This window comes from Triticum urartu, chromosome 2 (assembly GCF_003073215.2).
Source record: "Triticum urartu cultivar G1812 chromosome 2, Tu2.1, whole genome shotgun sequence".
NCBI classification, from domain to species: domain Eukaryota; kingdom Viridiplantae; phylum Streptophyta; class Magnoliopsida; order Poales; family Poaceae; genus Triticum; species Triticum urartu.
Genome location: NC_053023.1, coordinates 31,082,323 through 31,154,411, shown reverse-complemented (window position 1 = coordinate 31,154,411; position 72,089 = coordinate 31,082,323). Strand labels below are relative to the sequence as shown.

General features: G+C 45.7%; 2 protein-coding genes and 1 long non-coding RNA gene across 3 annotated transcripts; 2 read left to right on the top strand and 1 right to left on the bottom strand.

The window, feature by feature from the left end:
* Positions 1-29,931: 29,931 nt before the first annotated feature.
* On the bottom strand, positions 29,932-30,777 carry LOC125534868 (BTB/POZ and MATH domain-containing protein 2-like). Its single transcript, XM_048697929.1, has one exon. It carries the CDS (start codon positions 30,775-30,777, stop codon positions 29,932-29,934), a length of 846 nt encoding a protein of 281 aa, XP_048553886.1.
* A 2,983-nt stretch (positions 30,778-33,760) lies between these two features.
* Positions 33,761-37,681, top strand: LOC125540846 (OVARIAN TUMOR DOMAIN-containing deubiquitinating enzyme 1-like). The gene is made up of 10 exons (XM_048704389.1): positions 33,761-34,033; positions 34,449-34,548; positions 34,636-34,793; positions 35,366-35,428; positions 35,516-35,599; positions 35,677-35,823; positions 36,400-36,434; positions 36,551-36,606; positions 36,681-36,772; positions 37,063-37,681. Exons 1-10 carry the CDS (start codon positions 33,782-33,784, stop codon positions 37,393-37,395), a joined length of 1,320 nt encoding a protein of 439 aa, XP_048560346.1. The 5' UTR covers positions 33,761-33,781; the 3' UTR covers positions 37,396-37,681.
* Positions 37,682-65,391: 27,710 nt separating this feature from the next.
* LOC125540845 lies at positions 65,392-66,585 on the top strand. Its single transcript, XR_007297394.1, has 3 exons — positions 65,392-65,572; positions 65,913-66,093; positions 66,362-66,585. It is a non-coding gene; the product is annotated as an uncharacterized LOC125540845 (long non-coding RNA).
* The last annotated feature ends 5,504 nt before the right edge of the window (positions 66,586-72,089 follow it).

The window sequence follows — 72,089 nt, the reverse complement described above, 5'->3', positions numbered from 1 at the left end:
TGCGAGAGCTTGGAACTCCGGGAAAGAAAAGATGAAACAATTGAAAACCGAGAACTTGATGAGCCTCCGGAATAAGGAATTGAATTTACTCAATGAAACAAGAATAAGAATTACATTATGCTTATCCTTCACCAATTTAAATTGATGACAAGCAACGGATTTTTGCATACTACTTATTCTCGTAGAAAGGATTAAGATAGATATAGCGCCAACTTGAAGAGGCCTTCAACGAACCACCGGTAGGATTTGGAAACAACGAATGAATTGATATGAAAACGAAGGAAGAAGAAACTTGAACAAACCACCGTAAGAACTGAAAGAGAACGAAGAAAAAAATAGAGAAACACCGGGAAGAATTGGAGAATGAATGAAGATACTTGAGGGGATTTAGATACAAGTGAACGAAGAGATCCCGAGCTTATTAGAGAAATTTGAATGATGCACCAGTAAGATTTGGAGAACGAGAGCTGAAAGCTGGCATCAACCTTGAACTACGCATCGTTGAGAGAACGGATAAGGTATGGAGGAAAAACTCTTCTTCGGTCTTCAAAATCCAAGAATGACGATGAGAAACACCGTCATGAATTGTTGAGACACTCCAGAATAATGAAGAATATAAAGGTTGAATCAACAATGAAAGAATTTGAAAGATCTTAGACACAGACATATGGCCACTGGTAGAAAAAGGGCCTATAGTCCCGGTTCGTAAGGGCCTTTAGTCCCGGTTCCTGAACCGGGACTAAAGTGTCAGTACTAATGCCCCGACCCTTTAGTCCCGGTTCAATCCAGAACCGGGACTGATGGGCCTCCACGTGGGCAGTGCGCAGAGCCCAGGCAGGAGACCCTTTGGTCCCGGTTGGTGGCACCAACCGAGACCAATAGGCATCCATGTGTCAGCATTTTCTGTGGCTGGGGTTTTTGTTTTTTTTGAAAGGGGGGGGGTTGGGGGTTTTGGGGGGTTAATTTAGGTGTTTCATATATTGTGTTAGCTAGCTATAATTAATAGAGAGAAGTGTCCTCTCTTACGTCCGTGCTTGGTCGACGCTACGTACTATACATACGTATAGAGAGGACTAGACACGCTAGTTAGCTAGTAAGCAAACGAAGGAAACAGAAGATCGTCATGAACATATATGCATACAGAGAGAAGTGATATCGACCACCTCTCCTTCTCCAAGAGATTGGTCGAACAACAAGTTCTCATATATCTATCCGACACTACCGGCTACATATATACAATAGTTATCTCTTACAAATATAATCATACGGACTCATGGTCCACATAGTATTCTCCGTCTTCAGCGATCACTTGGTCAAGAAAGAATGCCATCAATTCCTCTTGAATTGCTCGCATGCGAGCTGGTGCTAGGAGTTCATCCCGCTTCCGAAACATCTAATTTGAAGAAGGGGGTCAATACATATATATATATATATATGAATGAATGAAACTCAATACAAATGATGGTAATAAAATAAAATTGTGAATGTTGTTATTTACGTACTTCATATTGTTCGTCAGAGTACCCGCCCCGCTCACAAGTCGTGTGGCGGATGGACTCGCAGACGTAGTATCCACAGAAATCATTCCCCTGTTCCTGCCACAACCACTTTAGAAGAAATAGAGGTCAATCAAACTGATAAGCAAGAATGCTAAATGGTATTGATGAAACTAGCGCTTGATTCACTAGGAGATGCGCGGAACATGCTACTATAGTAATTACTTTCGGGTGTCTAAATTCCAGCTCCTTCGGTAGTCCCGGAACTTTTCTGGTGAATTTTCTCCAAACCCTGCCGGACAAAGAAAACAATTACTTGATATCAGGAAATGAACAAAGTTGCTGATATGGTGGATAATGATCGATTTAAATTACTTCTTAAGGATTTCAGTCATGTCCGCATACTCCTGGGGATCTTTTCGTTTAGAGTCCAAGACGGTTACTACTCCCTGCTCAAGCCTAGTCTCTAGGAGAATATAGTGGAAACTGCACACGCATGCATAACTCATCAATTACATTACTATAACCTGGACTAATATATAAGGGAAACCAAATATGCACAAGACAGTAACACTCACTTGAAGTTGTAAGGAAAGAGTATTATATCTTTGTTTTCATTTTTTTTTGAATGATCGTAGCAAGTTGGCCTCGGTATCTCCGGGACGATGTTCAACCTCAGTTGCATCTATGATATATGTGTTAACGAACCCAATATCACCGATTTGTCTTTTCTTCAATTCGACGATCTTCATTCTGCATAATATAGTGAGGATAATTATAAATACATGCAATGAAAGAGATGAGCTATATAGAGAGACTTAATGATAGAAGTAGTAGTACTTACAGACAGTAGCAGGTGATCGTTGTTTTATCGAGGGCCAATTGATTGAAAAACTGATATAACTCCTCAAATGGAATAGGCAACAGTTCAATTCCAACGAGGTCATGCTCCGGTTTAACTCTCGCATACAAAGTACTCCTCCCCCAGACTCTGCAGATTTTCATGTACCAATCATGTAATCTTCGCATCATCGTTGTTAAAGATTTTTCATCTTTGACGAGAGGCTTCCCGTACTCGTATCTGTGTATCTGCACCTCCATGGGATCATAATGTACATCGTCGGGCAGGTAATCCTCAACATTTCCATAACCGGGCACCATGCTCGGATCGACGATGTCGCTAGGCACCTTGAGGGGGGGGGGCACGATTGCTTCGCTTGTTCGCCGAGCTGGGCAATTTGTTTCCTAGCTGCTCGTCGTTCTTTCAGCCTTTGATCACTGACTGTACTTCCCGACCGCTCCGCTTCAGCCCATGTATTTGCAATAATGCGCTCATAGTTGCCTTTCGGCGGAGACTTGGGTGGTTTTGCCAAGGCAGCCAGAGTGCGCTTCACTTTCACCGGATCTACCTTCTCCTCCGGAGGTGGATGTCTCTTTGCTTTCAACCCTTGAAACCAGTCATCCACTTCGGTTCGCGTGATCTTCGCGTTCTCCTCCGGGGTCCTCTCATATGGTAACTTCTCTGGAGTCTTCAGAGAAGGACCGAATCTGTATGTCCTCCCGCCTCTGGTTGTACTGCTAGACGCTGACCGAGCAGACGGAGCGGTTGTCTTCTTTACTTGCTTACGAGGCGGAGGAGAAGGACTACGACACGCCGGAGCAGCTGGAGCGGCGGCAGGTCTCTTCCGCCCTTGCTGACGAGGCGGAGAAGGAGGAGGCTGGCTGCTCGGGCGCGTCGGCGCAGGCGGAGAAGGAGGCGGCGTGCCGCCACGCGCCGGAGAAGGAGCCGACCGAGGGCCCTGATCGTCACTCGCCGGAGGAGGAGGCGGTGGAGGAGGCGGAGTGCCCTGACTCGCCGGAGGAGGAGGAGGCGGAGGCGTCCAGTTCGGAAGGTTGATGAGCTCCTTCCGCCATAGGCATGGAGTCTTCAGAGCAGACCCCAGCCGAGTCTCCCCTTCACCGGTAGGGTGGTCAAGCTGGAGGTCCTCAAATCCCTCCGTTATTTCATCCACCATCACCCTAGCATATCCTTCTGGAATCGGCCGGCAGTGAAAAGTTGCGTCGGGTTCAGTAGGATAAACAGAGCCAACAGCCGCCTTGACCTTCAAATTCATCCATTGCGTCATAAGGTGGAAATTTTGAGACTCCGTGATAGCATCCACGGGATAGCTGGCAGGAGCCGTCAAGGCATGCTCCGGCTGAAGCAGCTCGGTGGAAGCCACGCTGCTTCTGCGCTGAGATGGCGGGGTAGCTTCGGGGGAGGCTTCGGTAGTACGTTTGCTGCGATTTGCTTCTCGTTCCTCTATCGCGTCTACCCTTGCTTGCAGCGCCTGCATTTGGGTCTGCTGCACTTTTTTCCTCCTCTCATGGGATTTGTAACCGCCTGCGTCCGGAAACCCAACCTTCCACAGAATGGAGCCTGGCGTGCCTCGTGTCCGTCCAGGGTGCTCAGGATTCCCGAGGGCCATTATGAGCTCGTCGTTCTCTCTGTCTGGAAAGAACGTCCCTTCCTGCGCTGCTTCGATATACTACTTAAGCTTCCTGACTGGTATGTCCATTTGATCGTTCGTCCAAATGCACTTCCCTGTTACAGGGTCCAAGGTTCCGCCAGCCCCGAAGAACCAAGTTCGGCAACGGTCTGGCCAGTTAATTGTCTCTGGTTCGATCCCTTTATCAACCAGATCATTCTCAGTCTTGGACCACTTAGGCCGGGCTACGAGGTAGCCACCTGACCCCGTGCGATGGTGAAGCTTCTTCTTCGCAGCATTTTGCTTGTTTGTCGCCGACATCTTCTTACTCTTTTCCGATGTCTTGTGGGCCACAAATGCGGGCCAGTGATCTCTGATCTTCTCATATCTGCCAGTGATCTCTGATCTTCTCATATCTGCTCCTCTATTCCTTCTTCTTCTCCTCTTTTTTTCTTCTTCTTCCTCTTCTTCCTCTCCTCGTCTTCTCCTTCTTCTTCTCCTTCTTCTTCTCCTCCTTTACATAATATACACAAAGAGGCAATATACACAAGCATATATAATATATAAAAAACAAGGGAGGGGCGCCGGCCGGACCAATGGGCAGGGCGACGGCAATGGGCGGGACGGGGCGACGGCGACGGGCGGGGCGGGGCGACGACGATGGGCGGGGCAGGGGCGACGGCGATGGGCGGGGCAGGGCGACGGCGACGGGTGGGCCGGGGCGCGCGACGCGCGTCGGGGCAGGGCGGCGATCGGTGACGGCGTCGGGCGAGGGCACGGGCGACGGCGAGCGGGCGGCGACGGCGACCTCGGGCGGCTTGGGGAGGCGACGGCGACGTCGGGGCATCCGGCGTCGAGGAGCAGCGCAGCAGCCTGGCGGTGTTTGGAGAGAAGAATGGCGGGTGGGGGAAATTTCCCAAGTGTTTGGTTATATAGGAAACGTATTGGTCCCGGTTCGTGGCTCAACCCGGGACCAATGCCCCTCTTTAGTCCCGGTTGGTGCCACCAACCGGGACCAATGGCCTTGTGCTGCCCCGCGCCCAAAAGTTTAGTCCTACCTCGCTAGTTGACAGCGCCCAACACCTGTTTATAAGCTCTGCTGCCTCCTCCCTCTTGAACTCCTCTGAACTGCAGGCCTATGGGCCTAATCTGACATTGCTTTGCCTGTGGGCCTATTGGGCCTTCTGCGGGCCTGAATCCTGGCCCATGTTGGGTTTCTACTCGTATTCAGGCCGTGGTGGCCCAATAGGTGGCAATTTTTTTATTTTTTTCCAGTTTTTTGTTTTTTTTGCATTATTTATTTCCTTTTGCTTTTTGCTTTATTTTTTAATTCTTTTTGCTTTTAGGACAGAAAAATTATAAACTTTCTGTTAGTGCCATTACTTTTTAAATTTGAATAGTTAAAATTTGAATTCTTTGAAATTTGTGTGAATCACAAGTTTGTGATTAACTTTACTATAAAAATATTTTTTTTCCAGTTTTTTTGTTTTGTTTTTTGCATTATTTATTTTCTTTTGTTTTTTGCTTTATTTTTTAATTCTTTTTGCTTTTAGTTTTAGAAAAAATTATAAACTTTCTGTTATTGCCATTAGTTTTCAAATTTAAAAACACTTTTTTGTTTTTTGTTTTCTTTGTTGCTTTATTTATTTTATTTTGTTTCTACTTACAACAAAATACTTATTGTTGCTATTTTTATTTTTATTTCCAATTTTTTGTTTTGTTTTCTGCATTATTTATTTTCTTTTGTTTTTGCTTTATTTTTTAATTGTTTTTGCTTTTAGTTTTAGAAAAATTATAAACTATCTGTTAGTGCCATTTTTTCAAATTTGAAAACAATTTTTTTGTTTTTTGTTTTCTTTGTTTCTTTATTTATTTTATTTTGTTTCTAGTTACAACAAAATACTTATTGTTGCTATTTTTATTTTTTCCAGTTTTTTTGTTTTGTTTTCTGCATTATTTATTTCCTTTTGTTTTTGCTTTATTTTTTAATTCTTTTTGATTTTAGGTCAGCAAAATTATAAACTTTCTGTTAGTGCCAATAGTTTTAGAAAAATTATAAACTTTCTGTTAGTGCCATTAGTTTTCAAATTTGAATAGTTAAAATTTGAATTCTTTGAAAATTGTTTGAATCACAAGTTTGTGATTAACTTACTAAAAAAATGAGAATAGATGAAAGTTGAAAGTTTCTGTTAGTGCCATTAGTTTTAGAAAGTTGAAAGTTGAAAGATAAAAGTTGGCATGCGCCAGGGACTAATGGTCATGGTATTACGAGGGCCAAACCATAAGACATGAAAGCATTTCAAATGAACTCTGAAAAAGTTGAAAGTTGGGATGGTATCATAATTTCACCCACATAGCATGTGCATGTACAAAACGGACAATGGTAGCATGTTCGTGTGTTGCAAAGTTGCGGGAGAAAGTCTTCACTTTTTCTTCGCTTGTGTCATTTGCTTATTACGCCGTAACCATGGATAATCTTCATTGTTTATCAGGATGCTTGGGTCAGCCTTGACATTGAAGGGAGGAATTTCATGAAACTTTTCATAATCTTCAGACATGTCTGTCTTGCCGTCCACTCCCAGGATGTCCCTTTTTCCTGAAAGAACTATGTGGTGCTTTGGCTCATCGTATGATGTATTCGCTTCCTTATCTTTTCTTTTTCTCGTTTTGGTAGACATGTCCTTCACATAGATAACCTGTGCCACATCATTGGCTAGGACGAACGGTTCGTCAGTGTACCCAAGATTTTTCAGATCCACTGTTGTCATTCCGTACTGTGGGTCTACCTGTACCCCGCCGCCTAACAGATTGACCCATTTGCACTTAAACAAAGGGACCTTAAAATTAGGTCCGTAGTCAAGTTCCCATATGTCCACTATGTAACCATAATATGTATCCTTTCCGCTCTCGGTTGCTGCATCAAAGCGGACACCGCTGTTTTGGTTGGTGCTCTTTTGATCTTGGGCGATCGTGTAAAATGTATTCCCATTTATCTCGTATCCTCTGTAAGTCAATACAGTCAAAGATGGTCCCCTGGACAACAAGTACAACTCATCACAAACAGTGTTGTCACCTCTGAGACGTGTTTCCAACCAACTGCTGAAAGTCCTAATGTGTTCACATGTAATCCAGTCGTCGCACTGCTCCAGGTGTTTGGAGCGCAGACTGTTCTTGTGTTCATCGACATACGGGATCACCAAGGTAGAGTTCTGTAGAACTATGTAGTGTGCTTGAGACCAAGAATATCCGTCCCTGCATATTATTGAGTCTCTTCCAAGAGTGCCTTTTCCAGTCAGTCTCCCCTCATACCGCGATTTAGGGAGACCTATCTTGTTAAGTCCAGGAATGAAGTCAACACAAAACCCGATAACATCCTCTGTTTGATGGCCCATGGAGATGCTTCCTTCTGGCCTAGCGCGATTACAGACATATTTCTTTAGGACTCCCATGAACCTCTCAAAGGGGAACATATTGTGTAGAAATACAGGCCCCAGGATGACAATCTCGTCGACTAGATGAACTAGGACGTGCGTCATGATATTGAAGAAGGATGGTGGGAACACCAGCTCGAAACTGACAAGACATTGCGCCACATCACTCCTTAGCCTTGGTACGATTTCTGGATCGATCACCTTCTGAGAGATTGCATTGAGGAATGCACATAGCTTCACAATGGCTAATCGGACGTTTTCTGATAGAAGCCCCCTCAATGCAACCGGAAGCAGTTGCGTCATAATCACGTGGTAGTCATGAGACTTTAGGTTCTGAAACTTTTTCTCTGGCATATTTATTATTCCCTTTATATTCGACGAGAAGCCAGTCGTGACCTTCATACTGAGCAGGCATTCAAAGAAGATTTCTTTCTCTTCTTTCGTAAGAGCGTAGCTGGCAGGACCTTTATACTGCTTCGGAGGCATTCCGTCTTTTTCGTGCAAACGTTGCAGGTCCTCCCGTGCCTCAGGTGTATCTTTTGTCTTCCCATACACGCCCAAGAAGCCTAGCAGGTTCACGCAAAGGTTCTTCGTCACGTGCACCACGTTGATTGAGGAGCGGACCTCTAGGTCTTTCCAGTAGGGTAGGTCCCAAAATATAGAGTTCTTCTTCCACATGGGTGCGTGTCCCTCAGCGTCATTCGGAACAGCTAGTCCACCGGGACCCTTTCCAAAGATTACGTAGTGTAAATCATTGACCATAGCAAGCACGTGATCACCGGTGCGCATGGCGGGATTCTTCCGGTGATCTGCCTCGCCTTTGAAATGCTTGCCTTTCTTTCGACATTGATGGTTTGTCGGAAGAAATCGACGATGGCCCAGGTACACATTCTTCCTGCATTTGTCCAAGTATATACTTTCAGTGTCATCTAAACAGTGCGTGCATGCGTGGTATCCTTTGTTTGTCTGTCCTGAAAGGTTACTGAGAGCGGGCCAATCGTTGATGGTCACGAACAGCAACGCCTTAAGGTTAAATTCCTCCTGTCTGTGCTCATCCCACGTACGTACTGTTGGAAATATGCCCTAGAGGCAATAATAAATTAGTTATTATTATATTTCCTTGTTCATGATAATCGTTTATTATCCATGCTAGAATTGTATTGATAGGAAACTCAGATACATGTGTGGATACATAGACAACACCATGTCCCTAGTAAGCCTCTAGTTGACTAGCTCGTTGATCAATAGATGGTTACAGTTTCCTGACCATGGACATTGGATGTCATTGATAACGGGATCACATCATTAGAAGAATGATGTAATGGACAAGACCCAATCCTAAGCCTAGCACAAAGATCATGTAGTTCGTTCGCTAAAGCTTTTCTAATGTCAAGTATCATTTCCTTAGACCATGAGATTGTGCAACTCCCGGATACCGTAGGAGTGCTTTGGGTGTGCCAAACGTCACAACGTAACTGGGTGGCTATAAAGGTACACTACAGGTATCTCCGAAAGTGTCTGTTGGGTTGGCACGAATCGAGACTGGGATTTGTCACTCCGTGTAAACGGAGAGGTATCTCTGGGCCCACTCGGTAGGACATCATCATAATTTGCACAATGTGATCAAGGAGTTCATCACGGGATGATGTGTTACGAAACGAGTAAAGAGACTTGCCGGTAACGAGATTGAACAAGGTATCGGGATACCGACGATCGAATCTCGGGCAAGTATCGTACCGCTAGACAAAGGGAATTGTATGCGGGATTAATTAAGTCCTTGACATCGTGGTTCATCCGATGAGATCATCATGGAACATGTGGGAGCCAACATGGGTATCCAGATCCCGCTGTTGGTTATTGACCGGAGAGTCATCTCGGTCATGTCTGCATGTCTCCCGAACCCGTAGGGTCTACACACTTAAGGTTCGGTGACGCTAGGGTTATAGAGATATTAGTATGCGGTAACCCGAAAGTTGTTCGGAGTCCCGGATGAGATCCCGGACGTCACGAGGAGTTCCGGAATGGTCCGGAGGTAAAGAATTATATATAGGAAGTGCTATTTCGGCTATCGGGACAAGTTTCGGGGTCACCGGTATTGTACCGGGACCACCGGAAGGGTCCCGAGGGTCCACCGGGTGGGGCCACCTGCCCCGGGGGGCCACATGGGCTGTAGGGGGTGCGCCTTGGCCTGTATGGGCCAAGGGCACCAGCCCCAAGAGGCCCATGCGCCAAGAGATAAGGGAAAGGAAGAGTCCTAAAAGGGGAAGGCACCTCCGAGGTGCCTTGGGGAGGATGGACTCCTCCCTGGCCGCACCCTTCCTTGGAGGAAGGGCCAAGGCTGCGCCCCCCCTCTCCCTTGGCCCTATATATAGTGAGGGGAAGGGAGGGCAGCAGCACCTAAGCCCTGGCGCCTCCCTCTCCCTCCCATGACACATCTTCCTCCTCCCGCAGCGCTTGGCGAAGCCCTGTTGGAATCCCGCTACTTCCACCACCACGCCGTCGTGCTGCTGGATCTCCATCAACCTCTCCTCCCCCCTTGCTGGATCAAGAAGGAAGAGACGTCGCTGCTCCGTACGTGTGTTGAACGCGGAGGTGCCGTCCGTTCGGCGCTAGGATCATCGGTGATTTGGATCACGACGAGTACGGCTCCATCAACCCCGTTCTCTTGAACGCTTTCGCGCGCGATCTACAAGGGTATGTAGATCCACTCCTCCCTCGTTGCTAGATGACTCCATAGATTGATCTTGGTGACACGTAGGAAAATTTTGAATTATTGCTACGTTCCCCAACAGTGGCATCATGAGCTAGGTCTATGCGTAGTTTCTATGCACGAGTAGAACACAAAGTAGTTGTGGGCGTTGATTTTGTTCAATATGCTTACCGTTACTAGTACAATCTTGATTCGGTGGCATTGTGGGATGAAGCGGCCCGGGCCGACCTTACACGTACTCTTACGTGAGACTGGTTCCACCGACTGACATGCACTAGTTGCATAAGGTGGCTAGCGGGTGTCTGTCTCTCCCACTTTAGTCGGATCGGATTCGATGAAAAGGGTCCTTATGAAGGGTAAATATCAATTGGCATATCACGTTTTGGTTTTTGCGTAGGTAAGAAACGTTGTTGCTAGAAACCCATAGCAGCCACATAAAACATGCAAACAACAATTAGAGGACGTCTAACTTGTTTTTGCAGGGTATGCTATGTGATGTGATATGGCCAAGAAGATGTGATGAATGATATGTGATGTATGAGATTGATCATGTTCTTGTAATAGGAATCACGACTTGCATGTCGATGAGTATGACAACCGGCAGGAGCCATAGGAGTTGTCTTAATTTATTTATGACCTGCGTGTCAACATAAACGTCATGTAATTACTTTACTTTATTGCTAACCGTTAGCTAGTAGTAGAAGTAATAGTTGGCGAGACAACTTCATGAGACACGATGATGGAGATCATGATGATGGAGATCATGGTGTCATGCCGGTGACGATGATGATCATGGAGCCCCGAAGATGAGATCAAAAGGAGCAATATGATATTGGCCATATCATGTCACTATTTGATTGCATGTGATGTTTATCATGTTTATACATCTTATTTGCTTAGAACGACGGTAGTAAATAAGATGATCCCTCACTAAAATTTCAAGAAGGTGTTCCCCCTAACTGTGCACCGTTGCGAAAGTTCGTCGTTTCGAAGCACCACGTGATGATCGGGTGTGATAGATTCTTACGTTCGAATACAACGGGTGTTGACGAGCCTAGCATGTACAGACATGGCCTCGGAACACATGCGAAACACTTAGGTTAACTTGACGAGCCTAGCATGTACAGACATGGCCTCGGAACACAAGAGACCGAAAGGTCGAGCATGAGTCGTATAGAAGATACGATCAACATGAAGATGTTCACCGATGTTGACTAGTCCGTCTCACGTGATGATCGGACACGGCCTAGTTGACTCGGATCATGTAATCACTTAGATGACTAGAGGGATGTCTATCTGAGTGGGAGTTCATAAGATGAACTTAATTATCCTGAACATAGTCAAAAGGTCTTCGCAAATTATGTCGTAGCTCGCGCTTCAGTTCTACTGTTTAGTTATGTTCCTAGAGAAAATTTAGTTGAAAGTTGATAGTAGCAATTATGCGGACTAGGTCCGTAAACTGAGGTTTGTCCTCATTGCTTCATAGAAGGCTTATGTCCTTAATGCACCGCTCAGTGTGCTGAACCTCGAACGTTGTCTATGGATGTTGCGAACATCTGACATACACATTTTGATAACTACGTGATAGTTCAGTTAAACGGTTTAGAGTTGAGGCACCGAAGATGTTTTTGAAACATCGCGAAACATATGAGATGTTTCGAAGGCTGAAATTGGGATTTCAGGCTCATGCCCACGTCAAGAGGTATAAGACATCCGACGATTTTCTTAGCCTACAAACTAAGGAGAAAAGCTCAATTGTTGAGCTTGTGCTCAGATTGTTTGAGTACAACAATCATTTGAATCGAGTGGGAGTTGATCTTCCAGATGAGATAGTGATGTTTCTCCGAAGTCATTACCACCAAGCTGCTAGAGCTTCGTGATGAACTATAATATATCAGGGACATATATGATGATCCTTGAGATATTCGCGATGTTTGACACCACAAAAGTAGAAATCAAGGAGCATCAATTGTTGATGGTTGGTGAAACCACTAGTTTCAAGAAGGGCAAGGGCACGAAGGGATACTTCATGAAACGGCAATTCAGCTGCTGCTCTAGTGAAGAAACCCAAGGTTGAACCCAAACCCGAGACTAAGTGCTTCTGTAATAAGGGGAACAGCCACTGTAGCAGAATTACCCTAGATACTTGGTAGATGAGAAGGCTGGCAAGGTCGATAGAAGTATATTGGATATACATTGTGTTGATGTGTACTTTACTAGTACTCCTAGTAGCACCAGGGTATTAGATACCGGTTCAGTTGCTAAGTGTTAGTAACTCGAAATAAAAGCTACGGAATAAACGGAGACTAGCTAAAGGTGAGCTGACGATATGTGTTGGAAGTGTTTCCAATGTTGATATGATCAAGCATCGCACGCTCCCTCTACCATCGAGATTGGTGTTTGCGTTGAGCATAGACATGATTGGATTATGTCTATTGCAATACGGTTATTCATTTAAGGAGAATAACGGTTACTCTGTTTATTTGAACAATACCTTCAATGGTCTTGCACCTAAAATGAATGGTTCATTGAATCTCGATCATAGTGATACACATGTTCATGCCAAAAGATATAAGATAGTAATGATACTACCACCTACTTGTGGCACTGCCACTTAAGTCATATCGGTATAAAACGCATGAAGAGGCTCCATGTTGATGGATCTTTGGACTCACTCATTTTTGAAAAGTTTGAGACATGCGAACCATGTCTATTGGTGTATATGCATGAAGAAACTCTATGCAAATGGATCGTTTGGACTCACTTGATTTTGAATCACTTGAGACATGCAAATCATACCACATGGGCAAGATGACTGAAAGCCTTGTTTTCAGTAAAATGGAACTAGAAAGGAACCTTGTTGGAAGTAATACATTTTGATGTGTGCAGTCCAATGAGTGCTGAGGCATGTAGTGGATATCGTTATGTTCTTACTTCACAGATGATTTGAGTAGATGTTGTATATTTACTTGATGAATCACGAGTCTGAATTATTGAAAGGTTCAAGTAATTTCAGGGTGAAGTTGAAAGATCGTCGTGACAAGAGGATAAAAGATCTATGATATGATCATAGAGATGAATATCTGAATTACGAGTTTGGCACAGAATTAAGACATTGTGGAAATTGTTTCACAACTAATACAGCCTGGAACACCATAGTGTGATGGTGTGTCCGAACATCATAACTGCACCCTATTGGATATGATGCATACCATGATGTCTCTTATCGAATTACCACGATAGTTTATGGGTTAGGCATTAGAGACAACCACATTCACTTTAAATAGGGCACCACGTAATTCCGATGAGATGACACCGTATGAACTATGGTTTAGAGAAACCTAAGCTGTCATTTCTTAAAAGTTTGGGGCTGCGACGCTTATGTGAAAAAGTTTCAGGCTAATAAGCTCGAACCCAAAGCGGATAAATGCATCTTCATAGGACACCCAAAATAGTTGGGTATACCTCCTGTCTCAGATCCGAAAGCAATAAGGGATTGTTTCTAGAATTGGGTCCTTTCTCGAGGAAAAGTTTCTCTCGAAAGAATTGAGTGGGAGGATGGTGGAGACTTGATGAGGTTATTGAACCGTCTCTTCAACTAGTGTGTGACAGGGCACAGGGAGTTGTTCCTGTGGCACCTACACCAATTGAAGTGGAAGCTTATGATAGTGATCATGAAACTTCAGATCAAGTCACTACCAAACCTCGTGGGATGACAAGGATGCGTACTACTTCAGAGTGGTACGTAATCCTGTCTTGGAAGTCATGTTGCTAGACAACAATGAACCTACGAGCCATGGAGAAGCGATGGTGGGCCCGGATTCCGATAAATGGCTCGAGGCCATAAAATCCGAGAGAGGATCCATGTATGAAAACAAAGTGTAGACTTTGGCAGAACAGCTCGATGGTCGTAAGGCTGTTGAGTGCAGATGGATTTTAAAAGGAAGACGGACAATGATGGTAAATGTCACCATTAAGAAAGCTCGACTTGTCGTTAAGAATGTTTTCCGACAAGTTCAAGGAGTTGACTACGATGAGACTTTCTCACTCGTAGCGATGCTAGAGTCTGTTGGAATTATATTAGCGATTACTGCATTATTTATGAAATCTTGCAGATAGGATGTCAAAACATTGTTTCCTCGACGATTTTCTTGAGGAAAGGTTGTATGTGATACAACGGAAGGTTTTGTCAATCCTGAAAGATGCTAATAAGTATGCAAAGCTCCAGCAATCCTTCTAAGGACTGGAGTAAGCATCTCGGAGTTGGAATGTATGCTTTGATGAGATGATCAAAGATTTTGGGTTGTATACAAAGTTTATGAGAAACTTGTATTTCCAAAGAAGTGAGTGGGAGCACTATAGAATTTCTGATGATATATGTTGTTGACATATTGTTGATTCAGAAATGACATAGAATTTCTGGAAAGCATATAGGGTTATTTGGAAAGTGTTTTTCAATGGAAAGCCTGGATTAAGCTACTTGAACATTGAGCATCAAGATCTATAAGAATAGATCAAAATGCTTAATGGTACTTTCAAATGAGCACATACCTTGACATGATCTTGAAGGGGTTCAAGATGGATCAGTCAAAGAAGGAGTACTTGCCTGAGTTGTAAGGTATGAAGTTAAGACTTAAAGCTCGACCACGGCAGAAGAAGAGAAAGGACGAATGTCGTCCCCTATGCTTTGTCATAGGCTCTATACGGTATGCCATGCTAAGTACCGCACCTGATGTGCCTTGCCACATATATGGCAAGAGGGTACAAGAGGTAATCTAGAGTAGATCACCAGGATAGCGGTCTAAAGTTATCCTTAGAGGAACTAAGGATATGTTTCTCGGTTATGGAGGTGATAAAGAGTTCGACGTAAAGAGTTACGTCGATGCAAGCTTAACACCTATCCGGATAGCTCTGAGTAGAGATACCGGATACGTATAATGGAGCAACAATTTAGAATAGCTCCAAGTAGAACAGTTATTTGAAATGGCTCCAATATAGCGTAGTAGCTGCATCTACAAGATGACATAGAGATTTGCGAGTACATACGGATCTGAAAGATTCAGACCCGTTGACTATAACATCTCTCACAAGCATAACATGTCAAACCCAGAACTCATCGAGTGTTAATCACATGGTAATGTGAACTAGATTATTGACTCTAGTAAACTCTTTTGGGTGTTAGTCACATGGGGATGTGACCTTGAGTGTTAGTCACATAGCGATGTGAACTGGATTATTGACTCTAGTGCAAGTGGGAGACTGTTGGAAATATGCCCTAGAGGCAATAATAAACTGGTTATTATTAATATTTCCTTGTTCATGATAATCGTTTATTATCCATGCTATAATTGTATTGATAGGAAACTCAGATACATGTGTGGATACATAGACAACACCATGTCCCTAGTAAGCCTCTAGTTGACTAGCTCGTTGATCAATAGATGGTTACGGTTTCCTGACCATGGACATTGGATGTCGTTGATAACGGGATCACATCATTGGGAGAATGATGTGATGGACAAAGACCCAATCCTAAGCCTAGCACAAGATCATGTAGTTCGTATGCTAAAGCTTTTCTAATGTCAAGTATCATTTCCTTAGACCATGAGATTGTGCAACTCCTGGATACTGTAGGAGTGCTTTGGGTGTGCCAAACGTCACAACGTAACTGGGTGGCTATAAAGGTACACTACAGGTATCTCCGAAAGTGTCTATTGGGTTGGTACGAATCGAGACTGGGATTTGTCACTCCGTGTAAACGGAGAGGTATCTCTGGGCCCACTCGGTAGGACATCATCATAATGTGCACAATGTGATCAAGGAGTTGATCATGGGATGATGTGTTACGAAACGAGTAAAGAGACTTGCCGGTAACGAGATTGAACAAGGTATCGGGATACCGACGATCGAATCTCGGGCAAGTATCGTACCGCTAGACAAAGGGAATTGTATACGGGATTGATTAAGTCCTTGACATCGTGGTTCATTCGATGAGATCATCGTGGAACATGTGGGAGCCAACATGGGTGTCCAGATCCCGCTGATGGTTATTGACCGGAGAGTCATCTCGGTCATGTCTGCATGTCTCCCGAACCCGTAGGGTCTACACACTTAAGGTTCGGTGACGCTAGGGTTATAGAGATATTAGTATGCGGTAACCCAAAAGTTGTTAGGAGTCCCAGATGAGATCCCGGACATCACGAGGAGTTCCGGAATGGTCCGGAGGTAAAGAATTATATATAGGAAGTGCTATTCGGCCATCGGGACAAGTTTCGGGGTCACCGTATTGTACCGGGAACCACGGAAAGGGTCCCGGGGGTCCACCGGGGGGCCACCTGCCCGGGGGGCACATGGGCTGAGGGGTGCACCTTGGCCTGTATGGCCAAGGGCCACCAGCCCCAAGAGGCCCATGCGGCCAAGAGATAAGGAAGGAAGAGTCCTAAAAGGGAAGGCACCTCCGAGGTGACTTGGGGAGGAGGGACTCCTCCCTGGCCGCACCCTTCCTTGGAGGAAGGGCCAAGGCTGCGCCCCCCCTCTCCCTTGGCCCTATATATAGTGGGGGGAAGGGAGGGCAACCTAAACCTAAGCCCTGGCGCCTCCCTCTCCCTCCCATGACACATCTTCCTCCTCCCGCAGCGCTTGGCGAAGCCCTGTTGGAATCCCGCTACTTCCACCACCACGCCGTCGTGCTGCTGGATCTCCATCAACCTCTCCTCCCCCCTTGCTGGATCAAGAAGGAAGAGACGTCACTGCTCCGTACGTGTGTTGAACGCGGAGGTGCCGTCCGTTCGGCGCTAGGATCATCGGTGATTTGGATCACGACGAGTATGACTCCATCAACCCCGTTCTCTTGAACGCTTCCGCGCGCGATCTACAAGGGTATGTAGATCCACTCCTCCCTCGTTACTAGATGACTCCATAGATTGATCTTGGTGACACGTAGGAAAATTTTGAATTATTGCTATGTTCCCCAACACGTACACCGTTTCCATTCCAAAGCTTTAAAAGTTCTTCAACTAATGGCCTTAGGTACACATCAATGTCGTTGTCGGGTTGCTTAGGGCCTTGGATGAGAACTGGGATCATAATTAACTTCCGCTCCATGCACATCCAAGGAGGATGGTTATACATACATAGAGTCACGGGCCAGGTGCTGTGATTGCTGCTCTGCTCCCCGAAAGGATTAATGCCATCCGCGCTTAAAGCAAACCATACATTCCTTGGGTCCTTTACAAACTCATCCCCGTACTTTCTCTCGATTTTTCTCCACTGCGACCCGTCAGCGGGTGCTCTCAACTTCCCATCTTTCTTTCGGTTCTCACTGTGCCATCGCATCAACTTGGCATGCTCTTCGTTTTTGAACAGACGTTTCAACCGTGGTATTATAGGAGCATACCACATCACCTTCGCAGGAACCCTCTTCCTGGGGGGCTCGCCGTCAACATCACCAGGGTCATCTCGTCTGATCTTATACCGCAATGCACCGCATACCGGGCATGCGTTCAGATCCTTGTATGCACCGCAGTAGAGGATGCAGTCATTAGGGCATGCATGTATCTTCTCCACCTCCAATCCTAGAGGGCATACGACCTTCTTTGCTGCGTATGTACTGTCGGGCAATTCGTTATCCTTTGGAAGCTTCTTCTTCAATATTTTCAGTAGCTTCTCAAATCCTTTGTCAGCCACAGCATTCTCTGCCTTCCACTGCAGCAATTCCAGTACGGTACCGAGCTTTGTGTTGCCATCTTCGCAATTGGGGTATAACCCTTTTTTGTGATCCTCTAACATGCGATCGAACTTCAGCTTCTCCTTTTGACTAATGCATTGCGTCCTTGCATCGACAATGACCCGGCGGAGATCATCATCATCGGGCACATCGTCTGGTTCCTCTTGATCTTCAGCAGCTTCACCCGTGGCAGCATCATTGGGCACATCGTCTGGTTCCTCTTGATCTTCACCAGCTCCCCCCGTTGTAGCATCACCGTATTCAAGGGGCACATAGTTGTCATCGTACTCTTCTTCTTCGCCGTCTTCCATCATAACCCCTATTTCTCCGTGCCTCGTCCAAACATTATAGTGTGGCATGAAACCCTTGTAAAGCAGGTGGGAGTGAAGGATTTTCCGGTTAGAGTAAGACCTCGTATTCCCACATTCAGTGCATGGACAACACATAAAACCATTCTGCTTGTTTGCCTCAGCCGCATCAAGAAACTCATGCACGCCCTTAATGTACTCGCGGGTGTGTCTGTCACCGTACATCCATTGCCGGTTCATCTGCGTGCATTATATATAATTAAGTGTCCAAATTAATAGAAGTTCATCATCACATTAAAACCAAAGTGCATACATAGTTCTCATCTAACAACATATAGCTCTCCAGAGCATCTAATTAATTAAACCATACATTGAAACTATGTAAAACATTTCAATGCGAAAACAAATGCGATCATAATCGCAACCAAGGTAACAATTGATCCAACGGCATAATGATACCAAGCCTCGGTATGAATGGCATATTTTCTAATCTTTCTAATCTTCAAGCGCATTGCATCCATCTTGATCTTGTGATCATTGACGACATCCGCAACATGCAACTCCAATATCATCTTCTCCTCCTCAATTTTTTTATTTTTTCCTTCAACAAATTGTTTTCTTCTTCAACTAAATTTAACCTCTCGACAATAGGGTCGGTTGGCATTTCCGATTCACATACATCCTAGATAAATAAAATCTATGTCACGTTGGTCGGCATAATTTTCATAAACAATAAATGAACCAATAGTTATAAAGATAATATACATACCACATCCGAATCATAGATAGGACGAGGGCCGACGGGGGCGGATACCAAAACCATCTCACTATATAAGATGCAATAATAAATGTAAGAAAATGATACAAGTATCTATCTAAACATACAAGTAAGAATATTTTTCCTTTCAGAAAGAAGATAAGAACAAGAGGCTCACCACGGTGGTGTCGGTGATGAGATCGGCGCGGGTGATCAACGGCGGTGAAGACGGGGACGGGGCGTGACGGACCGCTAAATCTAGACAAATCTCGAGGAAAATGGAGCTTGGAGGTCGAGCTTCGAGAGGAGAAAGCTTAAGTAGTGTGGCTCGGGCATTCCATCGAACACCTCATGTGCATAGGAGGTGAGCTAGAGCACCACAAAGCCCTCTCCCCCTCGGCCAGAAAAAACAGAGCACTGTGCTCTGCTCTTGCGCGAGGGGGTATATATAGGCACCTCATTGGTCCCGGTTGGTGGCATGAACCGGGACTAAAGGGGAGCCTTTGGTCCCGGTTCAAGCCACCAACCGGGACCAATGGTGGTGGGCCAGGAGCGAGGCCCATTGGTCCCGGTTCGTCCCACCAACCGGGACCAAAAGGTCCAGATGAACCGGGACCAATGGCCCACGTGGCCCGGCCGGCCCCCTGGGCTCACGAACCGGGACCAATGCCCACATTGGTCCCGGTTCTAGACTGAACCGGGACTAATGGGCTGACCCGGCCTGGACCAAAGCCCTGTTTTCTACTAGTGGGCTGATGACAATTCATACTTACGTCATACTTTGCAATGAATTTGAGAATAACACCGGGAAAATAGAAGAGTCAGGTAAGATCCTGGGAAAAGACCTGTGGGTTAGGGCCCAGTCAAAGAAAAGCACTGTTGAAATGATTTACAAGAGAGATTTTGCTTGTTAACAACAGTACCATCAGTTTTTAACCTTCAACCATCTCCTAAAAATTAACAGACTCAACAATGCCTTAAAGAAAATAATAAATAGATAAGATGTTGCAGATGCTTCAGTCTTTCATAGTTGTATGAAATTTTTAGTTTGCCATCTTTTATGTTGTTCTTGATGATGCTAGTTCTAATTTCAATTTTTCGCTTCATTATGGGCACTATCTAACAACTATACGTGCTTGCTGCTACCACCAAACTCACTATGAACATAATTGAGCATTACGTATCAATCAGCAAAATGTTTGGCTGGGTTTATATGATGTTGTTTCTCCACTAGTGCTGGAAGAAGGATGGACTCCTGTAGCATTTTGACATTCCCTTCATGATATACCTTAAATTACATACGTAACCTAGTGTTTGCACGTTTGTTTCAGGAGCTCAATGAGGTTCTCAACGTCATTGCAGCAGGGTATGTGTATGTTTTAACTTGATATTCATAGAAAGGTCTTGACGATATGTTTAAGATACCCTTATTTCGTGTTAGTTATATTTTTGTTTACAAACAAGTTCGTTTGTCTTTTGTAGTTGTACTTCTGAATGGCTGTACCAGAGAAGCCTGCAGCAGTCCTTTTCAGGCAGGAGTAAGGATATCAATCCTTGTTTAGGATGTGTTGTTTTTTATTTTTTCTATATATAACATGTTGTTTTTGCCAGTTATATCTCTACTTAGGTTGATTACTGAGACTGAAATCCGTACAGACGAGTTCTACAAGTAATCTATCCCTAAAAATTTGAGTGTCCTCCAGGTGGAATTTCTGCTCCCTCGTACTATCCTCAGATATTATTCTCGATATACTACAGATGGATTATCAGCCCTCTTTGTCTTTGAGACATGGCATACAAATTACCTTTCTCTCTGGATAAACATTTAAACTCAGAAATAAACTTTGCCACTAGTCAATTTTCTGTTTTTACGATATAAAGATAACCAATACTAGGTTTACCACTGACAGATTACACTCACCATTATTGCACATATGTGGTTGTGATAACAGTTCTGTTGGAAAGCGGTGCGATCCCTGGATGCTGAAGCTGCCGCTACACAAATGAGGGCTTTAACATACGCACTCGGCATACCGTTGTGTGTCGAAGTCGTGGACAAGAGCTTGACGGATAAGGGTGTCTTAGTGAAGCGCCTCGATTTCTTCAATGAGACAGAGTGGGAGAAGGGCCCTCTCTGTTTGACTCGGAGCTACCTTTCTTCGAGCACAGCTCCTATACCGCTGGAGTAGGGAAGCTACGATGCTGACTTGCTGTCATCTGATGGCACACCCATGCTGACCTTGCTGTGTAGGCGTGGCCACTGTGACATTCTTTACCGCAAGTGAACAAACTATAGGGAAACCTAGTAACAGTCTTGTATAGTGTGGGTGGTTGTTTGTCGGTCTGCTTCCAAACAAAACAACCTGTAATTACTTCTGCTACGAGGGGCCCTCTGCTCCTTGTTATTCTTGTTCTTGCTGATGCTGTTGTTAGTTACTCTTGTATTTGGAAGGAAGCTACAGAACAGAAGATGTGATAGGAACACATGAAGAATTATTGGGATACTGTTGTGTGCAAGATTTGCAACATCAAAAACTGGCTTATATCAGATTCCGTGACTCGTGTTCTTTGTTTTCGAATAAGCAATTTCGATATGAGCTTGACTGCTAATGCGAAGTTAAGAACTTCTTTGAAATCAAACTTAGCTTATATCAGATAAATAGAACACCGAATATGAATATTGTGTAATCTTTAATTTTAGTTCTCATCACTGGGTTCTTACCTCTTCACAAAAATAAGCGAGAGTGCATACCAAAATCTTTGCTTCAATTTGTGGCAGTAGGTTTCTAGGGCATGACTGATGCAGTATGGTGCCAATCCTAGTTACTTTCAAATATTAAAACTTGCACTTCCAGTGAAACTTAAAGGCTACTTAGATGTACAGTTAGGGAAGTCAACCATTGTAATTAATCAGATCACATTTCTTAATAGCCCAGTTTCTTCTCAGTTTGGCTGACTGATGTCTTGACGGTTTTCCAAGATGATTTTCACTTCTTTGTAGTAAAGACATGCAAGTGCCATGTAAAATGGTTTTCAATCGGAACTGAAGCCATCTATTAGCACTAACAGCGGAAATAAAAAACTCAACCAACGGGCACTAACATGTGTCGGCAAACTGAGACAACCAATAATCTTGCAACCGTAAGTTACAATCACGCTACCTGAGTAATCTCAGGACGTATAAGATCCAGATATCGATAATAAAATATATGAGTTGATAATTAAAACAGATATAGCATATCAGCAAACCTTGAGCTCTACACAAGTAACCCATCAATTCATCCCCAGAAGGCCAGAACACAACCACCACGATTTTTTTTGCGGGGTATGTCATCACATCTTAGATTCCAGTATGGCTAACGGGCTAAAAGTAGACCAAAATGTGAGGCCAAATTTATATGGACAGTAAGAATGCATTGTATGTAGTACGTTCAAGGGCAATCTAATAATACAAGAGTACATAGTTAACCTCTGATGCTCGCAACGGAGTTGTTTCAATTGAACAGTGATGATCAAGACATGTACAGGCGTATTTCAATTCAACAACAAAATTCTCTACTAATATAACAGCCAGCACATGCTTCATATTTTCTTAAGCATAAAATTCATATTACATGAGAAGGATTTGCAAAACAGAAACTCCTACAAGAATAGCGCCGCTGGGCTGCTATACTAGCAACTACAGGGTGATAAAACCCTATAAGTCAGCATGGCACGATGGTAAGCCCAAAAGGTGCTCTTTGGTTGTTCAATCTAAAACTTCAGACCTATGAAGTGACCATAGGAACAGCCTCTCTTGGATTGTTCAACTTAAAACTTCAGACCTATAAAGTGACCATAGGAACAGTCTCTCTTGGATTGTTCAACTTAATATATCTCTACTAGAAGAACGCCCGTGCGTTGCAACGGGGCCACATTAACTTTAAGAGTTCAATATTAATATTCTCATACATATCAATCCTTCTCCTCCTTCCGTCTGCCACCGAGACAGGGACCTAGACTTTGTGCTGCTCTTATTGATTTAATGAAAAAAGTTATTTATTTCTGTTAGAACACAAATGCTTAGATAGCATCTACATGTCAGGGAAGGATAATGTGGTCTGGATAGCATCTGCAAGTTAGGGTAGAATTATGCGACCGTGTAATATTTGGATAGGAACAAACATGGACGTGCGTTGCCCCGTTGCATTACTGCCCAACGAACATGGACGCCGCCGCCGGCGGCCCGGTGGAGCTCGAACCCGAGAGACTCTGCTGCTTGCTGGGAGGGGTCGGGGAGGGTCGGAGCACAGGAGCATTGACGTGAAGAGAGAGTAGGCCGGGGAGATTACTGTGCACGCCGCACAGCGACTTGGACCTCGGAGGGCCTTGGCTCTGTCAGGAGGAGGTCCCGAGTTCCTGCCGAGGACAGCCTGACGGGGGAGACGCACGGTCGCTCGCGCTGCCCGCAACACGACCACGCCCTGCCCTAGGGTTCTGCGACGGCGGCAGCGTCATCCACAGCCACACCCTCCCTGAGTCCTGCCCTGAACTGGGGTTCCGAGATGGCGGCGGTGGTGGAGGTCTCTGAGGTTGGAGAGGGGCAAGATGTAGGACGGCGGAGGCTGGAGCCTGGAGCGATGGCGGCGTCTCGGGATTGCAGGCAGGGGGACGTGCGAGGTGAGTGTTTTTTTCACCGGTTTATGTTGTGTTGCCTGCATGGATATATAGGAGAACAAATAGGTGGATTATAATTCCTTCGATTGTATCAGTGCTGGGAAAGGAAGCGAGGGACAAAAATCAATCGAGGGGTCTTTAAGAGTAGAGATTAGTTAATTGGATTTTTCTTTAAAGTCTGTTATTTGTTTCCTTAAAATTTATTATATGTTTCCTAAATCAAATTGCATTGATGGGATAGATCGATTGATTTGGATAGTCTATTATTTGTTTCCTTCACATCCATTATATGTTTCCTAAAGCAAATTGCATTGATGAGATGGATCGTTTGATTATAATTCCTTCCATTGTATCAGTGCTGGGAAAGGAAGCGAGGGACAAAAATCAATCGAGGGGCCTTTAAGAGTAGAGATTAGTTAATTGGATTTTTCTTTAAAGTCTGTTATTTGTTTCCTTAAAATTTATTATATGTTTCCTAAATCAAATTGCATTGATGGGATGGATCGGTTGATTTGGATAGTCTATTATTTGTTTCCTTCACATCCATTATATGTTTCCTAAAGCAAATTGCATTGATGAGATGGATCGTTTGATTTGGATGGATCGATTGATTTGTTTCCTTAAAATTGGATTTTTCTTTAAAGTCTGTTATTTGTTTCCTTAAAATTTATTATATGTTTCCTAAATCAAATTGCATTGATGGGATGGATCGGTTGATTTGGATAGTCTATTATTTGTTTCCTTCACATCCATTATATGTTTCCTAAAGCAAATTGCATTGATGAGATGGATCGTTTGATTTGGGTAATTTAGTAAAGTTAGGTCTGTGTCTTTTTGTACGGTAGGAAAGTGTTTGTTTAGAAGGAAATAGTGAAAAAATAAACCGATGGGGTGGTGGGAGGGGGGACGAAAAAACCCAGACGAAAGTGGTGGGAGGATGACGAAAATAAAACGGAGGTGGGAGGATGACGAAAAAAAACTAGCGAAAAAAAACCGCGCAGACTATTCACCAAGTCGTCCATTAGGAGTAGAGATTTCCTAAATCAAATTGCATTGATGGGATGGATCGATTGATTTGGATAGTCTATTATTTGTTTCCTTCACATCCATTATATGTTTCCTAAAGCAAATTGCATTGATGAGATGGATCATTTGATTTGGGTAATTTAGTAAAGTTAGATCTGTGTCTTTTTGTACGGTAGGAAAGTGTTTGTTTAGAAGAAAATAGTGAAAAAATAAACCGATGGGGTGGTGGGAGGGGGGACGAAAAAACCCAGACGAAAGTGGTGGGAGGATGACGAAAATAAAACGGAGGTGGGAGGATGACGAAAAAAACCAGCGAAAAAAAACCGCGCAGACTATTCACCAAGTCATCCATTAGGAGTAGAGACTCCTAATGGAGCAGTTGGTAGTCTCGCTTCCAGGTTTTTTTTCGTCCCACCACTTTCGTCCGGTTTTTTTTCGTAGGTTAACCGTCATAGATTTTTTTCGTCGCCTCCCCCACTTCATCGGTTTATTTTCACTTCACCCTCTCACACAACGAAAAAAACTGAACGGATCAAAACTTTCCATACTGACGCAAATTATTTAGTAATGTCTTTATGTAAAAGAATCAATCACAATCAATCTCTAAAGATCAAATCTAAATTAATTAATCTTCATAACGTTTGTTTCCTTCCGAATCACGTCCATAACTTTCCTTCCTTGTTTGGGCAGAAACTGTTTGGTAGCAGAGATTATGAAGCTTCCTATGAGTGTAGTAATAGGAAGTATTCTTTTTCTTGATGATTCGTTTTCATGCATGATGATAGTAAATTAGGCCAACATTCACCACTATTTATCAACGTCATCAATCGTATCCATTCCTACCAGTTTTAAGGGAATCTGCTCGCTATGTCTTTTTTAAGGGGATCCGCTCGCTAAGTCGTCGTCGCACGTTATTTTCACAAACAATTCCCCTAAAAAAAGGCGTGGGTATTGGTAGTTGAACGCCCGCTAGGTTTTCCGCCTGTCCCATCCTCGCGCTGTGTCGCCGCCACCCGCCGAATTTCCAGCCGCCCGAGCCCGTTAACTTCGCCAGCCATCGGATCGACTGCCCCCGCCCCAAACCCCCATCCCCGAGCACTAGCTATCGCCGCGTTGCCGCCCCAAGCTCCACGCCACCGGGAACGAATCAAGCGCCGTCCCGACACCGCCGTCGCCGGCCCAGCACCTCCAGCCTTGCATGGACAGCTTCAATGTGCAGTCTCCCTTGCTGCCTCACCTTCTGCCAGTGCATGCAGCGGCGGGGTTGGACGCGTGCGTGCTTGCTAGCTTGCTCTCCGTGCGTACGTACTTGCTCTGCGTGCGTCGCACCGGCCAATGCGCATGATGCGTGTGTGCCTGCTTTTCTGTATGTGTATGCCAGCATGATGCGTGTGTGCGTTGCTGTGTGTGTATGATATAGATGGCCCGAGTGTGTGCATGCTGTGCTCTGCTCTGCTCTCTGCTGATCTATGTGTTGGTGCTCCTGCTATATGTTCATGTCATACAAATGAAATTTCTGTTAATCTTCTGACATGTTGAGTTGGTTCTCTCTGTCTTCTGAGGGGGTGAATGCAAAGCAATCTATTAAGCCAGGCACTATTGCTGAGCTAAATTGACAGAAAAATATTGGTAGCCATAGTTGTAGTTTAAGTAGTAGCGAGTTGTCTGATATGTATAAAGAGCCCGTTGCAACTGAGTCCGTTGCTAAATTGACAAAAAAAGATCGCCAGTGTCACTTGATATGTATGAGAATATTAAATGTATTATTAACATGATTAATATTGAACTCTTAACCCTAATGTGACCCCGTTGCAACACACGGGCGTTCTTCTAGTATAAGGTAGTATTGATCATTGATAGCAGGGCCGGCCCTGAGGGGGGGGGGGGGGGGGGGGGGGGGGGGGGGGGGGGGGGCGGCCGCCCCGGGCCCCCGATGGCTAATGACTTGGTTTCCTTACGTTGTGATATTTAGAAAATAATTGTGATTTTTAGGAAATAATTTTTTTCCCTTGTTAACAGATTGACTGATTCTTAAAATGGTAATCAATTATTTCCCATTTTACAGATCGAGTGATTTTTTACACGTGTGATATTTAGGAAAGAATACTTTCCCATGTAACAGATTGACTGATTCTCAAAAAGGGAAACAACTATAACAGACAGATAGATTAATTCCGGCCTTGCCGCACGCGCGTAGTCTTCTCATCTTTCTACTTCTTCTCTGGGACGAAACAGCCATGCTAATACCAAGGTCGCCTGCGTTGTCTACTTGTGATTTTCGGAGATTCCATTAACCTCCTCTTCAACGCAAATCTTCTGTTTTTAGTCCTGTCAGATTGTTCGGTTCGTGAAGTTAATTCTCTTACATCTCTCTCTCTCTCACTCTAATTTCTTGTATTGTTTGGGAATAGAAAATGGAAACTCGGATTTCTCTTCGTGATTCGTATGCAGAAGCAAAAGCTTGCAATTTTGAATTTTCTAGCCATCCAGGTACATCGCTCCATGACTCTTTCTTAGCATTTATGTATTATTTAATTAGTACTGTTCTTAATTTCTTGTATTGTAGATTTTATTTGGATAATATCATCTAACAACGTGAAAAAAATAGAGAAAAAAACGTGAAAAAAAAGAGAACATGCAAATGAGTTTATTGAGTAGAAAAGTACCTCTGCTAGGGATTTCGAGGAATTAGCTTTAGTTAGTTATTGCTGAATAACAACCTAGCGAAAAATTATAGAATGATAAAATTTTGAGTTGGCACCGAAGGGAAAAATATAAGTATTGATTGGCAAGACCGACCAAATTTTATGTGAATGATTATGGCCCCAGTTTTTCTGAATAGTCGACATGACAAGGCAACATAAATTCTAGTGTAACAAGTATTTATTTGTATTTGAAATAGAAAAAAATATGTGGGTTTAGGGCCCCTTTTTGTTATCTTGCCCCGGGCCCCCGAAATCTCAGGACCGGGCCTGATTGATAGGTTCTTTTCCGATCGAACAGAGGAGGAAGGAGAGGAGCTCACGATGGCTGTTTGGTAGGCGATGCCAAACAATCTCGCCGGTGGCAGCGGGTCCGTCCAACGGAAGATGCCGCCACGCAACTTGGCTGCCTCGATGAAATGAGCCCCTTCACCTCTGCTGTAGAGAAATCATCCTGGTGATGCTGCACAATGATGAGAGAGGAAGAGAGGAAGAGAGAGGGGGGTGGGGGGGGAGGGAGAGAGAGAGATAAAAGCAATTCAGTCCTTGTAGAGTGGACCTCGTGGGAGATGAGCTCATTGCGATGGGCCGTGTGCCCCAGCCAGCCGTATGGCTACCAGTGATAGCAAAGGAGAACAAGGGCCTCCACAGATCGAAGAAAAGACAACCCCAGGAAAAAGATCAGTTTATCTCAATTTCCAACTGCCACCCCAACATTACGGTCCTTAATTTTACACCTCTAAACCTTTTCAGCGATAACCTTGGCAAAGCAACATGACCACTCAAATGTCCTGAGCTGTGGCATGCTTTTTGTTGTTGTTGTTGAACAATGAACCCGACTAATCCCCTTTCCATTTTCATAACGGAAATACAAAGTTTTCTGAAAAGGGAAAGTCAAGTACATGCACCGCCTGGAAACCCACTATGGATGCTCGGTATCGAAATGTCCACTATGGGGAAAAACCCGACGACACAAAAGATACTATCTTATCAAAACACAAACATGCCCGCTCACACCCAACTTCAGGTCTAACTGGGAATCAAACGACAGAGCCACTACTCAGCTATATTGCTAGTAGAAGATCACAGCAGCACCATGGCCTAAACTCTTTGACAGTCCTCCTAACAACCAGCCAAGGAAGCACCATCTTGTACCGCCGCACAAATTCTCATCAGGTTGTAAGCGTTGTCTTCAGCATCACCGCCCCTTGCTCTAGTGCAGTCTGATCCCCAGTCTTCTGTAGCCCTGCCCAAAACAACAAGGAAGCGCAGGCCATGAGAACAACTTCAGAAGGGGTCTTAGCCTCTTAGGAAGCTCGAACTCAAAGGTCGCTCTGTTACGGCAAGTCCAAATTGCCCAACAAATGGCAGCCAGGCAAACAGTATAAAACTTCTCACCATCAGGAAAAAAAGACATAAAACCAAGAGTAAAATTGACGCGAGTTATTAGGACATAGATCAGTACCAAATACCGATCCGACCGAGCGCCAGGCAACTCTAGCAACCGGACATCTTTTTCCAATAAAAGGCAAGAGTTTGCGTTTCACCGCATTGAACGGGAAGACATCGGGGGTACAACCTCCAGGAAGGAGGGACACACGCGCGCACGCACACACACACACGACCGTCCTCACCAAGCGACTACAACTAGGTAAGGAGGTGCCCTCAACTACAGACACACAACGACATTAGGCCTCGCCTAGCCTGGCCTCGAGCCAAAGATGGCGAGGCGCTGAGACTCAGAGCAACAGGGCAGCATCACCGCCATTGCTAGAAACCTTCAGGCCGAGACTTAGCAACTCTAGCGACCGGACATAGAAAAACAAATGTTGAGATATTTCTCCATCATTGCAAAAAGAGCATTTATAGGGTTTCCTGGCCAGTTTCTCCTAGATATCACATCCCTCATTAAAACAGCATCATGTGACAGTTGCCACAAAATATTTGTATTTCTAAAGGAATTTTAGATCTCTAAATCCATCTGTAGTCACAACCAGATAGATGTTTTTCCAGAAATTCATACACAGATTTAGCAGCAAAGATACTCTTACCCCCCAAGGACCACCTGATACTATCAGGAACAAAAGAAAGGTTCAAACCACCAACTATATCTAATACATTATTCTACTGATTTAGAAGCTCAGGAGACAATCTTCTTCTGATGAAAATATTGATATTTATATCAGAACATTCCTTGACTGTACACTCTTGGTAATTACAGACACTAAAGAGCTGAGGAAATGTTTCACATAAGGGGGCATTGTCATTTAAAGGATCTTTCCATAACACGGCGATGTCGTCAGAGTTGATTACTATTTTTCTGCCAGCCATATAGTGTTCTTTTACTCTCAATAATAGCTTTCCAACAAGCAGAGTCATTGAATTTCTCCTGACGACTGCATGTACGTAGCTAGCTTAGACTACCCATATAGTAGTAGTTATGAGCATACGAAAAGTAAATATCTCTAAATCTTCAGGACAGGACAAGGCATGTCCAATCCAAGACTGAACAGAAACGATAGCAACTAGCTCAATACTGCAAGAAAAGATCTGCAATGGGAACATGAGCTTAAAGCTCAGGCTCCCAGCTGAACAAATACAGTTAGAAGAAGCGTTCCTTCCAATATGCTTGAAAAAGTATTAGAAATAACTCACTCTGTTCCATTCTCACACGCATAAATCCTGTCATGTAGCCGCTCTCTGAGCTCAGCAGCAACGGATGGGAACTTGACAAGCAACAACCCATAACTCTCAGTGAACATGGCCTCTTTCAAATTTTTGCCCAGCACGATGAAGTCCATGCACTTGCTCTTCAACTCTGCACAGCTGTAGGTTTCGGCGCAAGCTAAGATAGTTGCGGCTGTTTCTACAGACACCTCCTCCCATAACTTGTGCGCGCAAATAATCTTTAGCCTGTCAAGTGCATACCGGTCGGCCGCAGCAAGCAGATCCTGAAGCATGTCAATGGGACAGCCCCCAGGCAGGTTGTCTGCGGGCAAGGCATCCGTGTACATGTACCTAAGCATAACTCCAAATGTCGCAGGCGTGATGTCCTGCAGCGTGATGGATGGCATTGTAGCCTCGGACATGGAGCCGAAGAGCTCCGCCCTGAAGACCGGCGAACGAGCGGCTAGCACTGCTCGGTGAGCGGGGAACATCTGGCCCTCGACGATGAATGACACATCTGTCCCCTCGGCCTGATCTAGCAGTTGGCCGAGATGGGCCCCGATGTCTGAGGGCGGCACCGGAGTGGAGCTTTCATCGATGACCATGATGGAGCACAAAAATGTAATGTGCCCATCAGCCGTTGTGTAATTTCTCTCCGCCAGACTTCCTGCGATGAACTGAGCCCATCCCCAGGTGCGGCCGTTCCCGTCGTCCGCCATGGTAGTCTCGCAGTCACGAAGAGTGGTCTTTCTTTGGCGCATTGACGGCCTGCCGCCCCTGTCCATCAAGCAAACCTCGAAGACAGGCATGACGGTTGTGGATTCGCCCATGTGCCTGAGGAAGACTTAAATGTACTTGCCCCCGTCGGAGACCTTCTCCCCGCGGAGCAAGCACTCGACCCTCCAGAGGCTCTCCTTCCCGACGGAGACGGTGTGGGAGTAGACGGCCTTGCCGATGGGGAGCTCCTGGCTTTGCTTGTAGTCCACGCGCAGCTTGAGGACGGCGGAAGCCACCATGGTGGTTCGCGGCTCTGGCCCGGACGTCCTGGCTCGCTTGTTCACTACACACGCCGACGCAGTCAGTCAGTCAGAAATCTACGCTTGAGAAACCGGAAAGAAGAGCAAAATTAAGAAGGCACTCACTCGCCGGATTTGCTAAGCCGCCGGAGGTGGCGATCTGCGCTCATGCGCCGCCGGCTGCGCCTACGAACTCTCGTCGCCGGCCCTCCTGTGGTCCGCCGTGCGCCCTTCCTCCGTCGTCACCGCCGCCGCCGAGGGGGGGGCAATGGCTGGAGGACGAACCTACGGGGCGCCCCCCCCCCCCCCCCCCCAATTACTCGCAACACTTCCGCCGGTTCTTCTTTGCGGGGACTCGGCCCAATCAGGGGCGTAATGGGCCGCGCTCCAGCCTTCTCTGTGTGGACACGACGTCGCTTTTGTTTTGTTAGCCAAAAAAAATCACAAATTTATTTTCTTTTTGCGAATTAAAATTCACAATTTGCCTTTTCCTAATTACTCTCTCCGTTTCTAAATATAAGTATTTTTAGAGATTCCACAATGGACTACATACGGAGCAAAATGAGTGAATCTACACTCCAAAATATGTCTATATACATCCGTATGTAGTTTGTAGTGGAATCTCTAAAAAGATTTATATTTAGAAACGGAGGGGGTAAAATTTTGTTGCAAAAAGAAGGACATAATGTATCATCATCTCCCCCAACCGATGATGCAGAAAAAAACATTCACTCACCTCTGACCAAATTGACAACATCATCTTGGTTTGCAACGAACACACACAAGCCATATCCATGAACTACAAAATGCACAACATTATTCTACAAGTAATCATAAAAATGATAACTTCAGAGACCAAAAGATGATCCATTAACTTTCAGTTGCATTACATAGTGCAACAACAACACATACAAAGCAAAAGATTGTAACTTGACACTGACAACAGTAGCACATACTACAAGTTCATCTCCTAAACAATTGAGCATGGACACTAACATAGCTAACAACACAAAAGCACACTAACTCCATCATCTTCATCAGTTCTTCACCAGTGAAATGGCTACCATCGCTAAAAGTAGAATGACTGTTGCCATCAGTGCCTTCATCATCAGCGGCATTTCATTGCCTAACCCTAGGAGTGCCTCTGCTTGCTACTTGCCATGCTACCTACAACTCTTCCATGAATTCCATCTTCAATGCCTAGAAGCATACGGCTTTCATCCACTTCACCTGCAAACCTTCTGCTCCTTTCTCGAATCAGCTCTTCCCTCCTAACCTCTGTAGCTCGTAATGCATCTCATGCTTCGTTGCCAATGAGGAACTGCTTATCCAAAAGGTAGGCAGCGTATTCCAACTCCCAATTCTAGGTCCTAAGAACAAAATTGACAAACAAACGCCAAAAATCACCATGACAAGTTCCACAAAAATCAACCAAAACGAAGAACTAGGGATGCACTCCACTTACACCGACAGGACACCTGTAGAAGACCCCCCCCCCCTTCATGCTTCTTCGTGCTAAAGAGATAGAACTTCATGCGAGTGCGGCACTTCGGGCATCTGATGAGCGGCACCACCACCGAACGACCGACGAGCGATCACCTGACCAAGCTTGTCGACATGGCAGAGGCAAGTAACCTCCAAGACGTGGGGAGTGGGCGGCGACAAGCAAGCTCCAACAGGGAGAGGGCGGGGAGTGGGCGGCGACAAGCAAGCTCCAACAGAGAGAGGGCGGTGGCAAGCAAGCTCCACTGCGGCGGCGGCAAGAAATGGGGAATTAGTGATTTGAGAGGCCGACGGGATTCCGCAACTACGTGATTTCAGGGGGTCGATGGAAATTACATGCGCCAACAAATTTACAAAAATAACACCAAGCGGGAGGATGTGGACGCCTTTGACTGGTCAAACCGAGCGACGGCGAGTGGCATAGGCAGAACAGTGACGGTACAAACACGTCATGCTGTATTGGCCATATTCTAAGTATAGTGACTAAAGAGAGCTTTCTTCTTAAGTTCAGTGACTGCCATTGCCTTTTACCCAATCTAGAAAAACACAAAGTCACCCCTCATTTCTGCTTAAATCTGGGTTGTTTATTGGGTGTGTCTGGTTTGGTGTCAAAAGTCTAGGCATGCCACCCCCGTCTTATTTTTTTCCTTTTTAGAGAATGGGTGATCTGGAGAGGTGGAGTGTCTGTAAAGTATGTGTTCGAGATTGGTCGACCGATTCTGCTCGTTTCCCAACACAAATCATCGAATGCATGAAAATCCAACACGACACTTGTAAGATTCATCCTGCATGCACAAGACAAAAGAGACTGAAGAAGGTCCACGTCCTACTGTCACACACTGAACCAATTAGATACTTTGCTTTAAGACAAAAATCTGGCACGTATTTGGACTTGTGGAAATTATTTATACATTACCTATGCCTCCTCACATCATGGTGCACTATGGAGATCCGTGCCATCCTATTGGCCACATGGCATCTTACCGTTTTGCCGGTTTGTACTCTGATTTTCTCTTTTGGTCAAAAAAATATTTCATGGGGAAAAATCATGTAAATGTCCATGCGCATTTGTACATTAGTTAATACAAAAGCTGAAATGGGTAATTTTCTATGTTGCATATGTTCAAGCAAACGTTCTGTTTCCAAGTTTCCCGCAAAAGAAAAAATAAAGAATGTTTCGGCCTTTCTACGACTTGCAACGGTGCCCGTTGGAGTATAAATATGGACCAGTTGGGTCCCTGGAGAGGAGCGATACACAAATTCCACAGGAGACGAGGGGAGAAGACAGAAAAGGCAAACTCCAGCGAGGAAAGAAATGGGCCCGAAGAGAAAACTGGATGACCTGGCCCAGCCATCCAGCGCGGGAAGCAGCGGAGACCACGGCGGCGGCGGCGGCGGCGGCGGCGGAGGCGATGATCGACCGACGAAGGCGCCACGGCTCTCGCCGTCGCCGCCACCGCCGCCACCGCCCGCGCAGTCGCCCTCTCGCGACCAGACGGCGCTTCCCACCTCACCGCCCCCGCTTCAGCCGCCAGGGTCCCCGCCGCCTCCCGCCGACAAGGATCCGGTGAGTTCCCACCGTCTTGTACCAGCTTGGGTTGCGATTGCTCGGCGATCTTTTCGCCAGAATTTGGCGCCTCCGGGTGTTCTTTATGTCGTTCTTGGCCTGTTTCTTGCGCCCAATTTGTCGTTCTTGGCTGTCGGGTCGGTGAGGTGGCTGTAGCATGCATATGGGGGGATGAGTTCTTGGCTGTAGCATATGGCGCGGTCGTAGGTTCTTCGAATGGATTGGTTTGATACTCGCCGACCCTTCTGCAAGTTCTTGCAGTTCGTGGGGAGATGGATGGGGTTTTCTATTTTGACCCAAAATTGTGTTCTGTTAATTCTTGGTATAATCGGCTGAAATTGGTAACCTAAGAATGATGCTCTGGTTTTCCCTGCAAAGAATTATTTCTCGATTCCCTGTTCACTCCATTTTTCAGGTGGAGCTGGAAGAAGGGGAGCTAGAAGATGATGCAGATTCACGGGAGGAGGAAGAGGATGATCAGGATTCGGATGAGGAGCTCGGAGGATCACTTCCTGGTAACTTCTTCTGTGTACTCTTCATGAGTGATCGAGGAAACATCCCAGATGATATCATTTCATAGTAACCTATTATCTACTGTTCAGAACTTGCACTCGGCACACAAGATTATCTTTCACTGCGAGAAACCTCGAGCCAGTTGCTGGATGGCCACAGAACGTACCTCAAACCACAAAAGGACTGCCGTGTCCTCATTGGTGGTTTCCGGTGTCCAGATGCTCTCCCGACAGCATTAGGAAGTGAGGTGAGAATGCTATACCTCAGAGTTTTTGTAAGCTCTTCAACCATGAAGTGGATGCACTCTACAATACAGTAAATTCTCTTTCTTGTGCATGGTTCAATTTCAGACCGCCTGAATGTAGACCTCCCAAATGTCTTATTACCATCGACTATCACAAGATAATTTTTTGCCAATTGACATGATATTTGGGAGTTACATTCTCAAACATTTCCAGTATAAGCTTGTTTACTGCCCCAGTCGTTCTGTGTTTGTTTATTCTTTCAGTATATAATTCCTTAGATGTTGTATTGACTATTAAGCAATTGCACAGTGGAAAGTACTCTGATGTCGGCAGATGTTAAATGAATATCACTGTGAATTGTAATCAATATTTTGCACCTTTTTTTTCTGCTTTTTTGGAAACAAAAGTTCTCTTACCATGAAGTACTCTGTTTTTTTCCATGTGTGAGAACCATAAAAACAATTTTGCTTCATCAGCATTACTATTCAAATCCATGCTCAAGTTAGATGAATGCTGCATATCGCCCATCATACCTTAATGCTACCTTTTGTGATTCTTCTTCTTGGTATTGTAGGAACAACTCTCAGAATTGGTTCGTGAATGTCCAGATAACTCCATCATCCAGGAAAAGATGAAGGTTTGTCTGCATTCAATTAATTTTATGCTAGAAACATTGTCATGATTTAGTTTGTTGTACATATCTGAAAATCATTTTCTTATATAGATTCTCAGTAAGCATTATGTGCTCTTCCGAAGAACTCGCCAAGATGGCAGCTGCTTTTACAGAGCTTTTCTGTTTTCCTACATGGTAACTGTTTCAGTTTACTTACTCATGATGATTTCTTGATCTGCATGGAAATGTAATATAAATAGGCTTGTCTACAGGAGATCCTTGGACAAATGCAAGATAAACAAGCTGAGGTTACTCGTCTTATGGAATGTTTCGAAATGTATACAGATAGATTCTCTCGTCTTAAGTGGGACGAAGCATACTTCTTAAATCCTGAAAAATACTTCTCAAGTGTTGTTTCTGTAAGTACTGTACTAGCTTGCAAAAGCATAAACCTTTTTTGCCTTATCTCCTTATCCATTTACATGCAAAATAATTATGTGGAACGAATATACTTGCTAACAATTGTATGTATCTCTTGTGTTGCCTGAATTGTTCTGAAAAATAACTGAACTCGTTCTGCCTCCTCAGATTTTTAGTCTGAACGATGCCTTAAAGAAAATAACAAATAGATAAGATGGTGTAGAGTGCAGGACAACTACATGGGTAGGGCACTAGAATGTTTCATTCTTTCACAGTTGTATAAAATTTTCAGTTTGCCATGTTTTATTTTGTTCTTGATGATTGTAGTTTTACTTTCAAATTTTTGCTACATTATGGGCACTATCTAACAGCTATAAGTGCTTACTGCTAACACTAAATTCACTATGGACATAATTGAGCATTATGTATAAATCAAAATGATCTTTGGTCGAACTTATATGATATTGTTTCGCCACTACTTCTGGAAGAGGGATGGACTCCTGTAGCACTTTGACATTCTCTTCATGATATAGCTTAAATTACATACATAACCTAGTGTCTTCACTTTGTTTCAGGAGCTCAATGAGGTTCTCAACGTCATTGCAGCAGGGTATGTGTATGTTTTAAGTTGATATTCATAGAAAGGTCTTGACGATATGTTTAAGATACCCTTATTTCGTGTTAGTTATATTTTTGTTTACAAACAAGTTCGTTTGTCTTTTGTAGTTGTACTTCTGAATGGCTGTACCAGAGAAGCCTGCAGGAGTCCTTTTCAGGCAGGAGTAAGGATATCAGTCCTTGTTTAGGATGTGTTGTTTCTCTATTTGTTCTTTATATAACATGTTGTTTTTGCCAGTTATATCTTTCCTTAGGTTGCTTACTGAGACTGAAATCCGGACAGAAGAGTTCTACAAGCAATCTATCCCCAAAAATGTGAATGTCCTCCAGGTGGAGTTTCTGCTCCCATGTACTATCCTCGGATATCATCCTCGATATAGTACAGACGGATTATCTTGTCCTGTGTCTTTGAGACTTAGCATACTTATTAAAGTTTTATCAGCAATTCTCGTGGTGTATGAGTTTACCTTTCTCTCTGGATAATAAACATTTAAACTCAGAAATAAAGTTTGCCACTGGTCAATTTTTGTGATTTAAGGTAATAAAGGATTAACCAATACTACGTTTACCACTCACAGATTACACTCACCATTATTTCATATATATGGTTGTGATAACAGTTCTGTTGGAAAACGGTGCGATCGCTGGATGCTGAAGCTACCACTACACAAATGAGGGCTTTGACATACACGCTCGGCATACCGTTGCGTGTCGAAGTCGTGGATAAGAGCTCGACGGGTCAAGTTGTGTTAGTGAAGCGCCTCGATTTCTTTCATCAGTCAGACTTGAACAAGGGCCCTCTCCATTTGACTCGGAGCTACCTTTCCTCGAGCACAGCTCCTAAACTGCTGGAGGAGGGAAGCAACGACGCCGACTTGTTATCATCTGATGGCGCACCCTTGCTGACCTTGTTGTGTAGGCGTGGTCACTGTGACATTCTTTACCGCAAGTGAACAAACTTTGCGAGTTCGCTTTGTTGACAAAAACTTCCTCCGGGATGATTACAGGGAAGCCTACCGACAATCTTGTATAGTGTGTGTGCGTGCGCCCGTTTGTGGGTCTGCTCCCAAACAACCTGTGACTCCTCTGCTCCTTGGTTTTCTCATTCTTGCTGATGCTGTTGTTAGTTACTCCTGTATTTGAAAGGAAGCTACAGGATGGAAGATGTGATAGGAACATATGAAGAATTATTGGGATACTGTTGTTTGCAAGTTTTGCCACATCAAATCTGGCTTATATCAGATTCTGTGACTTGTGATTTTCTTTTTTGAATAAGCAATTTCAATATGAGTTTGACTGCTAATGCGAAGTCAAGAACTTCTTTAAAACCAAACTTAGCTTATATCAGATGAATGGGACATTGGATATGAATCTTGTGTAATCTTTAATTTTATTTTTCTTCACTGGATTCTTACCTCTTCACAAATAAGCGAGAGTGCATGCCAAAATCTTTGTTTCAGTTTGTAGCAGTGGGTCTCTAGGGAATGACTGATGCAGTATGGTGCCAATCCCAGTTACTTTAAAATATTGAAATTTGCACTTCCTGTGAAAACTTAAGGATACTTATATGTACACTTAGGGAAGTGAACCATTGTTATTAATCAGATCACATTTGTTAATGGCCTAGTTTCTTCTCAGTTTGGCTTATTGATATCTTGACGGTTTACCAAGATGATTTTCACTTCTTTGTAGTAAAGACATGCAAGTGCCATGTAAAACGGTTTTCAATCAGAACCGAAGCCATCTACTGGCACTGACAGCAAAAAAAAAAAAAAAAAAAAAAAAAAAAAAAAAAAACTCGACCAACGGACACTAAGATGTGTCGGCAAACCGAGACAACCAATAATCTGGCAACTGTAAGTTACCACGCTACCTGAGTAATCTCAGGACATATAAGATCCAGATATCGATAATCAAATATATGAGTGGCAGAATAAAACTGATATAGCATATCAGCAAACCTTGAGCTGCCCAGAAGGCCAGAACACAACCACCAGGACTATCCTCAAACGGAAAAGAAAAATCCAGATCCTCAAACGGAAAAGAAAAATCCAGAGCTGCTCAGCCACACTTTCCAACACCAAGTTACTCCCTTCTAATTTGCACAGAAAGATCGGTGACATACGCTATTCAAAGAGCATCCACCCGCTGCTTCACGGACATAGTATAGTTAGCTGCGCTATGATGTGTCCCAGTTTGGTCACAAAAAGGGATCAAGTTGCGCAAACAGCCCGAGTCTTGTTTCACAAACTAGGATCTTTGTATTTTGTAGACCGCCCACCAAAGGCTCCTGATACCGGACGGCACACGGACAAATCAGCACAAAAAAGCCATGGCGGTAGCAGTCATGAAGTTTGCACTGTGATTTCCCGGGCAAGATTTGAGATCATTGTCAAGGAGAACGGTGATGCCTGCCGATCCACACGCTGCGCTGAAGATCATTGCTCGTGTGACCTATGGGACAAAACATCAGGATAAAAAACCAAACGTTTTTAGGAGAAAGAGAGATAGACGTGACCGGTAAATGATTCTTTGCCTATTCAAAACATAATGAATGACAGATAGTTGTTTGTTTGAGGTGCCCGAGAAAACATGACTTACCCAGTCGCCGATGCATGTACACAATTGTCCATTACAATCACAGCATCCTGAACTCTGGTAACCAAAATGTGAAGAAAACTTACAATCACAAAATGTAACCAACATGTACATCAAGATCCTTTTTACTGAATGCCTAGGAAACTATGTCATGTGAATTCACCACACACACGCCCAAAAAAACCCGTATATGAAGATCAATCTCCTGATTTTCGCAGAAATGCTTATGATTATGGTCAGCAAAAGGTGTCAAGCTAAACATTGGTGGTGTATCCAAACAAGACAAGTTAGATAACATCAGAGGGAACATGATGATGCGACCATCTGATCGTACTGCCTCTTTCAGGATGGAGTATTTGACAAAAAACTACCACATTATGGGTTGCCGTCCCACAAAACTACCACATTCAAAAAAGTGACTGATAACTATCAAAAATTTCAAATTCTATGACTAAAAACTATCACTTTTGAAAAATGGCAAGTTTAGATGATTTAAACACGTTTATGACATGTGGGCCCACCTGTCAGGGCTGACGTGGCGGCACAGTCAACTCCGTTTATTTTGACCGTTGAGCTGAACCGTTATGATAGGTGGGGCCCACACATAATTTTAGCTGTAGCGCTTGTTAAAAAAGGCGATACTGCTAAATAGCAGTAGCGCGTGCTGGATAAACATGCTGGAGACACAAACGTAGCAGTAGCGTGTCTCCTTTTAAAAGCGCTACTACTAAAATTCTCACTACCAAGCCGACAGGCTACATATAGTAGTAGCGGTCTTCTAGAAAGAGCACTACCGCTAAGTTTATTTTAGCAACACGTTTACTGTGAAACGCGCTACTGTTAATGAAAAGAAAATTAAATGAAAAACAAATAAAAAAATAAATGAAAATGAAAATGAAAGAAATAAAAAAAGGAGAAAGGAAAAAATAAAATGTAAAGAAAAATAAATGAAAAAAGGAAAAAGAAGAAAGGAATAGCAGTAGCATCTGTTCATCAGAGACGCTATAGATAACTTAGCAGTAGCGCTTGTTTAGACCCCCGCTATAGAAAGAGAAAAGGAAAGGAAAATACATAGCTATAGTTGTAGCGTGTTTACTGAACTTAGCTATAGCGCTTTTATAGAAATGCGCTACCGTTAAGTTTGACTTAACCCAAAAGCGGTTCCCCCCCCCCCCCCGGCCACCACTTCTCTCCCAAATCTCTCGCCCCACTTCGCCGCCGTCTCCCTAATTCACTGTCGCGCTACTTCGCCGCCGTCTCCTGCCGACGTCAACGCCCCCGGAGCCACCAGAGCCACGCGCCATCGACGCCACTGGAGCCGCGCGACCTCATCAACGCCACCGGAGCCACCCTCGGCGCCAGCGGAGCCACCCTCGACGCCCTGCCTTCCTCGCCACAACTGCCTCCCTCGCCGTCACCGGAGACGCCCCTGCCTCCCTCGCCACCACTGCCTCCCTCGCCACGACCGGAGCCATCCTCTGTAAGCCCCCACCCCTTCTCTCTCTCTCTCTCACTCACTCATGCATAGCACAAACATTGGACAGAGAACTAGCTAGCTAGGTTAACTAGTTTAATTAGGTTAATTGTCTAGGTTAGTGCAAAAATTTAGTTAGGGCTTTGACAGAGAACTAGTTAGGTTAACCAGTTTAATTAGATTAATTATCTAGGTAAACTAGGTTAACTAACTAGATTAAATAGCTAGGTTAATTAGGTTCGTTAGGTTAACAAGCTAGGTAGAGGAAAAATTTATTTTAGAGCATTAGATGGGAAGGGTTAGAGAAATGGAGTTTCTTTGCAATTTAATTGGGTTCTGTCCTAGGCAGAGAAGCGTTAGAGAAAATAATGTGTGTGTGTGTGTGAGAGAGAGAGAGAGAGAGAGAGGAATAGCTAGAACATAATTTGGGTTTTGTCCTAGGCAAAGAAGTGTTTAGTGAGGTCATTTTGCAAAGGTTTTTGATTTTCGAAAAGACCACTATTTTTTTAGGAAAAGAATTTAGGCAAGTTTTATTTTAAAGATGATCCTTCCTAGACTTCTATTGTTGTTTTGAGGGAAGTGTGGTTCGATTGTGGCCCGGTTAGTCATGTTATATCTTTTCATTGAAGTGTGGTTCGATGTGCCCATGTGGCCTTTTGTTGTTTCCAAGGAATGAAGCGCGGGTGGCCTATGTTTTGCTGGAATGTTGATTCATTTCTGTTCTGGCAAATTTCAGGTGCTCGATTTGTCCACTTTTTAGCAAAGGTCATGCCGAAATTTTTCGTGAATTTAGACATGACTTGTTCTACAAACTAGGACATGTCGAGTGCCCGCGAGTTGCCGCACCGGGAAGGAGTCAAGTTCCTGCAAAGCATAGGCCTTTTTATGTCATTATTCATTTTATTAGGTCTAGAATTAATTGACTAGATTTAATCATAGGAAACATGGCTAGCAATGATGAAGGAAAGGGTTCTGGTGACTGCGACAACGTGTACCTGGCGGCAGAGGAATTTTTGAGGGAAGCCGATGATCAACAGTTGATGTTGCTAGGTCTACCTGTCACATCGGAGAATGAGACCGATATCGAGACCGGCACTGAGACTGAGACCGGCGCTGAGACTGAGACCGGCATCGAGACCGGCGCTGAGACTGAGACCGGCATCGAGACCAGCGCTGAGACTGAGACCGGCATCGAGACCGGCGCCGAGACTAGCAGAGCCGGTATAGGACCGAAAGCAATGAGGCGACGACTTCCTAACAAGCTCAGGACTACTAGACCAGTGGTCACGGAGGTGGACGACAGCAATTTTGAGCCAAACGCGCCCGAGGAAGCGCACGCGTGCTACGGCAATCAAATAGGCTGCATCATACGGACAACCGCCACCATCAACGATGAGAAACTAAACAAAATAGGTAATATGAGGCCCTCCCTCCTAAAGAAGCTGCACCAGATATTCTTGTTCCCGGGCTGGAGTGAAAAGGATTATAAAGATCCAGATAAGGACCCGATAATGAAGAAGATAAACAAACATGCCATGAGCAAGTTTAGCGACGCGTTGGCCACCTGGAAAGCAAGGGTGAAATATCGGATCATCAACGAAAAGGAAACCTACTCCGAGATTGTAAAGGATAATCCGACAATCACGGCAGAGCACTTTGAAATATTCAAGGCGGCTTGCGAGGCCGAAGCTGCCAAAAAAAGTCGAAGTACATGAAGGGGCTTCAACAGAAGAACATTGGGTGCCACCACCTCGGAAGCCGTGGTTACGGCCGGAAGAGGTCCATATGGGCCAAGGAGGACGCGGAAGCCGCGAGTTTGGGCATCCCAGACCCCTTGGCGGACTTCACCGTCCCGCAGGAGCGTGACGTCCTCAGGGCCCGGCACCGTTGGGACCCAGTGAAGAAGGTTTTCGAGAAGAACGCGGTCACGACGGAGTTCATGAGACTGCTGGTAATTTTAGTTTCTGATTAATTCGACTGCATGTTAGTCATATTTATAAACGATCCTTGTGCCTTTTGCAGAGAGAGCAGCACAGGATTGCGGCCGAAAGCGACTCGCCGTCTGAGGCGTTGGCGAGGCCCAAGTGGGACACTCCATTCAACCGGGCGTTGAACATATTGAAAAGACTCCCGGTGGAGACTCGACTGTCGTATGGACGCGTGCACGGTGTCGGAGACGGCGCCACGTGGAAGAAGTACTACTGTGAGACCACGGAGAAGAGAAAGGAAAGACGGAGGTTAACTGAAGAAAACATCAACAAGAAGGTTGAGCTTGCGGTTGAAAAGAAATCATCTGAGACAGTCGCAACAGCGGTAGCTGCCGCAAAACAGGTGGTTGTAGATATGTCTGCTACTTTGGTTCCGGCCGTTTTCAATTGGAGCAGGAAAAATCCAGAAAAAATGCAGCGGACTTTCCCCTTGCTGACTTCCTCAAGAGCAGCTCGACTAGCGTTGCACTAGCACCTGCAGCTGCACCTGCTCCCGCACCGGCTCCCGCACCGGCTCCTGCACCTGCTCCCGCACCGGCTCCCGCACCGGCTCCTGCACCTGCTCCCGCACCGGCTCCAGCACTAGCTCCGGCACCGGATGTGCTCGGCGGTGCTTCGTCTTTGGCTGAGCTCGACGCCTTCACGGTATCTGTCACACCGGCCCCTTCAATAAATGTATAATCTCCCGTTTTCGTTGCCTTTCGGATGTCTCATGTCGCAGACTTTTCTTTGCAGGCCGACGAAACCCCGTGCACCATATTGTACACCATCGGCGACTAGAAGGTGGACGTGGGGAAGGCGACGATAATGGAGCCGAAGGAACCATTGTTCCACAGCCGGTCGATCCCCCCGGAAGTCTTCAAGGTTTCTGTGGCCAGTGTCAAACCGGGCCATGAGAATTTGGCTCCTCTGGTACTAGTGGGGGATGACGACGAGACCCCGCGACGGCTTGGTGATTGTTGCAATGGGTGGGTCCTGTTGTGGCCAAAGAGTCTGCTTCATCTGGAGGCGGCCGGGAGCACACCCACGAGCACGCTGTTAGGTATGAACATCAACACCTCACCTACTCCATTAGTCGCTGGTGACGTCACCATAGATAAGGATGAGGATGACGATGACACTCAATAGTATGTCAATACTGGCGCCTACTTAGGGCTTGAGCGTCATGAGTCGGTGCCTGAATTGCCGCCTCCGGAGTCTGAACGTATTATGGACAACCTTCCGGTAGTAAAGAAGTCTAGAAAGAGACCGAGGAAAGGCAAAAAAGCTGCTTTTATGATCTAGCTGCCTCAGCAACCTCGGGTTCAAGACTGTATAGATATCCCTAGTGCGGCAAAATGGCATATCCCCGGTCAACCAATCCTACCTGAAGCAGCACTAGGGGCCAGATTCGACGATTTAAGGAGACTTCATGATGATGTGTCGCGGATAGAGAAAGGCCTCATCGCCTCAAAAAATCTAGGATACCCACTCTACGTGGTTAACGTGCCGCGGGGATTCTCGTACGTCGACACATTCCCCGCGGAGAAGTTCTTTCTTCGATTCGATTACATCTTCGACATGTTTCACTTGAAGAAGCTGAATTTTGCGTTTGTCCGCCTTTACGCTTTGCACATGAACTACCTCATCGGGGTTGAGCAGATACCTCATATCTGTGTCGCTGACCCGTACTTCATGCACGGGGCCTTCTTAGGAGTCTGCGCAAAGCACCGTGAATACGCGAGGGAATACATCGTCAATTTCATGCTCGCCAATAAGGACAAGGAGACGATTCTGGTGCCTTATCATCCCATTTAAGTCATCCATGCGGATATCCTTCCTTTGATTTCAATCATTCATTTGCACGATGGAGGCTAATTAATTTGAGGTGTACTTATTTTGCGCAGCGGTGGGCGCGCCGTCCTCATCATCCTCTACCCTCGATACTCCCACGCTTTTTACTTGGACTCGTCGAAGAACATTAACAAAAAGGATTACACCCACATCAAGTCTGTTCTCGACAGTGCTATGTTTTACTACGGCGCACGGGGTGGAGAGGTCAAAGACAAGAAGAAAAGGGACGAAAGGCCCGCCTTCGGCCATAAGACCGACTTCTGTTGCATCCAGCAACCGAGTGATTCTCTTAATGATGGATTCTATGTCCTATACCACATGATGGAGTACAGACGGGATCACCAGAACCTTCGCATGTCACCTACATCCGGCGATGCCCATATTCTGCAATGAGCAAAGAACTTAGGAGATATCGAGGATCATCGACTTCGAGCTAAGTTCTATCACATCCAGCGCGAACTTGCCCAAATCATCATGAAGGAGGTCGTTGAAAAAACAGGTATGTTCTACGAAGAAGGACAAATGTTGCAGGAAGACGTCCGAACACGCGTAGCCGCTCAGCGTCTCGACCTGAAGCCTTTCACTAAGCTCAGGGACTATCTCCCTGACTTGGATGGATGGCACGACATGGAGTGATTGTCGATATATGACAATGTGTCCATTTAGTCCATACTATCTGTATGACGAAATTTTGAATTATGCACGACGAAACTTTATTTGTGATGTAATTAAACCGTCCTCCTCGACTAGCGAAGATCACTCTAGTTACGGCATTTTGGGTACGTTTAACTTTGTTATTTATGCTTATGATATGTTGCTTCTATTTTTGCCAAATCTGTCTCTTTCTGTTGCTCAATTATATATGTTGCATATCATCGACTCATGTGACGATGCAGGTGTATGGATCATCGATGGAGAACAAGTGCTACGCTAGGAGTATACGACGAGTGGCCGGAATGTCAGGCCCAGGTGCACCGGTTTCCGGTTTCCGAGCGACAGCCAGTAGTTAGTTTAGGTTCATGCAAAGTGATAGCTCTTCTCGCGTATATCATTATTTAGATGGATGACGATGTAGTTGCAAGTAATCGAGACTTGTATCGCTATTTTCGAGATGATGACGAGAGACCACTTTGTGTTGGATGATGATTATGATGATGACATGATTTGATGAGACTATTTGTATGTATATGCTATGATTACATTTGTATGTGTATGATATGCTAAAGATTATTGTATAAAACCTATTCAAATACAAAACAAATATGCAGGAAAAAAACAAAAACTAATAAAACTAGCAGTAGCGAGGGGAACAAAGTTAGCAGTAGCACTCCCTTACCAGTAGCGCTTCCTGCTAAAAAGCGCTGCAGATATTAGCAGCAGCGCTTTGCACTAAAGCGTGCTACCGCTACGCATGTATAGCAGTAGCGTGGGACGACATGCGCTACTGCTACACGTTAGCTGTAGCGCCTTATCAGTAGCGCGTCCTCCCACGCTACTGATAGGGAAAATACCCGCGCTATTGCTAGGGTTTTCCCTAGTAGTGACACGTCATTCTTCTTCTTCCTCTCTACTGCTCCTAGGCGCTGTTGGAAATATGCCCTAGAGGCAATAATAAATTGATTATTATTATATTTCCTTGTTCGTGATAATCGTTTATTATCCATGCTAGAATTGTATTGATAGGAAACTCAGATACATGTGTGGATACATAGACAACACCATGTCCCTAGTAAGCCTCTAGTTGACTAGCTCGTTGATCAATAGATGGTTACGGTTTCCTGACCATGGACATTGGATGCCGTTGATAACGGGATCACATCATTAGGAGAATGATGTGATGGACAAGACCCAATCCTAAGCCTAGCATAAGATCATGTAGTTCGTATGCTAAAGCTTTTCTAATGTCAAGTATCATTTCCTTAGACCATGAGATTGTGCAACTCCCGGATACCGTAGGAGTGCTTTGGGTGTGCCAAACGTCACAACGTAACTGGGTGGCTATAAAGGTACACTACAGGTATCTCCGAAAGTGTCTGTTGGGTTGGCACGAATCAAGACTAGGATTTGTCACTCCGTGTAAACGGAGAGGTACCTCTGGGCCCACTCGGTAGGACATCATCATAATGTGCACGATGTGATCAAGGAGTTTATCACGGGATGATGTGTTACGGAACGAGTAAAGAGACTTGCCGGTAACGAGATTGAACAAGGTATCGGGATACCGACGATCGAATCTCGGGCAAGTATTGTACCGATAGACAAAGGGAATTGTATACGGGATTGATTAAGTCCTTGACATCGTGGTTCATCCGATGAGATCATCGTGGAACATGTGGGAGCCAACATGGGTATCCAGACCCCGCTGTTGGTTATTGACCAGAGAGTCATCTCGGTACCCGTAGGGTCTACACACTTAAGGTTCGGTGACGCTAGGGTTATAGAGATATTAGTATGCGGTAACCCGAAAGTTGTTCGGAGTCCCGGATGAGATCCCGGACGTCACGAGGAGTTCCGGAGGTAAAGATTTATATATGGGAAGTCTTGTTTTGGTCGCCGGAAAAGTTTCGCGCATTATCGGTATTGTACCGGGAGTGCCGAAAGGGGTCCGGGGGTCCACCTGCCCCGGGGGCCACGTGGGCTGTAGGGGTGTGCGCCTTGGCCTATATGGGCCAAGGGCACCAGCCCCAAGAGGCCCATGCGCCAAGAGATAAGGGAAAGGAAGAGTCCTAAAGGGGGAAGGCACCTCCTAGGTGCCTTGAGGAGGATGGACTCCTCCCTTGGCCGCACCCTTCCTTGGAGGAAGGGCCAAGGCTGCGCCCCCCTCTCCCTTGGCCCTATATATAGTGGGGGGAAGGGAGGGCAGCAACACCTAAGCCCTGGCGCCTCCCTCTCCCTCCCATGACACATCTCCCTCCTCCCGCAGCGCTTGGCGAAGCCCTTTGGAATCCCGCTACTTCCACCACCACGCCGTTGTGCTGCTGGATCTCCATCAACCTCTCCTCCCCCCTTGCTGGATCAAGAAGGAGGAGACGTCGCTGCTCCGTACGTGTGTTGAACGCGGAGGCGCCGTCCGTTCGGCGCTAGGATCATCGGTGATTTGGATCACGACGAGTACGACTCCATCAACCCCGTTCTCTTGAACGCTTCCGCGCGCGATCTACAAGGGTATGTAGATCCACTCCTCCCTCGTTGCTAGATGACTCCATAGATTGATCTTGGTGACACGTAGGAAAATTTTGAATTATTGCTACGTTCCCCAACAGGCGCCGCCGCTGCTGCTCTATCTGATGTCGTTGCTACCTGTCGCTATCACCGTTGTCCCCGCTGCTGGCCTCTGTTGCCCGCGCCGGCGAGCCCCTGGCCTCCCCTGCCTGCTGCCGCGCAGCTCCTGCCCGCGCCCCCTGATGGCTTGCTGCTGCTGCGGCTTGCCGGCCCCGCCGCTGCAGACCGCCCGCGCTGCCCGCCGGCCTGCGTGCCTCGCCGCAGCCCCACCGCTGCTCGGCTTCCGCCTCTGCCGCGCGAACCCTCCCCAACCCGCGCTCACGGCTCGCCCCGCCTCCTCCTCCCAGCGTTGCACCGCCCCCTGCAGCCGACACACGGCCGCGCCCGGCGGCCGGCCAGGCCCGCATTTACCATCGAGCTGTAGCTCGCGACACCGACAGCCGGCTCCGGCGACGAGCTCATCGGCAGGGACCCGGTTGCTTTTTCTAAAAACACAATGGGTCAAATACTACAAAAATTCAATTTTTTTGTGTGGTAGATAATTTGATGCGTGAGGTCCGCTACAAATTTCAACTCATTTGGCACATCTGAGTAACTCTTGGCATAAAAGAAAATCAAATTAAAATAGTGCGTGAACAGTAAACTTTTTTAAAAATAAAAAGAAACCTATTACTTTATCAACGGGCTAATTGTGCGAGAGCTAAAGATGTGACGAGACCATATGAAAAGGTATTTAATTGCTTCCTACCTGCCACCTCAACGAACTAAGATTCGGGCGAATTAATCTGTGGTTGAGTTGGTTAGGTGGATAGTGGTATCCCCAACCCACCAGGGTTTAAATCCTGGTGCTCGCATTATTCCTGGATTTATTTCAGGATTTCCGGCGATGCGCTTTCAGTGGGAGGAGACGTTGCCGTCGACGACGAGGCGCCTACGGTGACTTCGTAAATCTCAAGATGATATGCCGGCTCAGTCTCTCGGAGGTGCTCATAGGGGTAAGGTGTGCGTGTGTGCGTTCATAGGGATGAGTGTATGCACGTGTATATGAGCGCTTGTATTTGTACTGATGCTCAAAAAAAAACTAAGGTTCGGTTCTTTGCAAGATGTGCATCATGAAGGATTCAAGATGGTCGGAGGATCAAGATTGGATTCGAACTCGGATATGTCCATAACCCGGTACGTAGTCGGTTTGACTCACAAGTTAGAACCGACCTCGAATATACAGGTTGTTGCTATATTTATCATGACTTGACGCCCTTTTGCCTTTCAACGACGTACGCGAGACCATGTCCGGCGCCGATCGTCTCTCCGACCTGTCCGAAGACCTGCAACAATCCATCGTCTCGTTCCTCCCCGCCAGGGACGCTGCCCGCACATCCGCTCTCTCCCGGCAATGGCGCCCGCTCTGGTTACGCACGGACTCTCTCAACCTGGACTCCAGGTCGTACCGCAAGCCGGGCCAAGACTACGCCGGCCACGGCCGGGACGGCATTCAGGTGAACAGCCGGCTTTTCTCCGATGCCTGTGACTTCCTCGGCGCAGCCGGCCGGTGCGGCCGCATTAAGAAGCTCTCTCTGACCGTGGAGGGACGGGAGGACAGGCAGTACTTTGAGGATGTCATGGGAAACTCCAGGTGGGGGCCGAGCCGCAACCGCAACAGCTGCGACCTGATGGCCTCCCTTCTCGACGCCCCGCTGCTGGGGCACGTCGAGGAGCTACGCGTCAGGTTCGAGGTCGTGAAGAATATGCGGCAGGGTGACAAGCTTTCCTGCTGGATATACAAGCTGGACCCTGCCGTGCTGCCGGGACACACCCTCCGCGTGCTGGACCTTGTCTTCTGTAGGCTCGAGTCGGAGCCGCGGGAGGGCGGCGGCGGCAGCCTCTCCTTCCCTTGCCTCTCCGTGCTGCGGCTTTACATGTGCTCGTCGTCGACGCAGGATCTGGAGGGTTTGGTCCGTGCGGCGCCGAGCCTCCGCATCATGCACATCCAAGACCACAACTTCTACGGTTCAGGTGACACCGGCAGTGACCGTTTTGCGCTCCACTCCTCAAGCCTCACCGACCTCACGCTTGTGGACAGCTCCGGTAACACCCGTCTAGAAGGCACGGAGCTCGACACGCCATGCTTGCGCACCTTCAAGTACAACAGTTTCATCCTTACGGAGCTCTGGATGAAATCGCAGCCGATCAAGTTGGCTCGAGCAGACTTAACCCTCGGATGGACGTACGGTGATAACGGCAATGATCTGGTCTTGCCACGCTTTGCCCAGGTGTGGAAATTCCTTGGCCACTTTCGGCACGCCAAGGTCATCCGATTGAAGGTGCAAAACATTCGGTGCATTGCCGTGGAAGAGGGTGTACAACATGAGCACCTCGTCATGCTGCCCGCTCTAGAACGGTTAGAGCTAGAAGGGTTTGCCGACCCGGGCCGCAGGGACGACCCGGACCGCAAGGGCGACGCAGCTACCGCCATTGCCAACTTGCTGCATTGTTGCCCGGTGATCCGTGACTTGCGGATTCGGATTCTTACGCCCTACCAAACTTCTTACACCGGCGAGAGTAGCTTGGTATCCTCACCGGACTTTGATGTGTCCATGGACTTGTTCCGGAGGCGCTTCTCCAAGGAGATGGTCCCTCCCATGCTCGACCTTGATGACCATGGCTCCTCGCGAGTTGCGCAGCTCCCTGGTTTGACCGGTCGCCGGTTCAGTTGCTTGGAGAATCATCTGAAAAAAGTGACCTTGCAGTTTGAGTTGAAGGAGTTGAATAGCTTTGAGGTTCGGCTCGCCAGGTTCTTTGCAGAAAATTGTATGGTGCTCGATGTCTTGCAAATTGAGGATGGAAAGCATAACTTTTTAAGCCATATCAATTGGACGGTGCAGAGATGGAGAACTGACGCTTTGGATCAAAGCAAACAAATAGGACGGGAGTCAGCCGACTCGTCGAAACAATCTAGAAAAAGGAAAGACGATTACAGTGTAGAACAGAAAGTAGAAATCAAAAGAAATTATAGGAAGCGAATGTTCGCTAGCTATACTTGACACAACGCGCTCCAAGCCTTAAATTCTTGCTTTCAATCCATCTATAGCATGCCAAGGAAAATTGTGTACTACTACTAAGGCCACACGAAAAAGGGGACACAATCTCTTAGGTCTTGAAAAAAATTTGTTCTTTCAGGTACAATGTCTTTATCTTTAAGCTTTTGCATGCAAAAATAAATTGATAGAACGACAATTTATTTGAATGGAGCATACAATGTGGTCAGCATATGGAGAACAAACCATTATATACTTATAAAAGGTGATAACAAAACTCCTACAACTATACGACACTATCGATGCTCGGCTACGTGAGGGAGGGGCGATGACGGCGGCACACCTTCGGCTCACTCCAATGCTTGTAGTTATCGCTAGGTGGTCTACAAAGCTGAATCTAATTTTTTTACTTCTGATGTTCTTTGCACTTAACTAACAATAAATACTCCCTCCATCCCATAATATAAGAACGTTAGTAGTGTCAAAAATGTTCTTATATTATAGGACGGAGGGAGTAGATCGGAAGTTTTTCCCGCAAAAAAGGACAAAAAACGACAATGACCTTGATATTCTCCTCATAAATTAAATTTGTGAACGATTGCAAACATGATGACTCATTTGGATACATGGTTGTGCAGGCATTTGATGTTACTCTTTGTACAAACATGCGTACACACTTTATGATAGTTTTTCTTAAAAGACACTTGATGTAGTTTATTAGTAAAGCTTGTGCGGCATGACAATAAAAGTAGAACATATCCACTAGTCATCATAAGAAATAATTATTTTTAGTTCATAAGAGATTACTTTTTCAGTAAAATTCTATGGGGTGTGATATGCATCCGCCGGCTGATATCTTTAAAAGATCAGTCAGGCCACGAGCCGTCGGATTTGCCATATCAAACACACCCTCCGTGCCCTGGACCTGGCGTGCTGCAGCCTCGAGCCTTCACCGGCCGGCGCCGCCGCTTCCTTCCCACGGCTCTCCACGCTGCGGCTTTACAAGTGCTCGTCATCAAAGACGTATCTCGAGGGCTTGATCCATGCCACGCCGAACCTCGTCAACCTCCACATCGAGAACCACCTCTTTCATGGTCTCCGAGACGGCGACCATGTGGTGGTGCACTCCTCAAGCCTCACCACCCTCACGCTGGTGGACCGTCTCGGGATCCGCCATGGCATCGAGCTCGACACGCCATGCCTGCGTGTCTTCAAGTACGACAGACCCCTTTCGGAGTTCTCGATGAGATCACACGCCACCAAGTTGGCGCCTGTGGATCTGACCCTCGAACGGATGTACACGCAAAACTGTGAGGGAATATTCTTTTTTTTTGTTGATAGCTTACCAAGCTGGCCACCTGGTAACCGTGAGGGAATATTCACAGTACGCTTCGCTCTTTTGTGGCAATTTCTTCGCAACTTTCAGCATGCCAAGGCCATTAAACTGAAGGTGCTAAACATTGGGTGCATGTGCATCGTCACAGTGGACGGCAACAAGGACATGACACCAGCCGAGCACTTTGTCATGTTGCCCCATCTTGAACGGCTACAGCTCCAGGGGTCCTATGGCAAACGGCGCAGAAAGGATGTTGCTGCCATCACTGCCTACTTGCTGCAGTGCTGCCTGGCGATCCAAGGCCCGCGGATTCAGATTACTATGCATCCACTGCATCCAAGACATGGTTTCGCTAACACAATCAGTTGGGCATCATTATCTGATTATGACGTGATCACGGTTTTATTCAGGATGGTCAACTCGGAAGAGATGGTTCCGCTCATGCTCAACCACGATGACGGTGTCTCTAAACTCGCACAGCTACCCATTGTAACTGGTTGCTAGTTCGATTGCTTGCAGAATTGTGTGAAAAACATCAAGATACAATTTGAGTTGTTGGGGCTGGATAGCCCCAAGGTTTGCCGCGCCAATTTGTTACTGGAAAATTGTATGTTCCTTAGAGTATTGCAAGTTGATGATCAAAATTTGAAACTTCTAAGCCATGTCAACTCGATTGTAAAGAGATGGAGATCAAATGCATTGGAGCGAAGGAAACTAATGGAACAAGAGTGAACTGAAGAGTCATATCAGATGGGGAAAAGGGAACAGGATCACGATCTGCAACGCAAAGTAAAAACCAAATATTAGGATTTGTTATTTTACCACCAAACTTTGCAAATGGCAATAACATTTATGATGATCATTCCCACAATGTTTCAGAATTTTTTGAAATGTTTTGCTATGTTTTCTTGCGTGATGCACCGAGCTAGGGTGTAGAAAAACGACTCTCAACATAATTTTTTACCCTCGTAAGTTACTTTTCATTGTTTTATTTTATAGAAAGAAATTTTATGTTGTTTATGGTCTGGTTTTGCGCTGCAAACATGAAGTTCATATGGTCTAGTATTATGGTACAACATTGCTCGTGTTAAGAAACATGTGTTGGCTAGTACAGCTGCCTTGAGTCTCGCGCAAGCCGGTGTCTCGGCGAGTTGAGATCTGTCATCATCGAACTATTCGGCGACTTGTACATGCATTTGCGCGTAAGTGAAAAACATCCACCATGCAGCTTGGTAGCTTAGCTTAATTGTGTACATGCGCGTCTTCCAACTACTCGGGGGCAGCTCGCTGCCAGCCATGCAGCCGTCATCGTGGCTCTTCGGCATATCATGCACCGAGAAGTGACTACAGTTAGCATCTTCCATCTACTCGGCAACAACCTTGTTTGCATAGTAGTGCCTGATGTCTGGCTATGTCTAGGGTTAGGGTTTAGGCGGCGAGCGAGCAATCATGTGTGACCTACCTGATCTTGTACGGGAGCGTTTGATCGTACAAGGTATTTGGATTTTTGAGGTGTCTAAAATCAACCTAAAGGCATGGCCCTAGAGTTTGGCGACTCTAGGACCGGACGAGGGATTTGGAGATTGAGGCAGTAAAGCATTCGGCGGTGACCCCCTTTGGGGAGGATCGCCGAGAGCAATTGCCCCGACAGTTCGCTCTGGATATTCAGAGGTGGCATAACCCAAACGTGTGTTAGTAGTAGCGCGGGTTCCACACACGCTACTACTAACTATCTGTAGCCCATGTCTGTGACCCGCGCTAATACTATTAATTTCAAAAACAAAAAAACTCAACCCCGTGCTGTCAATGGTGTCAATGGTTCGATCCAGCGATGACAAGGGTCGCCGGAGGTGCGGACGGGCAGCGACAGACCAGATCCGGCGATGGCTGTTGGAGAGGGACCGGATCCAGTGCAGAGCAAGACAACGGTGTGAGGATCCTCTTCCAGGCCAAAGCAGAGAGCTCCTGGTTGTCCATGCCGACGACATGCGCAGGCATGCACATGGGAGGTGAGTACAACCGGAGGGAGAGGGAGAGGGAAAAAGAGAAACAAGGGAGAAAGGAAGGATATGGAGGCGCATCGGGGTTGGTCATTGGTGGTGAGGTCCTCCATCGTGGTGGCATGGAGGCGAAGGCAAAGATGGATGAGCTTCTGGACGCCAGCGACACGAGGAGGCGGACTCATTGGGCGCCATGAAGGAGGATGTGTGCTTGGGCAGGAGCACCATGAGAGAGCCTATGGAGAGTGGGAGAGAGTGAGGGAGAGAGGAGGGATTCAGCTGAGGATATGGGGACTTCACCTACCTTGTACTTAGTAGCGCGAGTTTATACCCCTTACTACTACTATGCATGTCCCGGGAGGCACGGTAGAGACCACTTAGTAGTAGCGAGGGGTATAAAACTCCCGCTACTACTATCAACTTAGTAGTGGCGAGGAGTATAAACCCGTACTAGTAAGTAGCAGTAGTGAGGGGTATAAACCCACGCTACTAGTAAGCATCTACCTATAAGCTTTTCCGTGGTAGTGGTTCTTTCTGTCTGAAACACACATGGATGAATCAAAGGCAGAAACTCTCATGCACAAACTTAAGATGGATCATCGAATTGTTGCACCAATTTTAGATGGAAGTTCTCGTGGTTTGCTTCTACTCCCTCTGTTCCTAAATATAAATATTTTCAGATATTTCAATATAGACTACATACGGATGTATATAGACATATTTTAGAGTGTCAGTTCATTCATTTTGCTCTGTATGTACTCCATATTATAATCACAGAGGGAGTAGTCTGGAAGAAGGAGGTGAGGATCTACTCCCGGATTACCACCTTCGATTGCATTGATGTTTTGGTGGAGGAAAACAATGGAGATGTTTGGAGGTTGACTGGCATATACGGTGAACCGAGATGAGACAGTAAGGAGCATACTTATATGCTGCTGCGTGATCTTCATGCTCACAAGGCTACCTTGGGTGGTCATAGGTGATATTAACAAAATCTTATTCTTTTTGAAAAAGGAGGGAGGTGTGATCTTTATACTGATTTTGGGAAAATCAAGTTCTAAATTGAATTGCAACTACTGAAATTGAAATCACAAATATGTTTGAAAATTACATTTTGAAATGCATCTTATGAAAATAAATAAAACTATGTAAGTCTAGGTGGCGACACCCAGTGGGTGGCGCGTGTTGTATTTGGTGGCACGACCCTGCTTGGGGGCCTGGCCCCGTCGATTGGGGCAAGGAGGAGTATGGTAGGGTTGTGGCCTTGAGGACACGGGGATCGGTTTGATGAGAGGTTGATGCATCGGTAGTGATCTCTGGGTGGGTGGGTGTGTGTGTGGGGGGGGGGGGGGGGGGGGGGGGGGGGGGGGGGGGGGGGGGGTGCAATTGCGGCGAGATCTGATAACCAACTTATGTCGAACCATCCCTCTATGTCCCATCAACGTGGACCAAAGGATGTGCAGCAGTGACCGAAAGCAGGACGATGTGGGCTTTGACCTGCATCCGATGTCTTCCCCAACAGGTCCGGCCAGCAGGGCATTTTTATAGCCTGTAGTAAGGTTGTTTGCTGTATGGGTTCGACAACAAGTTTGTGTGTACTCCGGGGAAAACCCATGATCTTCCTTTTCGACAAGATCAGGAAATGTCGGTGTCGGGGTGTTGTGTCCTTGTTCAAGGTGTTGGCTCGAAGCTTAGCACTGAAGATGAAAATCTCATGTTCAACTTGGTTGGACTTGTCAACATCGGCACAGTACAGTGATTCCTGTTTTAAGGCTTTGTCTATGAGTAGCATATTTTTGTTTAATTTTGTCACATGTCATAAGGTTTGTTGTAGGTGGTGGAGACTCTGTCACGAGCCAGATTTTTCTTTATTTTTGTAAGTCGGTTTGTTTGCCATTGATGTTAGTCTTTGCTTGGTATTATTGAATAATCCATAAAATATGATTGTGTGCGTCACTTGATATGGTTGTCTATTCTTGCAACAAAGTGTCGATGGATACTGTGGTGTTCGTCGTTGTCCGTTCGTTCTTTGTAGTCTCTGAACTTGGAGTGTTGGATCACTTTATTTTAATAAATAATTTTTTTTGCTGTCTGCGATTTTATGAGGCTGACGGCAAAGGAGCTTTTCTTTGTCATCTTTTATTAAATCGGCTGATGGTAAAGGAGCTTTTCTTTGTTGGTTGTTATTAAATCGGCTGACGGCGAAGACTTTGCCGTCTGCCCGATAAAAAGCTGAAGGCAAAGTATTCTTTGCCAACTTCGGCTTTGCCGTCATTCTTTGCCATCAACCAGCAGACGGCAGAATCTTTGCCGTGTGTATTTTAGCCTTTGCCATCTGTACTAGCCTGATGACAAATTAGTTGTTTCCTGTAGTGTTAGCATGTAGTAAGGTTTTTTTGCTGTGATGGGTACGACAACAAGTTTGTGTGTACTCTGGTGAAAACTCATGATCTTCCTTTCCGGCAAGATCGGGCAATGTCGGTGTCCTTGTTCAAGGTGCTGGCTCGAAGCTTGACCCCGAAGATGAAAATCTCATGTTCAACTTGGTTGGACTTGTCAACATCGGCACAGTATAGTGATTCCTTCTTTAAGGCTTTGTCTACGAGTAGCATATCTTTTGTTTTGATTTTGTGGTACGTGGTGCAGACTCTATCACGAGCCAGATTTTTTTTTTGTAAATCGGTCTATTTGCCATTGGTCTTTGCTTCGTATCATTGGGTTGTGTGCATCACTCGATGGAGAGGCCTAGGGCATTCCCTCTTTTCAAAGAAATTATTTTGGTCGATCACGTGAGAAGTGATAAAGATAGAGAAGATACCATTTGCGCGGGCTCCATAGAAATGCATGAGTTGATCTTAGTGCATCAAACACCGGTGTAGCTACAACTGGCAAGATGTGTCGACAAATGCTACAACCGTTCAACAAAAAAGCTACAACCGTGTTCGTCAGAGCTGCAAACCGAGTTCACGAGAGCTGTAGCCACGGTCATTCAGGAATTTTTGCTACAATCGGTGTTATGTCGTGCAACCAACACTTCAAATTGCTACAACCGGCACACGAGAAAGCTACCACAGGTGAGAAAAAAGGCTCCAACTAGAGATACATGAAAGCTGAGGCTGTGCACCATGGAAGCTGCAATCGGCACCTAAGAGCTACAACTGTTGATGGGAAAATCTCCAACTGTCAAAAAAAAAAAACCTCAATTGGAGGTGACAACAGCTATGGACGGACAACGAAAGCTGCAACCGGCTATGCCAAAGTTACAACCAGTGTCTATAGAAGCTTCTGCCATGTACGATGGTGACCGCGGCGAGATTTTCGACACGACAAGCCAGGGGGCTGCAACTGACGCTGCTGGCGACCTGAGGGACCCCAGTGAGCGTCGAGCACCAGCGATGCGAGCGTGAGCGATGGCGTCGTGGCCATGAAGGACAAGAGCTGCGGGGGCGGCTTTGCGGTGCAGCGGCTGTAGCAGTGCATCCAGCGGCGATGGCAAAGTTGCCGGCGAGGCGACGGCGAGCTGGTGAGCTGCGACGCCGATGCTGCAACGAGGCCTCGGTGGGAGGCAAGCGTGAGCTCGTGATTCGGCGACCTGCTACTGCGCGTGCCTGAGATGTAGTGGAGGAAGACGACGCACAAAGCAAAATCCAACAGTTAGTGTTGGGCAGATCAGAAGGCTGAGGCGAGGCCGACCAACATTTGGGCCGGTGCGCCGGCGCCTATCACTGCCCTAAATATATACCGCAACCAAATTGTTGGAGGATGTCAGCGAGGACCTGCAGTCTATTTACAAGTTACTACAGCGTAGGGATTGCGTAGCCAGGATCTGAACTCCATTGCAATCTCCTCCTTGTGTGGAGACAGTGGAGCCACTAATGTGACCGAGAATTCCTCCAACGCTGCAGCCCTGGACACCAGGAATTGTGCCAGTATCCTGTCGAATGCATTCCCGTTGTACTTCTCAATGCTGATCCTTCTCAGGCTATGATCCAAGCAGGGGATGTGCATCCGCCACATGTTCTTGGTCATTTGGTCATAGTCCGCGGCCTCCTCGACGATGCCGCAGTTCTCCGGCTCGTCTTCGTCCGAATCATCGTAAGAGTGGTAAGGCTTCCTGGGCTCAGGAGCAACAGGAAACAGCGACAGCACTTGCAGGTTCCTGGCATTGACGAGCAGGACGGCAACGGACCGGACGGCATGCTCGGTGGCAAGGAGGCCCTTAAGGACTAGCTGCCTCAGTCCCAGCAAGCGGCCTGCGACGGCCACAAACTCGCTGCAGTAGTATGCCATCGACGGGCGCAGGGCGAGGTGCAGATACGTGAGGTTCCTGCACCAGCTGACGAGACCCATGAGCGGAGCGACTTCCATTGGTGATTTTTTTTTTCGATCAGAGGGGCCACACGGCCCCATTTTCATTACGAAAATGGAGTCACAGCATACGAATCAAGTTTCATACAGACTTAACTTCTTTTCGATGCCTAACATATGCATCATGAAAAAAAAAACTACTCCTACATCTTGAGGCACTTCATCTGCACCTACAGGATGCTACAACAACTTGAAACTCATCAACATCTTGAAGCTCATCAACAAAAAAGCTTCATTTTTGCATCAGGTGAAATAACTCACTACAACCTGAGATACCAAAACTCTGCACCTATAGGGTGCTATAGCAAAAGAACGAGAGAGATCATCGCAAATGCTACATCTATCACCACTTGATCAACAGAGCCTCCGTACAGCAGGCCCCCAGCCGTAAGCACGCTTGAAGACGTCCCTCGCTATCTGGGCCAACCTTTTGGTCACTTCCTTAAGAGTTTTTTGCACTCCTCTTTTCTGTAGCACACCCCACAAATCCAACACAGAACATAAGGAGAAGATAATATCAGTAGGATCTTTAGGTAAAGAACTTTGAAAGCAAGATTTATTTCTTGTTTTCCAGATCGACCATAATAAAGCAGCCTTACCAATAGCTATAACCACTCTATCTTTCCCAGTATACTTAGGAAGCCAATTCTGGCAAAAGTCAAAGAATGACAGGGGTGTTTGGGGATTTCCCAAAGCACTCCCAACTACATTCCAAAGAAACCGAGCAAAAGAGCAAGTGAAAAACAGATGGTCAATACATTCATTGGCATCACAAAATTCACATTTGTTGGTGCCTTTCCAGACTTTTTTACATAAATTGTCCTTGGTCAGGATCCTCCCTTTGATAACTAATCAAATAAAAGCCTTAATTTTCAAAGGTACCTTCAGTTTCCACAGAAACTTAAAAGGGAACACTACTCTCCTAGCAATAATATATTGATAAAGAGATTTAACAGAGAACTGGCCAGAGCTGGTCAAAAGCCATTTGACTTTGTCAGGTTCCTCACTCAGAACAACCTGACTGCACATATCTAGAAGTTTATTCCACATATCCAATGTCTCCCCATATAAACATCTCCTAAATCTAATGTAGTTAAAATCTTGTTCAAATGCTTTAGCAACCGTAATGTTTTGATGGAAAGTAAGTTTGTACAAGCGAGGAAAAAGTTGACAGAGAGGCTTGTTGTGGATCCAAGCATCTTCCCAGAATCTAGTTTTACACCCATCTCCAACAATTCTCTGACAACAGTTGTAAAAGATATCTTTAACACTCATGATACCATTCCAGAAATGAGAGTTGGCAGAAGATGACTCACATTGAGACAACGTTTTCCTCTTCAAATACCACTACTAGGAAAAGGCCTACTAATGGCGCACCTAATTTGGCCATTAATGGCGCATTAGTGGTGCGCCATTAGTGCCACGCCATTAGTATATTTTACCAATGGCGCACCACTGGTGTGCCATTAGTATCTGGTATACTAATGGCGGACCTCAGATGCGCCATTAGTATATACAACAGTGCGCCATTAGTATGCCTCCCAGGGGGCCATGTATACCCAGGTGCTTTGGCATACTAATGGTGCACAACAACAAGATGCGCCATTAGTAACTTCGGCATACTAATGGCGCACTGTTTAATGATGCGCCATTAGTATCCTTTGGCATACTAATGGCACACTGTGATGTGATGCGCCATTAGTATGAATATTAGGTTTTTTTAATTTTTTAATTTTCTGTTTTTTGCACAGGTTACAAAATGTATAATTGGACAAAATATAGACAGCACACATCAACAACAGATTCATCGAATACAATAGAAGATTAGTCTCTGAATACAATTCATCATATTAGTCTCCGAATACAATTCATCATATTAGTCTCCGAATTGAAAAGACCGAACAAAGATAGAACATTATATTACAAGTCTCGAGACTGCGAGTAGCGAGTTTGTCTTCACATTTAATGTAGCATTAGCCTCTCGGGTGGACAAGGCAAAAAATGCCTCCATCACAACATGGAAAATACATTGGCATGTGAAGAGGTGAAACAATATGTGCATCTCCAAGCAGTATCATTCAACATTTTGGACATATGCTAATGCTACATTGATACATCATCATGCTGGGTAATATCAAACCCAAGCAACTTTATAATCAACCCAAGATACATCAACTACTGCACTGTCCTGCCTAATAAAAACAGTCATGCCAGCATATAGTATATAAATCTGAATTTGTGTTTACAAGAAGAGTGCCCATTGCAATGTAAACCTGAGAACACAACTCACCTCAAGTGCAGGATATAGCAGACACCTACTTCTTCAGTCAAGTGCAGTAAAAGACCGTTTGCAGAACCTGTTTAGTCAGAGTTGAACATTAGAATCCATACTATGCTCTACTATGCTTGTAAAGGAACACTATGCTTGTAATGGATGCAGTTGAAGCAGGTTGGGTTGCTGGACTTTGATGTGCTTGGAGAAGGTGCATTGCGTACTGAGAGCTAAACATACGAGCACATCTCGGATTTGTTCTCAGAACATGGAAATGGAAAATGCAGGTTGACATTTCATCTAGTAGTGAGCAAGCAGAAGAATAAAGGCATTGGGAAAACTAGGTGCACTGTATTTTGGGTAACATGGCCACATGTTCTCGGTTTGGCCACAATTCAAGCATTGTATTCTTGGGTCAATCTGGGTCACATGGTTTGCAATTCAACCAATTTTGGGTCAATGTGGGTAACATGGTTTGCAACTGAACCAATTTTGGGTTTGTTTGACTTTGCTGCCACTGGAGAAGGCGCATTGCATACCGAGAGGTGGTCGAGGAAGGCGAGCACGGCCACGTCGTCGCCGGTGACGATCTTCTCGGCCTCGTCGACGGCGGTGAGGTTCTGCACCGCAGGGCCCAGATTCTTGCCGATCCAAGCGACAATGGCGTCCCTGCAGCAAAGCAAAAACAAAATTCTCATCAGCTGCGGAGCGGGAACAGGGAGGGAATTGGTGATCTGCAGAAATTGCTCACTTGGTCCTCTCGCCGGAGTAGTCCCTGGGCACGCCGTCGATGAAGAAGAGGAGGGTGGGGTAGCCCTGCACGCCGTGCGCCTGCGCCAGGTCGTGCTCCTCGGTGCGTCGGGGCGGCGTCGAGGCGGCGGGGCAGCGTCGTCGAAGCGTCGAGGCGGCGTCGGGGCGGCGTCGAGGCGGCGTCGGGGCGTCGAGGCGGCGTCGGGGCGGCGTCGAGGCGGCGGGGCAGCGGCGTCGGGAGAGGAGAGGGGAAGGGGATCGAGGGCGAGGGCGAGGGAGAGAGAGGGGATAGGTTTGGGCCGGAGAGGAAATATGGATGGGGGCGGCACAATACTAATGGCGCACCACCCCTCGGTGCGCCATTAGTATTTTTTTTGATTTCTGCTCGAGCCAACAGGTTATCTTCCACTTGACCTGATCCACATCAAGTTCCCTCTACTAGCTTGACTGGTCAGTAGCCATTTCTCACACCAGGAGGTCCTGGGTTTGATTCCCAGGCTCCATAATTTTTTATGCATTTAAAATGCTGTTTGATACTTATTTGTGTTTAAATATGTTCAAACTTGTTTAAATCATAACAGTAATATTTTTTATAAGACAGTAATAATTTTTTTAAAAAAATATCATCAAACAGTAATGCCGGTGGAGCGGGGGAGGGTGCGGGGGGTGCGGGGGGTCGGCGGCGGCGGCCGGTGGACCGGGGGGTGCTCGGCGGCGAGGGGGACCGGATCTGGCGAGGTGGGATAGCGATCGAGATGGAGGGGGATCGAGATCGAGTGTCCATGAAATTTAAAAATATTCATGATAGCGATCGAGATGGAGGGGGGTCGAGATCGAGAATCCGGGTCCGCAATAAGGCTCTTCAGCTTGCATCTTCGACACGGACATCTTATCTCCGTCTCGTTCTTTTGAAGCATCTCGGCCTTCGCGGACCTCAAAAACCTATTCACGATGCCTTCGGTCATCGTGCGGACCATGGTCGCTTGCGGGGTAGAGCAAAACGATATTTTAGAACCAAGAAAAAATTTGGCATGACTTTCCCTAAAAATAGGACCAAAAAGAATGCTTAATGCCAAAATTCTCGCCGAAACGGAAATGAATCAACATTCCGGCAAAATATTGGCAACTATCGCATTTCAAATACCGGTACACCTCCAAACACAAACACATATGCAACACCACAAACATATGCAACATCACGAACATACATAGATCTAGCTAGGCCATAAAAAGTGCATGTGCACATTGTTGTAGGGAGAACAACATAAATATAGCTTCCCCCCTTACTTACCTATCAAACAAGGTAATTTAACCACTTAAATTGAATGAATCTATGGTGGAAATGAGGTGAAAAAGAGGAGGCACCCGAGACAAGGAGGTGGAGAGAATGAAGTGGAGAGAAAATGAGTGTGGGCAGGAGAGGCTGTTCAAAATATCTTGTTGCTGCCCACTTACTAATGGCGCACCAACTCTAAATGCGCCATTAGTAATCTAGGTTACTAATGACGCGCCTTCTGGTGGTGCGCCATTAGTAGTTTTGCAAAAAAAAAACATACTAATGGCGCACTGTTCCACAGTGCACCATTACTAGTTTAAACTAGTAATGGCGCACGGTGGAACAGTGCGCCATTAGTAGTTTTGCAAAAAAAGGAATAAAAAATATAATAAAAAAAACAACATTAGTGGCGCATTTTCCGACAGGTGCGCCATTACTAGTTACAACTAGTAATGGCGCACTGTGTCGGGATGCGCCATTAGTATGTTTGGACAGGCGCACTAGTTCAAATTTTTTTTTGATACTAATGGCGCACCCTGGGCCAGGTGCGCCATTAGTAGTTTCAACTCTAATGGCGTATCAGAAGGTGGTGCGCCATTAATATATACTAATGGCGCACCGCTTGTCTGGTGCGCCATTAGTGTCAATCCCATCTATAGCCCTTACTTTGCTCTAATCATCTCCTGCCAATCCCCATTTTCATTTTCAAGTCTCCAGAGCCATTTACACAAAAGACTAATATTCTTGATATCCAGATTAGTAACACCCAACCCCCCTTGGTCTCTACGTTGACAGACATCAAGCCAGTTAACTAAATGAAACTTCCTGACCTCCTCTTTCTCTTGCCAAAGCACCCGAGCTCGAAAGAAGTCGATTCTTTTGCCTACTCCCTTTGATAGACGGAAAAAGTTAAGTAAATGACTAATGACGTTACTCAAGCAAGTTTCAGTACGGATAAGCCTACCACCCATAGATAAAAGAGCCCCCTGCCACACCGCAGCTCCTTTCTCTACTTTTTCTTCTGCTGGCCTCCAGTCAGCATTACAAAGCTTTTTATAATGCAGGGGAAGATCTAAATACTTAAAAGGGAAGCCCCCAATAGCACAAGTAAAAATGCCGGCGTAGTCATCTTGTTTCTCCAAAGCTTTACCGAAACAGAAAATTTCACTTTTTAAAAAATTAATCTTCAAACCGGTCAAATGCTCAAAAACACATAGAATTATCTTGAGGTTCCTAGCCCCTCAAGGTCATCTTCAAAACAGAAAATAGTATCGTCCGCATATTGCAAAATATTTAGACCTCCTGAATACAACCTAGGCAACACTCCCTTGATAAATCCTTGTTCTTGCGCCCTTTGCACCAAGGTAGCAAGAACATCAGCCGCCAAATTGAAAAGCAAGGGGGAAAACGGATCCCCTTGCCTCAAACCCTTCCTGGTAACAAAATACGGGCCAATAACATCATTAATAGTGATGGCAACCTTTCCATTACTAACGACATCTTTTGTCCACTGGACAAAACGTTCAGGGAAGCCTTTCATTTTTAGGACATCAAGCATGAAACTCCAGTTAATTTTATTGTAAGCTTTTTCGAAATCAACCTTAAAAAGCACAACAGAACATTTATTTGTATGTAAAGAGTGGATAGCTTCATGAAGCATAAGCACATTGTCCAGGATGTAGCGACCCTTTATAAATGCAGATTGCGCTTTAGAAATTGTTTTATCAGCAATTTTCATGGCTCTATTGTTAAGAACTTTTGTAAAAAATTTAAAAGGTACATTCAGCATGCAAATGGGACGGTACATTTGAATCCTATCAGCCCCCTGCCCCTTAGCAAGCAAAGTGACTACACCATAGTTAAGCCTTGAAATGCTAATCTTGCCCTCATAAAAGTCATGAAAAAGCCATTGGTGTAGTAACTTCCATTGGTGATTTGCTGCTGAGGTCCTCGCAGATGTCCATGGTCACCGCCGCGACCCCTTCGTAGCCGGCAACAAGGAGGAACGAGGTGTCTGGAGGGAGTCCGCCCTTGTACCTCAGCGAACACAGGCATGGTGTGTACAGCACGACGCGCTGGGCGTTGTGACAGCAGACCATGGCGAAGCTCCGGAGGCGGTCGGCGGGCACGGTGATCTCCGTGGCGCCCGGGCACTCCTCAAGTGTCAGGTCGGCGAGGAGAGGGCATCCGTAGAGCAGCTGCAGGATCACCTCATTAGCGGCCATGATCCGTTTGAGGTAGAGCGTCTGTAGCGACACCGAGAAGATGCCGACGCCAAAGCCCGAAGGCAGCTCGAGCGTCCAGTTTGTGAGGCGCAGCCGGCGCAGCGTGCGGCACCGGAAGAGCAGCGGTGGCGTCTTGGTGTAGCTCCTCCCGTATACCGCGTCGAAGTCTGCCGAGGACTTCTCGGACCAGAAGGGGCAGAGTCTGCGGCGGGAGGTGTACGGGCAGCGCAGCTCGATGTCGACCTCCTCGATGCCGGAGCCAATGGCGACGCCGATCCACTGATCGAGCAGGCCAACCGGGGGGTCGACCGCGAGGAGCCGGAGGGTGCGGATCGTCCCCTTGTAGAAGATCATGGTCCCCACCAGCATGTCGAAGCACACGGCGAGGGCTGGACGTACGAGCGAGCTTTTAGGCTCGGCTCGAAGCTCGGCCCGATAGGATAATTAGGCGAGCCGAGCTATGAAAATAGGCCCGATTCCCGACCGAGCCGAGCCGAGTTTCGCCTGGTCCAACTCGGTGACTCGTTCAGGCCCAGCCCAATCCCGTCGGCCTCGCAGGGCGTTAGGTCACAGCGAGTGTGCGATGCAGTTTCCTCACCCTTCTCCCTTTCTCTGGTCGGCGCCGCCACCCCTCTCCTCGCCGCGCCGCAAGCTGCACTCATCGGGCGCGGCACCGACGGGGACGGCCGACGCCGCTTTCCCTCACCACAGCAGACACGTCTCCCCTGGTTTCTCACCGAATGACATGAGTAGGTAAGCGATCTCCTCTGTCCTTCCCATCCCTAGCGCTATCTACCTGCACTGGCGCACACACACGAAGGAATTTGATGGATGTATCATGGATGGATGCTTGTGATTGTGGCTAGAGGTCGCAGCTAGCTAGGAAACGCGATGGATGGATGCTACACGAATTTAATGGATGGATGCTTGTGCTTGTTGGATGGAGAGTGCAGCTTGCTAGGATGGATGCTGCACGAATTTGATTGATGGAGTGATGAATTTGCTTTGTGATTCATTGTGTAGACTGGTTATTTTATTATCTATGTAAATTTGTGTTGATGATTGACCATTTGTTCTTTGCTGATGTGTGCAGAGCCCTGCCGTCGCAAGAATGGACAAGGAAAAGGGGAAGAAGAGGAGCTTGGTTTCCATTATGAAGACTAAGCCGCTGTCCTGGCCTTCCGGGAAGCAAAAGGGGAAGGGCTACTGCATCACTGCCGAGGAAGCGGGCGAAACATTACAGCAATGTCCCGCTCGCTGAGCTGATGTTTAGGGTAAAACGAACTTCGCAACGTCCAAGCTCATGTGTTTGCTGTTTTTGCTATCCAAAGGTCAAATATATGCATGTGCGCAAGCTCATGTATGTGTTGTTTTTGTTATCCGAAAGTCAAATATAAATTTGTACAAGCTCATGTATATGCTGTTTTTGGTATCCAAAAGTCAATATATGTTTGTACAAGCTTATGTATGTCCTGTTTTTGCTATCAAAAAGTTGAATATGTGCGTGTCTAAGCTCAAGTGTGTGCTGTTTTCGTGTGCTAGGCAATGAAGCATGATAAGCAAGCGGAGGAGGATGATGAAGAAGAGGACAAGGATGATCAAGATACTCTATTTGAGGAGGAAGATTCTCATTTTGATGTCAAACCGCTAAGTGTTTTGCTGTACAAAATTGCATTGTTTGGCTCAACGTTCAATATATTTGCTGTATAAAGTTCAAAGGAGGTATTGTCCAAAATTAAAAAGCAATGCTGCCCAATTCTTTGTTTGACATATTTGTTCCATTTCCTCTACACTTTTCATAGAAGAAAGCTTATCTTTCGTCACTATGCCTATTTTTAAAACCATAGACTACTAGATGTTGCATTATTAGCAATATAGACTGCTGTCAATATTTGTTTGGCTGTCAACGTCCACTATGACCATTTTTTAAACAATTTCCTCTACATTTTCTCATTTTATATGTCAAAGTGGTAAGTATTATGCTATGCAAAATTTATTTGTTTGGCTATCAATATTTGATGTTTTGCTGTGTAAAGTTCAAAAGTAAGTGTTGTCCAAAATTCAATACAAATGTTGCCCAATTCTTTCTCTCATATCTGTTCCGTTGTTATAATTTTCGTAGAAGAATTCATAGAAGAAAGCTTATTTTCATTACTATGACCATTTCTTGAAACGATAGGCTGCTGGATGTTTCATTTTTAGCAATATAAACGGTTTGTCTTCCAAAACATGGGTTTAATAGCTGCAGAAAATCAAGACAGTGGACTAAATAGAGGTTCTATAGGTAAAAGAGATTCTGGTGGCAGCTGGCTTACGAGCCGTCTCGGTCTGAGCCGAGCCATACCTGAAGCGAGCCGAGCCGCCTAAAGTAGGCTCGTTGGCTGAGCGAGCCAAGCCGCTCTAGAGCGAGCCAAAGCCAGGCTCGGTTCAGGCTCGGCTCGGCTCGTGTCCAGCCCTAACGGCGACACCCCTTGTCCGGCAGGTCCTGGGATCGACCAGGTCGACGACGGGCACGGCGGCCAAGGCATTGCGCCACCGGCGGGACAGCGCGCAGGCGCGCGCCACCTCATTGGACGAGAGATGGGACAGGACACGCACCAGCGCCGTGTCCGGGAGGGCGCTCAGCCGGTCGCCGCCGAGGCAGTGGTAGTACGGCTGCATCTCAACGTACCTACGCGTTGGGCTGTTGAGACGTGAGACGCGTTCCTACCTGTAGACTTGTTAGGAAATCCCACGTTTTGTTAAGAAATCACGTCGGTTTCGGACGAAAATTTTCACGTCGGTTTCCAAGTTTGTCACGAAATTATGGTCCTGTTTGGTTCATAAGTATTAGGCCTTTTTTTACTCCCAACTTATAAGTTTCAAGTCCCTAAAAAGTCCCTATCTGTTTGTGACGACCAACGATGATGTACGTATATGGAGGATCGATTGGAGGGCATAAAACTCGTCCGCCTCCACCTGTACCATGGACGTCTGCATACCGCCTGCCTCACCGCGGCGGACGGGCTCCCGTTGTTTTCTCGGATGACGTGTCTCGTGCTGCAGGGCCGCGTTGAGAGCCGTGGGTTCGTGGGCGCCGTGCATGGTATCTTGGAACATACCCCAAACTTGGAGGTCCTACGTTGTACATGGCAGAAAAGGAGCAACAACAAGTGAAGACAATACGTAATGATGGCCAGAAAGACAACGATGTTGTCGTGATGGATCCCGATGAGGCGAGCTTCTCGACGACGTGTCTGCGACAGAGGATAAGGGAGATTAACATGGTGCACTACGATGGGAACAAAACATAGAGGACATTGGCCCGTCCCCTGTCCCGCAATGCAATTCTTCTCGAGAGGTTGTGCGCAGTGTTCACCTCGGAGCACTTTGCTGTGCAAACTGCTCTGAAGAAGGAGCTCGAGAGCTGGGCAAGGGCAGGCTCACGAAGGATTTTGTTGTAGTTAGCTTTACAACAGTAAGTTATCAATTGTTCTAATCATAAAATAACATGTCAAACATGATGACTTACACTTTCCACTCATATAACAACAATCTGATTTTCCAACGCTTTCGCTCTATCAATAATTGATGTGCCTCCTTAACCACACTTTATTTATTTTTAGAAGACAAAGAAAACTCCTACACCTCCTTTCTATTCTCTTTTTTTTTGCAGGGCCATTCTCTTTCATTCTCGACACCATGTTTGAGCTCTCTTTTCAATATCTGTACTCCCTTCTTGATTGATTGTCCTAACAACCAAAACCTGAAGCATTTTGCTTCATAGAACAGACACCAAGCGAAAACCCCACAAGATGAGACATATTTCATGACCGAAGAAAGCACACTTGAGAAATTGTCCTACTTTGCAAATTCATACTTCCTAGCTATATTACCTTTTCTAGAGAATTATTTCAAGCTCTAATCTTCAAATAATTGGAAGGAGAAACTACCATGCCAAGAAACTTATTTATGTTATCATTAGATCAACTTCTTTTGGTTGTTATAGAAGAAACCAAGGGCTAGAAGAAAAAAAGGAAGAAGATAAACCAAAAGAACCCAAAATGGCAAAACTTAAGAAAGACTCAGTTCATTATTTTAATTGACCAAGCTTTAGACTCTCTACTTGATTTAGCTTTAGTGTAGGAATACATGACTAATTACATGCTAACATAAAAGAATGCCAAATAAATGCATTTTGTGCGAACATAATACTGGTGTCATCTTTGCTACCATTTCATTGTGTTGGAGCTTTTCTTCAGTACACACTACATGGAGAAACCAAGATATGTTACTTGAAATAACTCCATCCATTATACAAAGAAATTTCCCCAGCAGTTTCTATTATCGTAATAATTTTTTTCGTCTAACACAGCCAAATATCACTAATCTTCCAAAGCTTCTGACGGCATCGGCTCACGACCTCAGACATGACTGCCTCATGAAGCGGTGTCGCCTCAGTACACAGTACAGGGAGAAACCAAGATATGTTACTTGAAATAACTCCATCCATTATACAAAGAAATTTGCGTAACAGTTTCTATTATCCTAATATTTTTTTCGTCTAACTCTTCCTATGTTTTTTTTGCAAAATGAAATACAAATAAACAATTAATAGACAATTAACTTCAAGAATATAAGCTGAATTTAGATTACTCAGGCAAATAATAGAGAAGCAATATACACTTTGGTAGAGAAAACCTTGTATATGCGTCAATACATAATCTATGAGAGGGAACGCAAGAAGCATATAGTACCATCTTAGATCTTCCTGCCATCATATCAATGTGTCAATACATGATTACTTCAGATGCACACAGTGACAACAACATACAATTAGTTATACATCCAATATTTTGACAAAATGATGGATTCCTTCTGATGACGGCATGCTTCCAAGCCCATACCAGCTGAAAACACAAACAATATAAGAACCAAGCTATAGTGATTAAAAGACATGCATGGCCATTTCTAAATTTGTGTTTTACTGGGTATTTCTCCCATTCTAGCATCTATTAGGATAATTATTCCGAAATCCAACTACCAAGGACAAGGATATAGCCTTTGCAACATAGGAACTTTAGCTTCTAACTTCTGGCCCTGTCACAAGATTCCGTTATAATGTTTTGCATATGTTTATTCACATTGCATATTCAAAAAACTGTTCCCACTGCTCCTCATTGATTAAATCGAGCTCACACACGCACGCAAAAAAAGCTAGCAGAGAAACGACTGGATGAATCATTAACTTACGAGTATACATCTGAGCCTCAAAGTATGTCTAAAGCTCAATGAAATTTGGTACATAAAATCACAAATAGGAGAAAAGCCAGATAACAAGTATACATCTGAACCTTAAATGGATGTCTGGCCATTTTAGTAATCAAGAGTTGTACTGCTTCTAGATAAAAATAATCCTACATTTGTTTTGTTATGAGGTTCAAGTTAAAATGTTTCGCCCAATACTGCGACTGACGAGCATCCACCACGACTCTGGGAAGAGCATCCAGAGACTTGTCTTGAGCTGCCCCCGCCTCGCCGATCTGACGCTAAAAGACATTCACCACCTTAAGACACTTTCCATACTGCACCGACAACTTTGCCGCTTTGTCCTCCAGTGTTGTCACAACGCCAAGTCCATTCACATCGATGCCTCGGAGATGGTATCCCTAGAATATTGTGGCCACGTGCCTTCGGAGCCGCTCCTCATCATTCATGGCTCGCCACCGCAGGGGATCCCATATTGCACCGTCGACCTATGCTCGTGGTCTCCAAGAACATGGATGACCACACCACGTTCAGGCGGTTCCTGTGGAGTTTCTCGGCCTCAAAGCGCTTCCACCTGCACCATGGACGCCTGCGCATCGCATGCCTCAACGCGGCGGACGGGCTCATGTTTTTTACTCGGATGACGCAACTCGTGTTGTAGGGCCGCATCGAGAGCCGTGGGTTCATGGGCGCCGTGCACGGCATCCTCGAACACACTCCAAACTTGGAGGTCCTATCGCTGTACATGGCAGAGAAGGAGCAAAGACAAGTGAAGACAATACGTGATGATGGCCAGAAAGACGACGATGTTGTCGTGGTGGATCCTGATGCGGCGAGCTTCTCGACGACGTGAGGATAAGGGAGATTAACATGGTGCACAACGATGGGAACGAAACACAGAGGACATTGGCCCGTCTCCTATTCCGCGATGCAATTGTTCTTGAGAGGTTGTGCGTAGTGTTTGCCTCGGAGCACTTTGTTGTGCAAACTGCTCTGAAGAAGGAGCTCGAGAGCTGGGCAAGGGCAGGCTCATGAAGGACTTTCTTGTAGTTAGCTTTACACCAATAAGTTATCACACATAGACATGTTTGTAACATGGTAGATTCTTCTAGTTCTATTGTTAAAATCCGATTAAATTTGTGTTTTTTCATCTAAAAACTATAAGTAATATGTAATAATTCACCTTTCACTCAGTTATTCAAGAGTAATTTATTTTATTTGCAATTTCACTTCTACGTTGAGGCACAAAAGTGAGTGAAACTTTCAAATTCTTAAGTCGGACCAGCCATAAACACTCTTTCTAAGAGTAAATTTAACTTTCTTCACATGTGATTATCTATGTAGCCAACTAATTTATTTATGGTCTCGTAATGAAAAGTGTCACTGAAGGCAAGTCATAGAATAGCATATATAGCATTGGAGAGGGCTTGAAGTCTGTTCCGGCATCCAATCTAAATAAAAATGTCCGACAATTTTCATTAGATATAATTGTAGAGAATTGATCAGGTGTATTTTGTATTTGCTCTTCCTTATAGTAGTTTTTAGAAACAATGCATTCCTGGCCAGCTTTAGATATAAAGCCCCAGAAGGCTCCAAATAAAAAGATACGTATGTTCCAGGATGCTGTCTTATAGTCATCTTAGAAACTGTAGCGCAATTATTCACAACTGAAGGACGTACGGTCTTTGCTGCGTGTGAAGTTCTGAATTCACTTGGCACATTGTTGGACTGGACCACTTAGGATGTACGTAACTGTTTTGGATCTCTGTCGACCAGTTTGTGTACAACTTCAGGTTGTGACGCCGTTTTTATGACGACGACGTTCTCACCAGGCTTGCGCTCCAGTAGTAAGATGCAACACTAGTGCAAATCGGTACTTAGGCCCCGTACCAGATTGGCATAGGTTGATTTAACCGAAAATTTGCCCGATGGCTCCAGCTCCCCGCTTATGGAATCTTCGTTCAAACTAAGAGAAACATGCTCTAGAGATGATCGCAGGGTATCTAAGGCACTCGGTTCCTCG

Excerpts from the sequence above, each read along its gene's own strand:
- LOC125540846 (XM_048704389.1), top strand. The coding sequence starts at position 33,782 with ATGGGCCCGAAGAGAAAACTGGATGACCTGGCCCAGCCATCCAGCGCG. Across the intron at positions 34,034-34,448 it reads CTCCCGCCGACAAGGATCCG|GTGGAGCTGGAAGAAGGGGA; the intron begins GTGAGTTCCCAC and ends TCCATTTTTCAG. Across the intron at positions 36,773-37,062 it reads AAAATGTGAATGTCCTCCAG|TTCTGTTGGAAAACGGTGCG; the intron begins GTGGAGTTTCTG and ends TTGTGATAACAG.
- LOC125534868 (XM_048697929.1), bottom strand. The coding sequence starts at position 30,777 with ATGGGCGAATCCACAACCGTCATGCCTGTCTTCGAGGTTTGCTTGATG.